At 39.7% G+C, this 67,500-nt stretch overlaps 1 protein-coding gene across 1 annotated transcript; it reads left to right on the top strand.

Annotated features, from left to right (window-relative positions):
* Positions 1-3,803: 3,803 nt before the first annotated feature.
* Positions 3,804-29,758, top strand: LOC141551977 (deoxyribonuclease gamma-like). Its single transcript, XM_074284277.1, has 8 exons — positions 3,804-4,093; positions 13,023-13,111; positions 16,901-16,993; positions 18,703-18,815; positions 19,602-19,714; positions 22,779-22,936; positions 27,526-27,622; positions 28,333-29,758. The coding sequence occupies exons 1-8, from the start codon at positions 3,941-3,943 to the stop codon at positions 28,456-28,458; spliced, it is 942 nt and encodes a 313-aa protein (XP_074140378.1). The 5' UTR covers positions 3,804-3,940; the 3' UTR covers positions 28,459-29,758.
* Positions 29,759-67,500: the final 37,742 nt, after the last annotated feature.

Genomic DNA, 67,500 nt, shown 5'->3' on the forward strand with positions numbered 1-67,500 from the left:
TCTTCAAATATTTGAGGGGCTGTCATATGGAGGAAGGATTACAATTGTTTTGTTTGGACCCAGTAGCAAAAAAAACCTAGAAAAAAGTAGTCAATTCAAAGAGACACATTTAAACTTGATGTAAAGAAAAAACATCCTAGTATTCAGAGGTATCCAGGAGCAGAACAGGTTGCCAAGACAGGGGGTGGGTCCCCACTCCTTGGCACAGGCTCAATGCCCATTTGTTAGTGGGGATTCTTTATGTAGGGGCTGGACTAGGATGCAAACTGTTCCAACTGTCAAATTCTGTTTGTGAGTATAAAGTAGGTCTATAATACCATCCTAGCCAGGTTCTATTTGGCAATACATTGTTAATACAATGTATATTCAAATGTATACCAAATGTAGCAACCGGAGGGAGCCTCCAACTTGTAGGGCAGGTTCCCTAGCAGATAACTACCCTAGTTTTAGAATATATTTAAACAATGTATATAATTTCAGATATATTGTGTTTATTTACATCCTCTAAGACACTAGAGTTCAAAAGCCCCCACCGGTGGGTTACTCTTAATAGTTAACCAGAAGACAACAATTATTAATTCAAAGCAAATGCTTATAATGAATTGACACAGGAGAAAAAGTAGGAATAAAATATATCCCCCATAAACCTAGGAACTCTCCCACAAATACATATGGCACGAGTGGGGAAAGTAGCCACTCAGAGAGAACATGATATGGAGAACACCGATAGGCTACACATATGGCCAGGGTCCATGGAGGTATGGAGGAGTGCATATTTAAGGAAGTCAGGTGGAAGGATATGCGCACCTCAAAGCTGAGGGGCCTCTGGGATCTTTTTGTGATGTCATAAACCGCCTCCTGTGACATTCAAATGGTTTTATGTTGCTCTCTGCTGGGTGCATCCCTGTTCTAGTCTCTACTGCCTCCAGAATTTGGCTCAGAGGAAATCCTTGGGTAGAGTGCTGCCATACTCTTTTTGCTTATAACTAGATAGAAGTTTTTCCTAGAAATTTCAGGAAAGAGTCTTTGTCCAGGACCGGAAGAAAAGCCTTCCCTTTCTGGTTCCTTTTGATATTTGGTTGGCAAAGCCTTTTATCTCTCCAGTTAGAGATTCATCATCCGAGGGGCTGAGTTCTTCAGGTCAGGGTACAAGGTTATTTCAAGCAGCTAAAACCTTCAGGCTTAATCTTTTTTTTTTTTTTTTTCCTGAACTCCTCTTCCACTTGAGGCCCTCAATCAGTCTACTGATCCCATGTTTATTAGTCAATATTCTTCTAAATATTTATCTCTGATGGTGGCTAGGCTAAAAACCAAGTAAAAGGGATTTGCCTAAAAACTATCCAACAGCTCTGAGAATTCAGCATTCCTTTTTGCAAACCCTAAATCTCTTCTGTTAGTCCATGTAGGTGAGAAGGTAAAGAGAAGGTACAGGGTCAAGCTGAGAGATTAGAAGGCAGGTGGAGACTGAACTAACGTTTAGCCATATTCCTGGCCCTTTTGTGGACAGATAAGGCTGCCACAGACTCCAAAGGCCCTACACCTTTACAGATAAAACCATTTTCTTTTTATGAAATTCTTTAAGATTTCAGCTGTTCACAGATTCTGACCTGGGGGTCCCCTCAATTTGAATGAATCAGTAAGACTTCACTGGATTCCTTTTTGCTTTTTCTCATCCTTCCCTTTCTCTGATCACATGGTCGCCACACTAGCTCATGCCCTCATCATCTAAGCCCCCATGTTTCCAATCTCTCCTCTCTCCTTCTTCCTCCACATGGCTGCCAAAATAAGATTCCTAATCACATCTCTACTCCTGTCACTCCACAGCTCAAAAATCTTCTTTGCCTCTCTTTTGCCTCTAGGATCAAATGATAAACTCAAGCTGACATTAAAAACCCTCCACCTACCTTTCCCAACTCATTCATATTAGCCCCCATCACTCAGGCCTGCTGGTGGTTTCCACCATTCCTGCTTGCTATAGTCCACAGATATCTTCCATCCCACATGTCCAAATGAACTCGTTACCTTTTTTCCTAAGTTTTCCCTTTTCTATCATCACCCAGGGGACCACTGCCTCCTAGTTCTTCTAATTCCTCTCACAGCCTATGGATTATCCTGGATCTTCACTTCCCCACCTCCCTACCCCGGCCATATTCAGTCTGTTACCAAGAGCGGTCAACTTGACTTTGGTAATATCCTACAAATATATGACCGATCCTCTCCTCTGCTACTGCTACCATCTTGGTACAGGCCCTCATCATCTCACACATGGACCATTGCAATCGCCTGCTGGTTAGTCTACCTGTCACAAGTTGGACTCCAGTCCAACCACACTCAACTGCCAAAGAGATTTTCCTAATGCACAGTTGACTATGGCACCAGACCACTAAGTCAATAAAATCAAGTGTCTCCCTCCAACAATAGCAAGTGTAAAATGCTCCATTCAAAATCCTTTACCATCTGGTTACATTTTCAGTTTTCTTGCCCCCAGTCCCCGCCATGTACTCTGTAATCGGATCTCCTGGCACTTTCTTACACAAGACCTTCCTCCTGCCTCCATACTTTCCCACCAGGTGGTCCCCAGACCTGAATGCTCTCCCTTTTCCACTCTGCCTCCTGGCTTCCCAGCTTCCTTCAAACCCCACCTTCTACAGGAAACCTTTCCCAACCCCCTTAATGGTAATTTCTTCCCTTCCCTAATTATCTCCAATTTATCCAATCTACAATTTGTCTCAACAAATTGTCTCCCTTTTAGACAGTGAACTCGTTAAGACAGTCTTTTTGCCTTTCTTTTTATCCCCTGGAGGAAAGACTGGGGCTGATGGTTTTGCATAGCCGGCCTCATTTAAGTCCAATTCACTTGCAAGTCAAGACATCCTTCCCCCCCCCCCCCTCCCTTTGGTCCCTTTGGAGAACTAAGGATGAACAGCAACCACAACTTTTTTTAAATTATTAAATCTTTTTGTTTACAAAACATACTCATGGGTAATATTTCAACACTGACCCTTGCAAAGCCTTTGTGTTTCTAATTTCCTCCCCTTCCCCTAGACGGCAGGTAATCTAATACATGTTAAATATGTTAAACTATATGTAAAAAATATATAATCACAACTGTTTGGCACAATGGTTGGCACATCTCTTTTCAATCATGTCCATCATGCCCATTTGATATTTTCTTGGCAGAGATACTGGGAGTGCTTTGCCATTTCCTTCTCCAGCTCATTTTACAGATGAGGAAACTGAGGCAATCAGGACTGAGTGACTTGCCCAGGGTCACACAACTAGTAAGTTTCTGAGGCAGGATGTGAACTCAGGAAAATGAGTCTTCCTGAAGCCCATCATTCGATCACTTCACTATTTAGACATAGTAGGTGCTTGAGAATTTGTTTATTTGGTGAGTGGTAATATATCCCAAGCCATTAGGCTTTCCCACAGTAACCCTCTGATGTAAAAGTCATGATGCTAGGTGCTTCTCCACTGGGTTCCCCCAGGAGGGTTCCAGGTGACCCCTCCCCAAAAACCCAGGCCATTTCTGACAATCCTGGGAACACCAGAGGTCTATAAGAGGAAGGAAACGGGACTTGTGGAGATGGAGCTGTGGCAAGAGCAGGGAAGATGAGAGGCAGCTATGAACCTCTGGAATCCACACTAACTCTTAGTCATCTCTACCCCCCAGGATGGGGAAGGCTGGGGAGTAACACTAAACCGATTTCCTAATGTGGAAAACAAGTGACAAGCCGCAATTAGTGCTGCTTAAAAGGCAGGAGATTCCCTCTGGGCAAGCAGCCTGTGACCTTCAATTCCTCAGAGAAGTGAAAGCTGGCAGAAGGAAGGAAGCCAGTTATTCCTGCTGTCTGCACCCTACAAACAGCAGCAGGCTGCACCACAACTTGCCTGTGCTCGGAGCGCCAGCGACTCGCCCAGCTGCACCTCGGGCCCCAACATGGCAGGAAGACTGGGGGTCCCCCTGAAGCTGCTGCTGCTGCTGCTGCTCCCCCTGGACGGCTTCCAGGCCCTGAGGATCTGCTCCTTCAATGTCAGGTCCTTTGGGGAAGCCAAGAAAAGCAACTCCAGGGCTATGGAAGTTATTGTGAAGGTAAGATCCACACCTGGGACTCCCCTGGTAGTCTGGCTGCTCTCCCAGGGAGCTCTCTGCCTCTAGGCTCAAGCTCCGGCTGAATTAAATGCCCCAACCAAGCCTCCCCTTTCACAAAGTTGGGTCTAGGAGGGCTAGTGTGGAGTAGAGAGAAGCATACTGGAACGGGAGCCAGGAGCTGTGTGGAGTTTGAATCCTGATACCCTCATTTATGTGCTGTGTGTCCCTGGGCAAATTGTTCAACTCTTCTCTACCTCAGTTTCCTTATTTGCAAAATGCTGGGATTGGGATAGTTGGTCACTTTAAGTCCCTTCCAACTCCAGAGCAATGATCCTACGCCCTTGGGTTCTGATTGTGCTTTTGACATTTGGTCACCTTGGACAAACTGATAAACCTCTCGGAATCTCAGTTTCCTCATCTGAAAAATGGACTTAGAAAGAATGCTTAGAGAGGGCAGCCCCAGAGAGAGCTGGCTTCAGAGTGTGGATGATTTGAGTCCAGTTCTGCCCCTGATCCATACTGACTATGTGAACCTGGCTCACTTAGTCTCTTGATACCCCTCTTTAAAAAGAGTATATCGGTACAAAGAGTATCATTACCAAGGAAATCAGAGACTGAGTCCTCAGTGGATACCTTGTTCTCATTGGCCCCAAAAGGCAGAATAAGGAGCAAAGATCAGGGGAAATATATATATATTGAGGCTCAATGGCCCCAAAAGGCAGAATAAGGAACAAAGATCAGGGGAAATATATATTGAGGCTCAATGGCCCCAAAAGGCAAAATACAGAGGAAAGATCAGTGGAAATATTATTGAGGCTCAATAACAGTGAAAACTTCTGCCATGTTGGCTGCCCCAAAGTGGGGTGCGCTGCCTTAGGAACAGTTGATTCTCCTGCACTAGATATCTTCGAGCAAAGGTCCATTGGGACTTAAAGGTTGGACTAGAGGGCCAATGATGTCCCTTCCAAATCTGAGAATCCGTGCTTAAAAACTCAATCCCAAACACTCATACAAGTTAACTGAACTGATTAGTAACTATTAAAGTTTAAATAATTCCCTCCCATCCATAGAACTTCCTAATCATTTTCCAGAGTCTCCCTCCAGCCTTGGATGGATGATTGTTTGCTTGTGATGTGATACAGCAATGATATGGGGGTCCCCTGATTTTAGGGAGATTTCTGTTCTAACAATGTCAGTAATCTTAAATCTCCTGGCTTTGGAGTCTGCCTCAGGACTTCCCACACTCCGATCTAAGAAGGACAATGTTGTGAATAGACCTCTCCTCAGTTCATTGCTGACTCATAATCTGGTCAGTGAGCACCAAGTTCTGGAGACCTCCACCCCTCTGCCCTACCTGTGGGCCATAGAATTAGTGTGTCAATGATAGAAAGCTGGATAAAGGGCTCTCCTGGCTTTTGCTAATTTCATTTGGAACTTAGCCCACTTGAACAATTACAATAAAACTTTGCCCCTTGACTAGGAAATGGGTTCAAGCCTGAAAATTCTTTCGAGAAACTCGTGATACCGGTCTGTGACCCCAAACTTTTGGGGTCCCCTTCCCAACCTCAACACTGGGATGAAGATCTTTGCTTTTCCATCATTTTTTAGTCACTTTTCCTCCTGTCTGGGTGTAATTAGCTTAGATGCTCTTCTTCCAATTCTGCTCTTTTTTGGGGATAAGCCAGCAAAGTCAACTGAGCATTAACAGCAATTAAGATCATCTTCTTTCTCCCAGAGTTAAGACCTATTTAATCTTGGGCTTTGGGGCTGGGTCTGAGCCTGTTATCTAGCCAATTGATATTTTTTATGGCATAAGAGGCACAATCATGCTAGGAGTAAATAGGGAGGGATTCTATACAAGGAAAATATTTTCTTATTTCAAAATGTAAAGACCCCCATGTTAACTCAGTAATGGCTAAGGGAGGTATTGTGGGATAGGAGGCGGATTTGTAGCCAGAAGGGACCTTAGAGTTCATGAGTCCAACCTCATTTCAGAGGAAATGAGAAGTATTGAGTAATTTGCCTAAAGTAACTCAGGTGATGAGTAGCATTGTCCCACTTGCTTATTCATCACTCTAAAGATGCTAGCTGGGTTTGGAAGTTTTATTTTTTGTTTTGTTTTTTACATTTTTAAGTTTTACTGCTATTTTTTTAAATATCACTTTAATTTCTGAATATAGTTCCTCTCCCTTACCACTCAGTGAGTTATCCCTTACAACAAAAAGAGGGAAAAAATGCGCTGATGAAAAGTTCAGCAAAACTAACCAACATGTGAGTTGGGAATGATGTTCCATGTAACTATTTTTTCCCTGAGGCTACTTAATGACTACACAAGACAAAGAAAAACCTGAAACTGAAAATTGTGTAATTTCAATGTCCTGAAAGGGTGGAGAAAATGCTCTTCCCTTCTTTCCAGTGGAGGGGGAACCATGGAAAATTGCACAGAAGGGCAGCTAGGTGGTTCAGTGGATAGAGCACCAACCTGAAGTCAGGAGGAGAGGAGTTCAATCCTAGCCTCAGCTGTGTGACCCTGGGCAAGTCACTTAACCCCAATTGCCTCAGGGAAAAAATGATAGAGGTTTGTGTGTCCCAAGGATTCTCATGGAAGGAGGAGCCTTGGGACTCCCTGCCCAGGAAGCAAGACCTGTCACACAGCACTCCTTTGAGATTGATGATTCATGGGTTGCCCCTTGCCTACAAATCAAACTACGCCCAGTGTGTTTACTGGTGATTCATGGCCTTTTCCACCTTGAATGAGTTTGCTTTTGTAATGTGTCTGAAACAGCACAGGATGATGGAAAGAGAGAGAGCTGGGGAGTTTGGAGCCTGTTCCTAATGCCCGCTATCTATGGGGCCTTGGGATGGCTGAAAGACCATAGGATTTAGGGGTCAAGGTGTGTACGGTCAAACCTATGTGACATTGACCAAGTGACTTAACAAAAACAAATCGTAACACCTCAGGGTCCTCACTGGTAGAATGCAAGGGTTTGACTGGATGATTTCTCAAGGAGCCCCTCACCTCCATCATTCAGTGACTTTATAGTTTAAATTAAGTTCCTGAGAGCAGGGATCTCTGGGATGCCTTGTTCAGTACTACCTACTCTCCAGAAGAAAATTTTGACAAGTGACTCTCATGTGCTGGGCACTGTACTGGGTGCTGGGGACAAAGACTAAATAAAATAGTCTGCTCTCAAGGAGCTTACTTTCTACTTGGGGATGTTGGGAGAGGGGATGTGAAGAGTCAAGAGCACAGGGAAAATTGAGGAGGGAGAAAATGCCAATAGCGAGGGCTAAGAGTGGGGATCAGAGAAGGTTCCCTGGCAGGAAAAAAGACACTGGGTGGAGGAGGGGGAAAGAGGAAAGAGGGTACTCATGGCCTTGGAGGGGACACATCTTGTGTGTATCAACCATGAACAGTCTGGTTCAGCTGGGATGTAAAGCACATGCAAGAGAACATCATGAAGTAAAAGTGGGAGCCAGATCACAGAAGCCATTAATGCTGAGGGGAAAGACTTTGTCTGTTAGTCTATAGGCAATAGAGAGCTATGGAAGGTTTTATAGCTGCCTGGAGATATCAAGCTATGAGAAAAATGGCAAAGTTCCTTAGAATAAGTAGAACTTGACTAGGACAGAAGTATGTCCCTGAACTTTCCTGTTGGAGTTCTGCTCTAAAGGCAGTCAGGGTCCAGGGATGGGACTGAATCTGACCGCCTTTTCTCCCATGATCTTTCAAGCAGTCCTCCCTCACCCTCTGCTCTTGGAACTATGATTCGTGATGACGGTAACTAGTATTTGTACAGTATTTTAGGATTTGCAAGGTGTTTTACATACATCATCTCAATGATCTTCACAACAATCCTGGGACATGGATGGTTTTGCAGATGAGGAAACTGAGGCAGAGTTGAAGTTAAGTGTTTGAGGCAGTTTTTGAAGTAAGATCTCCCTGAGTGCTAGTGCAGTACCAAGGCTCAGATCCAATCCTGCTTCCTGCAGGAAGCCTAATTCTCTCCAGTGGTTAGTGCCCTGCCCTGTAACGAGCTGTCGTCTCCAGAAGCTGCCGGATCGCTCTCTGGGAAGAGATCTGCTGTGTCTACTCAAATCTTTAAGACAGATTCTTCTTCCTGTAGTGAACCGTTGTCTCCAGGCAGTTGCTGTTAACTCTTGTCCTTAGAAGTGACTTCCCTTCCTGCAGAGAGCTCCGTCAGGCCTGATGTAATGCAGAGAGTCTTCTTCTATCTCTGAGAGTCCTCTTTTATTCTCCCAGAGAATGGGCGTGGGATAATGCAAGGGCTTCTGGGAAGAACCACCCCAGCCAATGAGCTTGCCCCCTCTATCAAGTCAACCTGAGTTCTCACCTTGTAATTGTCCAGAAAACCTGAATTCTCACCTTGTTACTGTCCAGACAACCTGAGTTCTCACTTAGTAATCCTAACACTGCCCCATCTTCCGAAGCCAGGAAAGAGATTAAGGATCTAACAGGAAAAAGCAGACGCATCAGGGGGGTGATGGGCAGATGAGGTAAGGTCATGGGTTACATCCACAGGAAGAATGTGAGCCATGGACAGTTCCCTGGCAGATAAGACCCAGAACAGGGGTCAGAGCCAGCACATCCCAGCTCACTGAAGCCAGTAGTGGCTTCCATCCATGGGAGGGAGCAGATTTTTGCTGTTGCTGGCTTTAAAAATGAGACTCTCTTCCAGAGGCAAATAGGAGACAGCCCCAGTGAAGAGCTACTCAAGTGGAAAATGGCATTTGGTGATCAGGAGTGCATTTTACAATCACTAAAGTAATCCTTTCACAAGCAGGGACACAATGGGATATGGAGAGCAGAATGTGGGCTAGGGCTTCACAAGCTGAGGGCAGAATGCATCCTCTCACACTGCCAGCTGGGGGATCATGGACAAGGAAACGAATATCTCTGAGTCTCCCTTTGTTCACCTCGAAAATGGGGGTAATAAAACTTTAGTGCCTACCTCCCCCCAAGTTGTCATAAGACTCAAATGGCTTAGGACACATTAAAGCTTGTTGTCATTTCGATCATGTCCACTTATTCATGATCCCTTTGGAAGTTTTCTGGGTGGGAATGGTTTGTCATGTCCTTCTCCAGCTCATTTTACAGAGAAGGAAACTGAGGCAAACTGGATAATTTGTCCAGGGTCATAGAGCTAGTAAGTGTCTGAAGTCAGATTTGAACTCAGGAAGACTGCCATGTCTTCCTGCCTCCAGGCCCCACACTACCCATTGTGTGTCACTGAGATGCACATAAAATAATTATTAAATTATTAATTATTAAAATTAAAATATTCAAAAATTTCACCAATCCTTTTAGGATACTGTGCATGTGATATAGACATACCTACACACATAGATATTCACACTTCTGAGACAAAGTATATGTCAATATGCATATATAATATGTACACCTATGTATTTGTGTTGTGTGCTTACACGTGTGTTTATATACATGTAGATATAGTGCATTGTGTATTTACAGATGTGCATGTGTGGATTGAAGTGATTTGCAAATTTTAAATTACCGTGTAAACGTCTATTATTATTATTCCTACCAGAAAACCTGGAATAAGTGACATGAAATATTAATATAAACATACATAATATGTCCACCTGTAGAATTGTGTCAGTGTACTTAAACATGTGTTTACATATATGTAGATCTAGTACACTGTGTATTTATGCATCTGCATTGTGTATTGAAGTGATCTGAGAATTTTAAACTGCCATGTAAACATCTGTCATTATTATTCCTATCAAAAAACCTGAACAGGTTGTATGAAATGTTAATATAGCCATATATAATATGTACACCTATATATTGTGTCGGTGTACTTTCCCATGTGTTTACATATATGTAGATCTAATACACTGTGTATTTATACATGTGCATTGTGTATTGAAGTGATTTGAGACTTTTAAACCGCCATGTAAACATCTGTCATTATTCCTCCTATCAGAAAATCCAGAACAGATGACATGACATGTTAATATATGAATATATAATATATACACCCATGTAATTGTGTCTGTGTTTATGTATATGTAGATCTAGTACTCTGTGTATTTATGCATCTGCATTGTGTATTGAAGTGATCTGAGAATTTTAAACTGCCATGTAAACATCTGTCATTATTATTCCTATCAAAAAACCTGAACAGGTTGTATGAAATGTTAATATAGCCATATATAATATGTACACCTATATATTGTGTCGGTGTACTTACACGTGTGTTTACATATACGTAGATCTAATACACTGTGTATTTATACATGTGCATTGTGTATTGAAGTGATTTGAGACTTTTAAACCGCCATGTAAACATCTGTCATTATTCCTATCAGAAAATCCAGAACAGATGACATGACATGTTAATATATGGATATATAATATATACCCATGTAATTGTGTCTGTGTTTATGTATATGTAGATCTAGTACTCTGTGTATTTATACATGTGCATTGTGTATTGAAGTGATTTGAGACTTTTAAACCGCCATGTAAACATCTGTCATTATTCCTATGAGAAAATCCAGAACAGATGACATGACATGTTAATATATGAATATATAATATATACCCATGTAATTGTGTCTGTGTTTATGTATATGTAGATCTAGTACTCTGTGTATTTATACATGTGCATTGTGTATTGAAGTGATCTAAGAATTTTAAATTGCCATGTAAACATCTGTCATTATTATTCCTATCAAAAAACCTGAACAGGTTGTATGAAATGTTAATATAGCCATATATAATATGTACACCTATATATTGTGTCGGTGTACTTACACGTGTGTTTACATATACGTAGATCTAATACACTGTGTATTTATACATGTGCATTGTGTATTGAAGTGATTTGAGACTTTTAAACCGCCATGTAAACATCTGTCATTATTCCTATCAGAAAATCCAGAACAGATGACATGACATGTTAATATATGGATATATAATATATACCCATGTAATTGTGTCTGTGTTTATGTATATGTAGATCTAGTACTCTGTGTATTTATACATGTGCATTGTGTATTGAAGTGATTTGAGACTTTTAAACCGCCATGTAAACATCTGTCATTATTCCTATGAGAAAATCCAGAACAGATGACATGACATGTTAATATATGAATATATAATATATACCCATGTAATTGTGTCTGTGTTTATGTATATGTAGATCTAGTACTCTGTGTATTTATACATGTGCATTGTGTATTGAAGTGATCTAAGAATTTTAAATTGCCATGTAAACATCTGTCATTATTCCTATCAGAAAATCTGGAACAGGTGACATGAAATATCAACAAAGGGAACGTATGGTTGAACACATTCATCAGTATTTGTCTCACACTGATCAGGAAACAGGGACAGAAATATGTGACACCTAGGACGTGTGTCCTGTTGCTGAGCCCTCCACACCTGGGATTTCTTTGGGTTAGGATGATGAGGACAATAAATGAGGCTCAAAAGGAAAGATGGTTCAATGCTTTCTTCTCCTCCAAAGTAACCAAAGGGCGGGTCCCGTTAGCCAATTCATTCGCTACTCTATGCTGTGTTAAAACAAAGTCATTATTGATAGTAAAGGGATAGACTGGCATTTGGCCTCTAGATTGAGAAAGGCCAAACTTGCCTGAAAGGGCAGGGGACTCCAGAACAAAGTTGGCGGGCACAAGGAAAAACCAAGTGCAAGAAATAGAATTTTGGAAATTCATTTTATACATAATCAGGGCCATAAAACAAAGTTTGTTCTTCGGATATAGAGATGTTATCCAAGAAGTTCCAAAGAGATTTGTAAATAAGACAGGAATCTCTCCTAAGGATGTAAAATTCTATTAATCATTTGTGTCTCAGGTTATCTCCTTCAACCTGTCCCAAGACAGGAAATTCCTGTTAATCATTTGTATCTTGGGCTATCTCTTTTAACCTCACCAAGGAGAGCTCTCTCTAAAAACTCCAGCCCATAGCACAAAAAGAAGATGTGATGGCAATGCTAAGTGACTATTGGAAGCAGAAGGATTGACAGACATTTACAGCCTGACTTTTTGGCCTTCAGAAAATCCTAGAGTCAGTCTACCAGCAGACAAAAATGAAGTTTTGTTTCTTTGATGTAATCTCTTCCTTTATGCAGATAAGCATCAATGGAGGAAGCAATGGGGTCCAACCCCCTCATTTTATAGGTGAAAAGGCTTACCAGGTCAGAAGATGAGCATTAGTTAGAACCAGATACTTACATATTGCTGCTAGATTAATTTTTTCAAAAACATTGTTAGATACTTGTCAATTTTTTGATCAGGAACATCCAATGACTCCCTGTTACCCTAAGGCAATGTGACATAATACATAGAGAGCTGAGTTCATTCAGAAAAGCCTGAGTCTAGCTTCTGACAGATTTTTGGCCTTTAAACTCATAGTGATCTGAGCCAATAGTGTCCAACTCACATGGAAATAAGGGTCACTCAACTATACCCAGAAATTCCAGGGTGCAGTGGGAGGCATATATTGATTCAATTTTTAAAAATATAATCTTATCGTTGTTTAATTGTTTTTTTATTCACTTTGTTAAAAATGTCATTATTACATCTGAATCTGGTTTGAGCTGGACTTCCCTCTAAATAGTTCTTAAAGACTAGACGCTTCAGAGGAGGTGCCCACCTGCTTGAGTAGGAGTCTCTTCACTAGGGAGTTCTTGAACTCCATGGGTAATAACTCCATTTTGTTCTCAGAATCACAGTATTTCAGACTTGTCAATATTTCACACATGCGTGTGCCCATCATTTTATCAGTGTCACTTGTTAGGCTCTCTGGGATGAATAAACAGACTCAATTTCCCTTGTTGCCATGACCTAGCTAAAAAATACTGAACAGGTTTCCTCTGATGTCTTGCTTTTTGTTTTTGTTTTTGTTTTATCATAGATCGTCAACCGCTGTGACATCATGCTTCTAATGGAGATCAAGGACTCCCAAAACATCATTTGTCCCACCTTGAAGAAAATGCTGAATGGGTAAGAAAACACAAGTCTTCAGCCCCCTTTTATGCCAACAGACAAGGGCAAAAGAGAACTGAAAGAGGGAAGGAAGGACAGAAGCTGAAACACCTAGTCACATCTGCTCACATTTCCTAGAGCACTTATATCCCAAGGAAGAATCTTTACTAATACTTTATTTAAAATTTGTGCATCAATATTCATTAAGGATATTAGTCTATAATTTTCTTTTTCTGTTTTGACTCTTCCTGGTTTAGATATCAGCACCATATTTATGTCATAGAATGAATTTCACAGGACTCCTTCTTTATCTGTTTTTCCAAACCATTTATGTAGTATTGGAATTCATTGTTCTTTGAATATTTGATAGAATCCTCTCATGAATCCATCTGGCCCTAAAGATTTTTTTCTGAGGGAGTTCATTGACAGCTTGTTCAATTCTTTTGCTAAAGGTTTATTTAAGTACTTTGTTTCCTCTTTTGTTAATGTGGGTAATTTATATTTTATATATTCATCCATTTCAATTAGATTGTCGGATTTGTTGGCATATAATTGGGCAAGATAGCTCCTAATTATAGGAAAGGCCTTTAGGAACCATTCAGAATGAATATGCAAAGGTTAAAATCACAAAATTGAAAATAAAGGAAGGAAAGATATGAGAAGTCCATTTATTGAAGAGTCAAGAGTTTCCTCTTAAGCCGTCTGGCACATTTAGCTTGAGTCTAAGACTCAATTTCCCCATTTGTAAAATGAGGCTAGATAGGCTTCAGCAAGAACATTCTAAGACTTTAGAATTCTTGAGAGGAGGAAGGAAGGGAGGGCTGAGAATAGTAAATTGGCCTTCTTAGCCCAAAGTTGAACTCTGCCTTCCTGAGAACCTGCCACCATCTTCAGCTTTCACCATTTTCCCCTTCTGGGTGCTATAGATCAGTCTCAGGGTGGAAGAGATAGGCAGCTGGGCAGGAGACTTCTTCATGTGCACTGCTAGGTGACACAATTCTGCCTCATAGGACCAGATATTTACAGTCCAAAGGTCCCTTAGACACTAAGTCCAATGCTGCCATTTTATAGATGAAGAATCTGAAGGCCAGAGAATGGAAGGGACAGACAGGATCATGGGTATAAAGGCACAGTGGGATCTTAGAGGCTTATTAACTCATCCCTTTTGTTTTATTGATAAGAAAAATCAGTGATTTGTCCATAAGTAAGTGGCAGGACAGATCTTTTTAAGTCAGGGAGCTCTGATCCTAATTCAAAGTTTTCCATTATGTCCTAGCTGCCTCCTATGGCCTCCACTCTCCCTCAGATCCCCTAATTGGAAAATGTTTCCCATTCTCACTTGACAGAAGTCCAGAGGTGCTTGACACATGTTCTCACAAGTACATTACAATATCCTTTTAAAAGAAATTAGATTAATGAGTCATTTGCATACAAATCATCAAAATAAGACTGGGCTATTCTAGTTATTCAAAACAAGCCTAGCCTTACATAAACAGGAAGCTGGAGTTCAATCTACTATGACCAAGTTCTGGGTTTGGCTTTTTAAAAAAATGCTGAAAGCCCAAGTTCTGCATGGGCTGCCAAGGGGCCCAAAAGTTCCCCAAAATAGAACTCCGAAGTTCTCCAAGACTCCAGATTCTGCACACATAGAGAAGGGGACGACTGAGCTAGGATGCTACGCCCTGTTGGGGCCTTCCCAGGACTGAATCCTTCATTTCCTGGTAGAGAGTGAGAGTAGAAAATAGTCACTTTAATCTGAATTCTTACAACTTGGGGGAAAGTTGGTTCCAGCATGTATTTGGCAAACATGAATAAAACCAAAATCTCACAAGTTCAGGCTAATAAGTAGAGGGAGCTAAGGGGATGGAGAAAGGATAGATGAAGCCCAGAAGGAAGAAGGCCAGTTTCCACTAAAAGAGTCTACAATGGTGATTATTTTCAGGCATTCATACAAAGCCACAAAATCCCAAAATTGGAAGGGATCTTAACGTCTTCCAACCACAACAAAAATGAACATTTTAATAGTACTTTAAGAGCTTGTAAAGCTCTTTCCATTTATTTTCTAAATATGTAGGATGATAACAACAGAAATCCCCTTCACAATACATCTGATAAGTGGCTGTCCAATTTGTTCTGAAAGACTTTCAATGAGAAGGAGCCCACCATCTCAGAGGTCACTTTGAGTGTAATTCAGTAAGGGAGTTTTTCTTGATAGGAAGCCTAAATCCCTCTTCCATATGGCAGAGACTCAAACCCTTCCTTACACTGTGGACTTAGGAACTGGAAGGGGCCATCTGTATCCAGAGAGACTATGGAGACTGTATGCGGATCACAACGTAGTATTTTCATTTTTATTGTTGTTTGTTGCTTGTTTTTTTTTTCCTCATTTTTTCCCCTTCTGACTTGATCTTTCTTGCACAGCATGATGGAGGTGGAAATATATTTAGAAGAATTGCACATTTTAACCTATATTGAATTAGTTGCTATTCAAGGGAGGAGGGAGAAGGAAGGGAGGGAGAAAAATTTGGAACACAAGGTTCTTCAAGGATGAATGCTGATAATTATCTTTGCATGCATTTTGAAAAATAAAAAGCTATCATTATTAAAAATAATAATATTTTATTTCTCCTACTTACATGTAAAAACAACATTTATTTAAAAAAATTTTGAATTCCAAATTTTCTTTCTCCCTCCCTCATCTCCCCCCTCTCCCTGAAACAATAAGCAATTTAAGACATGCATTACTTAAAAAAAAAAACCTGTAAATTTAATTTTTTCCTCAATAGTATTTTTTCTAGTTATCTGTGAAGATAGTTTTCAAAATTCATTTTTGTAAGATTTTGAGGTACAAATTTTTTCTCTCTCCCTCCCTTTTTCCCCTCTCCCCAAGACAGCAAGCAATCTGCTCTAGGTTAACTTGTAGTACTTTCAAGGAGAGAAGAGAGCACTAGGCCTAGAGTCAGACCTGGATTTGGATTCTTTCTTGATGCTCATTAGCAATCAGAAGAGTCATTTAATCACCTTACACCTCAGTCTCCTTACATGTACAATGGGAATAACATCTATAATATCTAACTCAAGAATCATCAATAGATTGCTATTTATACTTCTATGTGGACTCATTATCCCTCTTGTTATAATGTAACTATACATTATATTATATACAGTACATATACAGGATATAATGTATCTATAGGGATATTTTGTTCTCCAGCCCTAAGCAGACTGTTTTTGAGTCATTTTTCAGTCTGTCCGATTCTTTATGACCTCATTTGAGGTTTGCTTGGCAGAGATACTGGAGGAGCTTGCCATTTCCTTCTCTTGCTCATTTTACAGACAAGGAAACTGAGGCAAACAGGATTAAGTGATTTACCCAGGGTCACATAGCTAGTAAGTGTTGGATATTCCTGACTTTAGGCCTGACATTCTATCCTTTATACTGCCTAGCTGCCCCACTTGTCACATAGATGCTTTTGTTGATAAATGACTTTTGGAAAGGATCTCAAAAACCATCCAGACCAGTTCCCTTAATTTACAAATGAGGAAACTGAGGTCATTAAGTGACTTATGTAGGAAATAAAGATCAGAATGAGGACTTGAACTTCAGCCCCCTGAAAACCTTAAAGCACTATCATTATACATTGCTCTTGTGCTTAAGTGTCAAGATCCCAGAAACCAGACTCAGAAAGGAGAAGCTAAAGAAAGAACAAAAGCACATAGTGGGTTTGCAGATGAGAAGACTAAAGACCCAAGATGGTGGGACAATGTTGACTTAGGAAGCTCATGGGAAATCTTTCTGTCTTCTAGGAAATCCCAAAAAGGCACCAAAGAGTACAACTACATAACTAGTTACCAGCTGGGAAGAAATGCCTACAAGGAACAGTATGCTTTTTTCTATAGGTGAGCACAAATTTCAGTGGATCTGGGAGGTCAGTAATGTTAATGCTCTTCCTGTGTTGCTCATGTTCCCTTCTCAAGCTCTTAGCTGATACTCTTATCTATATTCTGTAATTCTCTCTTTGGGAGACTTGACCCAATAGGCTGAAGTACTTAGAGCAGGGGTTCTCGAACTATGGCCCATGGGCCAGATGCAGCTGGTAAGGATGTTTATGTGGGGGGCAGCTAGGTGGCGCAGTGGATAGAGCACCAGCCTTGAAGTCAGGAGGACCAGAGTTCAAATCTGGTCTCAGACACTTAACACTTCCTAGCTGTGTGACCCTGGGCAAGTCACTTAACCCCAGCCTCAAAAAAAAAAAAAAAAAAAAGAGGATGTTTATGTGGCCTGACGGGTTATGGCAAATGGGCTGAGGGGCAGAGACAGAGTGTGAGCTTTTGTTTTTACTATAGTCCAGACCTCCCACAGTCTGAGGGACAGTGAACTGGCCCCCTATTTAAAAAGTTGGAGGACCATTGACTTAGAGAGAGTCCCTCAATCCCCTCACTTTACAGATGAGGAAACTGAGGCACAGGGAGCTCACATCATAGAAGTAGTAAATGACAGAATCAGGACTTGAATGTAGGCCTTCTGCCTCCAAATCCAAGGTTCTTTCCAAGGCCTCCATCCTTTTAGATCTGTCTCTTAATATAGCATGGCTATCAATGACCATATATCTTTTTTTTCCTTTGACACTAGCTTTCAGTTAGAACCAGTTCTTATAGTTGCCATGGCAATTCACAAAAACTATCTTTAAAGGTATAGATGCATTTTGGGTGTACATTTGGCGAAGGCTTTACCTCCAATGAAATCCCAGGGTTTTCCAGGTATCACAGGAACCCATAACCCCATGTAGAAATGACTTTTTTTTTTTATAAAGCCAATCTCAGAGAGATAGTGTAACACATTGGATAAAAAGCTGAACTCAAAAAGCCAGGAAAATATGGGAGGGGGAGGAAGTACCATCTCTGAAATTATGAATAAATAAAAATGTTGGTCAAATCATTTAACCTCTTGTGCCCCCAACCAAATGTTTAAGACTTTTAAGCTGCAGAGAGGGTGGATGACCTTCATTAGTAGAGGGCATTTCCTATAGTAGCAGTGAAATTACAGGTCCATTTGATTACTACACAACCCTCATCGCCTCTGCAAAATGAGCTAGAGATCACAACTAGCACTTGCACAATTTATGGTATTTGTTGGATTACATAATATTTATTGAGGTTGATCATAGTTTATGGAACAGCCTAACAGTTGGGTAGGTAGTTTGACCTTTGGCCTATTGGATTCAATTGACTATTTATTAAGTGTCTAGGATGTGCAAAGCACTGGGCTAGAAATAGGGATGCAAAGAAACACAACAATCCTCACCCTCAAGGAGCTTATCTTCTGCTGGAGTAAAATAGCATATACGTACCAAGTATGAGTAATATTGTGCAGAGAAAGTCAAAATGGGTAGAGCACAAGGCTCGGGAAAGTCCGGATCCCCTGAGCTGAACTTGGAGGGAAGCTGGAGATTCACATGTTTTAGTTTTGCCAAATCAGAAAGTTATAGGTGCTTTCCCCCAAAGAGGATATTAGTCCAAAGTCTTCGTGTCTTCAAAGTGATTTTTAAAAATTTTTTAAAATGGAAGTGGCTCACACCAGATTTCTGTTTCCTTTTTACTTTATTTAGGGTAAGTAAGGTATCTGTGAAGAAAAGCTATCATTATCATGACACCCAGGAAGGAGATGAAGATGTCTTTTCCCGAGAACCTTTTGTGGTCTGGTTCTACTCCCCTAAAACTGGTGAGTCAGCTAAGAGCACCAAATTTATTGGATCAGATGATCATAGAGCAAGGAGGGTCCTTAGAGATCAGAGCTCAACCCCTTCATTTTACAGATGAGGAAACTGAGGCTCAGAAGGAAGTAACTTGCCCTAAATGTGCTCCCGACTCCTGACTCTAACCCTATGACTTCCCTAACTTGTAATGCATCCTTTGGTGTTAATTATAATTGTGCGTCATTGGAAGTGTCCAGATTGATGGGAATGATCTATGGCACCTCCTCTGTCCTCATATAGTACAACTTGTGCTTTCTCTAAGAGAATTCATCTGTCAATCAGCACCAAGAGAACTTGCAATTCACTTATTTTATCTTTCCATTTGACTATATGTGTGAACACATACACATATACATATTTGTGTGTATATATTTATATATGTTTATGCATATATATACATATATACATATATGTACATATACATATATATATCTCCAACCTATAACTATGCTAAGGGAAAGGAGGAAAGAAGGCATTTTATAGCCCAATCACCTCTGGACCAACCCAGGCTGGGGTTCAAATTGGGATAAAAGTGTCTTACACATACTAGGTGCTTATTAAATGGTGAATTGAATTCAAGATGCCAAAGGTCATAATCAAACTACCTGCATAACTCCTAGGCTGATCCTAGGCTAAGGAAACCGTAATATTCTGGTCAGTAATAAGGGGGATGCTGTTTCCTTTTTATTCTGTTTCTATGACCTGGACAAGGGAGAGCTTGACTAAATCCCTGTTCTCTCCTATTCCCAAAGCTGTCAGAGATTTTGTGATCATCCCTCTACATACGACACCTGAGACGTCTGTTCGAGAAATCGATGAGCTCTTTGATGTCTACATGGATGTAAAACGTCGATGGAAGCCTGAGGTTACTACCGTCTCTGTCACGGGCTTTAAATATTGATCAAGAGAGGCAACCCCATAAACCATTGGAGTGATATAGTCAGGCCTGTGCTTATGGAATATCAATATGGCAGCTCTAGGGAAGATATAGGTTCAAAGATAGGAAATTTTGACCTTGAAAGCAGCTAGGTGAGTGGAGAGAAAGGAACAGATGCAAGAGAAGTGGGATGTGACCCACAACATTTGGCAGTTGATTTGATAGGTTCAGGCAGAGAACGTGAAGAGCAAAGAATGATTCTGAAGTTGCAAACTTGGAGAACTGGAGAGATGGAGGTGCTCTTAATAGAAATGGAGAAGTTAGGGAGACAGGTGGATTCAGAGAGAAAGAGAATCAGCTCATTTTCTGTTCTGTAGAATGTCAGAATCATGTGAGAATGCATAAAGCTCCTTCCCCTTCTAGGGAGTGTTTGAGATGATGTATGAGGTTTCTTCCCTTTTTGTAATCACAGGCAACGTCTCTGGGCTCCTTTATATTAGATGAGAAAGTAATAGGAGGAGGTGGAAATCAGAAGAATTACTAGCAAATTGGGTAGAAGAGAAAGAAAATAGAAGAGAAGGTGGGGGTCATCAGGAAGAGAAGGAAACTTAATTTTGCAGTGTACACTGAAAGGCCGTTTCCAGCCACACTCACCATTTTGGAGGGAATAGTATGTCCAAGGCCAAGATCTGATACTCCTTAGAAATCTGGGCAGGCAGCATAAGTGGAGCTCAAAGAAAGACAGAGAACAAAGCTTGTTCAAGTCTAAGGTGAGATTTCCTACTTGACAGCTTGGTAAGGAAAAGAATTTTCTCCTAAAGGGAGAAGGAAGTACCCTGAAAGTTTGACATTCAAACTTTCCTGACATGTGTTTTCTTTTTTTTTTTTTCTTTTTCTTTTTTTTTCTCTGAGGCTAGGGTTGTGACTTGCCCAGGGTCACACATCTAGGAAGTGTTAAGTGTCTGAGACCACATTTGAACTCTGGTCCTCCTGACTTCAGGGCTGGTGCTCTATCCATTGTGCCACCCAGCTGCCCCTTTTTTCTTTCTTTTTTTTTTTTTTTTTAAATTTACAAGATATATGCATGGGTCATTTTTCAACATTAACTTTTGCAAAAACTTCTGTTCCAATTTTTCCCCTCCTTTCCCCCTAGATGGCAAATAGACCAATACATGTTAAATATGTTAAAGTATAATGCATTTTTTTATAAAAGAAAACTCCTCTCAAAATGATAGAGAGGAGTCCCCAACCCAGTACAGTGAAATAGTAAGTATAATACTCCTGCTTGAAGGCAGAAAATATTTATCCTCATACATGATTACAAGGAATATGGGGGGACAGTATCAGCCACAAAAACTATCAGAGACTCTCCAAATAAAAGCAAAAAGGGGTTTATTATGATCTCTTGAGAAAAGGCATCTCCCATCTGACAAGGTGTTTGTCAGTAAAAGGAGTGCAAAGTAAAAACTGCAAAATGCAAGATTAAATAACCTGAACAACAGAACCCCCATTTCTCCCATAGTTTGGGGGAGCCAGCTTGCATTCTAATCAAAAATCTAACCCAGAAATAAAAGAATAAATTGCTTTCAAAAGAGGGACTTAAATGCTAATTAAGAAGTGGTGGGAAACAGGAGGGGACAAACACCTTGCAACTTTTTTAGCTCTAGCTCTACTGGTTATTATAAAGTCTCAAGTCACAAGTAAGGTATAATTTAAGGCCGTATTCCCTTGAGAGGGTCTTCACTCAGTTAATTCCACACATGTGTATGTACTAGGTGAAGATCTGTCAGAGTTGTGTAGTCATTGTGTAGACCTGGGTGACATTGCATGAATGTGGAGGATGCCATGTAACTTTTTATAGATCTATGAGGCAATATAGAGACTTGTGTAGACCTGACATTGTGTAAATGTGGATGATGTGGGATAGCCGGTATTGTAGAGTTTATAGGCATTGTGTAAAGACAGGAAAGCACTGTGCGGATGTCGACAGTATCTTGTATGAGGGGCAGTGGGTAAGGTCGTATAGCGATGGGCGGCGTTATATAGATATTGGTATTATATAGTTTTGGATAGCTTTGTGTTGGTGTGGTGACACTGCAAACACGGGTGATTTTATGTAGGTATGGGTACTGTGTAGATGCCAGTAATATCGTATAATTATAAGTAGCATTACGATATAGAGGAGGGTGACATTGTATAGAGATTAGCATTATGATATAGAGGAGGGTGACATTGTATAGAGATAGGTGACACTTTATAGCCTTAATAATAGCTAATGCTTATCTGGTATTTACCATGTCCTAAACTCTTTACAATTATTATATTTTTTGATTTTCAGAAAAACCTTGGGAGGTGGGTGCTATTTTTACCTCCATTTTTACACAGGAGAGAAACTGAGGCTCAAGAAAGTTCGAAGTGTTAGCCTAAAGCTTGACTCACTACCCCACGCAACCTTTTCACGAGTGCTTGTCTTGACGTTTTTTGTCATCCACAATTCTGGTTCTTTGGAGGTGGAGACGCTCCATACAATCAGCCAGAAAGCACCAAGAAAAGAACAGTGTGAAAAAGATGGCCCCCGGTCTCAAGGAGAAGCTTTATGGCTGAGAGGGCTGGGCAGTGTTCCCCAAATGTTCTGGCCACTTCTCTCCTGCTTATTCCCTATTCAGTTCTTGAATCAGTTTTGTACGCTAGAGCTGGAAGTGACCTTGGACACCATTTTATCCAGACCCTCATTTTTTCATTTGAGGAAACTGAGGCCCAAATGACTTGTGCAGGATTACCGAAGTATAATGAGAACTCAGGATCTGACTCCAAACGTAGCACTCTTTTCTCTATACTCAGGAATCTTGTCATAACTAGGACTAGTGGAGAATTTTAACTCTAATACAGGATATTCTTTTTTGTTGATTTTATATTTTTAAGGAAGAGAAAGAAATCCAGTTTCCGTGAGTATGGGGGAATCACAAAACTTCGGTTTTACTGTTGTGGGTTATAAGCAAAAACATCTGTAAAATCTTTATATTTCTTGACTCAATAAGCTTGTATCTTTTAGAACTTCATCTTCATGGGAGACTTCAATGCTGGCTGTAGTTATGTCCCAAAGAAGTCCTGGAAGGAGATCCGACTTCGGATGGACCCCAAGTTTGTCTGGCTGATCGGTGATGATGTGGACACAACAGTCAAGGAAAGCACCAAGTGTGCCTATGACAGGTGAGAAGCTCCCTCCCCACCCCAGCCTAAACCACTCACAATTCCTGCTGATTGCAGCTCCCCCCAAAAAGGGCTCCCCTGTGCCCGGCTCATTTCTGAAAGGAAATCAGAGGGGATGCATGAAGGTTTAACACCCAACTAAGTAGTAAAGTCATCCAGATGATAGACCAGCCATCCCAGAACCCTGAGTTGGCTCTGGGATTTATTCTAATTGACAACAAACTCAACTTCTGTGAGATTCCATTTTGCCCTATTTAGTTCAGAGAATAATTCTACCATTATTTTGTTTTTCTTACAAAGTTCTTAGAGTTCTTAGAGAGACTACTGCTTAGCAATCTGACCCCTCCCCAATGACTTTAGTCATCACCTCTGTTCAGCTGACACCTGGATCTATATGGCAGCATCAAGGAGAAGCTGGGTGGGATAGTGGAAAAATCATGGGGTTGAGGTCAGAGAACTGGACAGAATCCCAGATCTGCCTCTATAGAAGAAGGAAGGAAGGAAGGGAAAGAAGGGAAAAAAGGAGGGAAGGAAGGAAAGAAAGAGAGAGAGAGAGAGAGACAGAGAGAGAGAGGGAGGGAGGGAGGGAGATAAGAAGGAAAAGAGGGAGGGAAGGAGGAAAGAAGGGAGGGAGGGAGAGATACTTCAAAGGGAAGACTACACCTGGCCTTCATTTGAAGCTCCTCTAGTCAAAAGGCCAAAGGAACATAGATGGAGAGTTGGAGGAACTTTGGACACCATGTGCTTCAACCCTCTCATTTTACAGAAGACAAGACATCAGCCCAGGATGTTGAGACCCTGGATATCTTAGAATCAGCAGGAGTCAGGATAAGCAAAAGTCTTTATTCCTGGCCTTTTGGGGTTGCCATCAGGGGATTAGTTCTAGCAATCTCCATACCTCCTTCCTCTTTCATCACCTCCAAGAGAGAATGACTCTGCCAGTCCTACTCCACCCTCTTATCTCTCTCTTTTCCTTCTTTGTCCACACCCACCGATGGAGCCAGCACATGAATAGTTGGGGAGGGTCATTCTCCAAGCATATGTTAATAGAGAATGTCCAATTGTAATTAGCCCTAGGTTACCTTGCCCCTGCTCAGTTCTAGACCTTTACATCTCCCGCTTTCTTTTGTTTTAGAACATAGGTGGTCATGCCATCCCTGACTTCTCAGGGAGGTGAGAACCCCAAAAAGGAGGTGATCACACCCTCCCTGACTTCTCAGGAATGGAGGTGAAAACACCAAAAAGGAGGTGATCACGTCCCCCCTCCCCAACTATTCAGGAAGGGAGGTGAAAAGCACCAAAGGGAAGTGGGGATTGCTAGCGGGTTTCTGGCTGAAGGGTCTTATTAGAGACAGGTATGCATAAACCCATCAGCATGGGAGGTGTTACACAAGCACATAGCAATAATGCACAGGCTATTAGTGATGACTCTCCCCACAGTCAGTGCAGGCTCAATGAGATGTAACAAACATGAATTGTACATGCAAGTAGTGATATAACAAACAATATAAATCAACAGAGTTTTATAAAAGATTTAAAGAAGTCCTAGAAGGAGGGTATGTAAACATCAGTCACACATACACCTTCTTCAGCAGCCAAGAGATAGTCCAAAACCAATCTATTGTCCATTGCTTCACGTGTCAGGGAATCTAATGATCCCCACAAGTTTTTGAAGTCCTGCAACAGTCTTATGTCTCAGAGAATCCAATGATTCCTGAGGGCTTCCAAGTCGTACAACAGTCTTATCATGTCTCAGAGAATCCAATGATTCCTGAGGGTTTTCAAGTCCTGCAACAATCTTATCACATCTCAGAGAATCCAATGATTCCTGAGGGTTTTCAAGTCCTACAACAATCTTATCATGTCCCAGACAATCCAATGATTCCTGAGGGTTTAGAAGTTCTACAATAACATTATCATGTCTCAGAGAATCCAATGATTCCTGAGGGTTTTCAAGTCCTACAACAATCTTATCATGTCCAGAGAATCCAATGATTCCTGAGGGTTTAGAAATCCTACAATAATCTTATCATGTCTCAGAGAATCCAATGATTCCTGAGGGTTTTCAAGTTCAATAATTTTGATGTCCATGAGTCAAATGCCATAACTGCCATGCTCTTTCAGTGGTGGGCACAGTCAGCAACAGAACCACCCCATGTTTCTTGGGTCTTCTCTTTCGTTTCAAGGGTCTGTTCTGTCTCTCTCTGATGGACAAGGCGAATATGGCTCGTTGGCATCCATCTGATTCCTTCTCCATCTGTAGAGATACAAGCAAACCCTCTCCCCCAGCAGATAACCTATCTGTCCCTTCCATTCACCACTTTCTGGGTCTCTCCACATGACCTGGTGATTATCTAAGGACAGTAGAGCTGCTCGCACTGGACACTGTCCTTCCGGTGAGTTATAAAACCTGTCTGCCGGAGCTAGTGCATCTTTGTCAAAAATTTAAAAATTAATGGTATAGAGAATTAAATTTAGAAGTTCTCTAGGGTTACCGGTGGCTCCCCCTTTCTTTTGTTTTTGGAGGAGTGACTTAATGTCTCTGTTTCTTCTCTCTACTATTGCCTGACCTTGAGGATTAAAGGGTATGCCAGTGGTGTGTAAAATCTTATACTGTGCACAAAAGTGTGCAAAATGTTTAGAAGTATATGCAGGTTCATTGCCTGTTTTTATTGCTTGTGGCACACCCATAATTGCAAATGCTTGTATAAGGAATTCAGTGACCAGTCGGGCTATCTCTTTTGCTGATGGTATTGCAAAAGTGAATCCTGAAAAGGTGTCTACCACAATGTGGATAAAAGATAGACGACCAAAAGATTTATAATGGTCACATCGAGTCTCAAATCAATCCACACCTCCTTCCTCTCTCACCACAGCCAAGAGAGAATGATCCTGCCTGTCTTACTCCTTTCTCTCATCCCTCTCTTTTCCTTCTTTGTCCACACCCACGGATTGAGCCAGCACAGAATAGTTGGGGAGGGTCATTCTCCAAGCATATGTTAATAGAGAATTGTCCAATGGGTAATTAGCCTTAAGTGCATCTGTTCAGTTCTAGCCCTTTACACAGGGAGATTCATTGTCCTTCCCAAAAGTTATATAGGTATTGATAGTAGCAGGATTTGAATCTACATCCTCTGACACCAAAGTCTGTGTTCTTTCTATTGTATCTCTGAATCAATTTGGAACCTTTTAAATGGAGAGGTGGGTCCTGCAGAATATTTCCCAAATCAGTCCATATCCATCAGGGATTTGAAGAAAGGTCCTTTCCTGTACATGAACAGAAAGCCACCTCCTCCAGACAATCCATGGGACGCCACCTGTCCTGGTCAGAGGAAATAATATTCTAATAGCTATGAGGTATCAGTTGTTAAGGGCAGCTAAATGGCTCCATTCGCTGGGCCTGGATTCAGGAAGTTTCATCTTCCTGGGTTCCTTCTGGCTGTGTGGCCCTGGGCAGGTTCTTGTTTGCCTCATTTGCCTCAATTACCTTATCTGTAAAATGAGTTGGAGAAGATAATAGTAAACCAAGAAAACCCCAAATGGAGTCACAGAGTCAGACATGATTGAAAAATAAGTGAATAATATCATTTGATCATTACACCATAGCCAAGTTTGGGATAGGACCATCAAAGACATCTTTTTAATATATATATATTAAAGCTTTTTATTTACAAGACATATGCATGAGTAATTTTCCAGCATTGACAATTGCAAAACCTTCTGTTCCAAATTTTCTCCTCTTTCCCCCCACCTCCTCCCCTAGATGGCAGGTAGTCCCATACATGTTAAATATGTTAAAGTATATATTAAATCTAATATATGTATACATAGTTATATAGTTACCTTGCTGCATGAGAAAAATCAGATCCAGAAGGAAAGAAAACCAAATGCAAGCAAACAGCAACAGAAAGAGTGAGAATGCTAGGTTATGATCTACATTCAGTTCCCACATCCTCTCTCTGAGTGTAGATGTCTCTGTCATCACTGAACAATTGGAACTGGTCACCAAAGACATCTTAAAACAGTCCTTGGAGTTCATCTTTCAGTCAGGAAGTCTGGGTTTCTTTGGGCCCTGGCTGCTTTCACATCTGCAGACCAGTTCACAGAAACACAAAGTGCAGAGCATCAAAATCCCCAGGCCCGAGGGTCTACTTCATCCCAGGAGGTCCGCCACTATCAGCTAAGTGTGTAGCTCTGCATATTTGCAAAGAGCTCACTCTAGTTTCTCTTGTTCTGAAGTTTGGAATTTGTTTCTGTTTTATGAAGCTCCTTGGTTCCCCTCAGGATGTCCAGGGAATTTCCTTTGCAGAAGTAGTCACTGTGGGAAGGCAGCATCTGCTGATAGGGAAAAGAGAAGTCTCACCAGCTCCTCCAACCCTCATGAGAGGAAGCGTCCCTAGCCTTGGAGCAGCTATTTCAAAACCAAAAGTCATGAAGGATGAATTTCCCCCTTGCCCAAAGTTCCTCTCATTAAACCCAGCTGTGTCCCCATTCCAACCCGCTGGCAGGAGCAAAGACAGACCTATAAATATCCAATCAAGACTCTAATCCAGAGACTGACTCAGTGATGTTTTCCTCCCTTGTCCTAGGATTGTGGTCCACGGCCAGAAGATAAACAATTCCATTGTTCCAGATTCTGCCAAGACCTTTAACTTCCATAAAGTCTACAACTTGCCTGAAGAGGAGGTAAGTCTGCCCTCTTGCATTTTCTCTAGAAATCCTGAGTTTGTTCCCATGCACTCTCACTTCTGAGGGTGCTGGGAAAACATTTGAAGGTGGAGATCTTTCCATCCCGGAGTTGTTGTTTAGAACTTGGGTCACCTGTTCTGCCTGGGCTTCCATCTTGTTTTCTGTGAAAGAAGAGGTTGAAACAGGTGGACTCAGAAGGTCCTTCCTTCCTCTGAATCTGTAATTAGCTGGACGTCCCATGGAATCAGGGAGGACAGCCATCTTTGGCCCTTGGCACACGGGATTGGCAATAAATGTTGGCCAAGATGGACCAAGAGTCTGTTCTAGTATTTCTAAAACTTGGGGGATTTCTCAAATTCTGAATTTATTTGGATCTAGAAAAACTCATCTTCTTGAACTAAAATCTGGCCTCAGACACTTACCAGCTGTATAACAAGTCACATAGTCCCATTTACCTCAGTTTCCTCATCTGTAAAATGAGCTGGAGAAGCAAAATACAAACTACTCCAGTGTCTTTGCCAGGAAAGCCCCCAGTTGTGATGACACAACAAAGAGTTGGACATGCCTGAAGTGACTTAACAACCACAAATAACAGGCCACTTTCTCTCTCTGAGCTTCGGCTCCTTCATAACTACAAAAGGAGTAGTAGAGGATGGATACAGTTCCATCTGAGAGTCTGTGACTTATTGGTTCTTTTCTTTTGTTAGGCTCTGGATATCAGTGATCACTTTCCTGTGGAGTTTGAACTGCAGCCTGGGGGAAGCTTCACTAACCTTGTCAGATCATTTGCTCCCCAAAAAAAGAGAGGAAGGAAAAAGTCACAGCGTGGCTAGAAGCAGATTCTTATAACTCCCTCCTTTTATTTTCCTTTTTAATAACAAAAAAGCACCATGGAAACCATCCAACCCATTTACACCAGTTTGACCGTGTTCCATTGAGGGAAAGGGGGCTTGATTAAAGCCAAAAGAAATGGATTAAACCTTAGCTCTGAGACTTTTTACCCGTGTGACCCAACTGTACCTCCTTGTCCTCAGTTTCCTCCTCTGTATAATGAGAGAATTGGGCCAAGGTGACACTGAGATCCCTTCCAGCTCTAGATCTAAGAACCTAGTAGTGCAAAAGTGTTCATAACCTCTGACCCAGTCCACTGTGACAAAAACAAAGCTCCCTTGCAAACCAAAATATTTATAGCAGTATTTTTTTTATGGCAACAAATAAGTGGAAATCAAGTAGGGAATGGCTGAACCAATTGTGGTTAAGTCAATGCAGTAGAATATTATTTAGTACAAAATGACAGATAACATTAAATTCAGAGAAACCCGGGAAGATTTGCCTCAACTGATGCAGAAGGAAATAAGAAGCGAAAACCAGTCAATGACAATGGTATTAAAGAAAAGATTTCTCAAAGGACAACAAATTTTTGAGTAACTGAAAAACCAGTAATGGTCCTGGACACTGGATAATAAAGAGTGGGTATTTAAGGGCTGGATGTTTCCCACATTATCAGAGGAGATCACTCTATCAGTTGTTTTTGCTTAATTGAGTTTCTTTGTTCATTCAGGTCAATTTAACAAGCATTTCTATGTGTGCCATATTCTGGGGATATGAAATCAAAATGAGACGATCCCTCAAAAAGCTTTGCTGTTGAGCTCATATTCTTTGTCATCCAGTGTTTGATTGAGGTTGGGATCAGGGAGGAAGGTCAGGAAACCTAAGGGGATAAAGTATATCCAGCAAAGATTGAGATTTAGAAACTAAAAGCTTTGTCTGGATGCAGATTGAAGAATACTATTTTCATTGTTTTTGTTGTTTTTTTCTTTCTTGTGGTCTTTTTCCTTTTTTGGATTCATCTTTTACACCGTGACTAATGTGAAAATATGATTAATATGATTACATACTGTATAATCTTTATCAAATTGCTTGCTGTCTTAGGGAGCAGAGGGAGGGAAGGAGAAAAATTTGAAATTCAAAATGTTATAAAACTGTATGTTATGTATGGGACTACCTGCCATCTAGAGAAGGGGGTGGGGAAAAGGAAGGGAAAAGTTGGAACAGAAGGTTTTGCAAGGGTCAGGGATGAAAAATTACCCATGCATATGTTTTGTATATAAAAATCTATAATAAAAAATAAAATTAAAACAGTGAATGTTAAAAATATCTTTACATGAAATTAGAAAACATTAAATGCTATTATATTGGAAAATTTTTTAAATGATGATCAGGATACTCTTAGAAAAACTTGGACTTACATGAATTGATGCAAAGTGAAATGAAAGAACCAAGAGAAGATTGTACATCGTAATAGCAATATTGATCAATGATTAATAGTGAATGACTTTACTATTCTCAGCAAGACAATTCTGAGGCAGTGATGATGAAATATGAAATCCATCTCCAGAGAACAAACTGATGGAGTCTGAATACAAATTGAAGCATACTTATTTTTTTTTATTCTTTATTTTTCTTGGCTTTTTTGAGGGGGTCATCTGTGTTTTCTTTCACAACATAACTCAGATGGAAATACATTTCACATGTATAGCTTATAACAAATAGCTTGCCTTCTCAATAGGTAGGGAGGAGAGACCATTTGAAACTCAAATTTTTGAAAAACAAATATTAAAATTGTGAAAAACTTTTAAAAGAAATTAAAAGCGGGACAGCTAGGTAGTGCAGTGAATAGAGCACCAGCCTTGAGTTCAGGAGGACCCAAGTTCAAATCTGGTCTCAGACACTTAACACTTCCTAGCTGTGTGACCCTGGGCAAGTCACTTAACCCCAGCCTTGGGGGGGGGGGGAAGAAATTAAAAGCATTAAATAAAACACACACAGGAAATACCTGGAATGAATGAATAAATGAAGGCAGTGTTAATTAAGTACTTACTATATATACCACTATGCTATGCTACTATAAATGCATGTATTCTATATGTTCAGAGCCACTATGCTAAGTGCCTAAAATACAAATATAAGCAAGCAATACAACCTTTGCCTTCAAGAACTTACTCTCTAGCAGACAACGACAACACATAGCTAAGGAAGGCTGTTTTACTTTGGGGAGTCTTGGAAAAATCAACTGTCATACTTCTTCCAAATGCAATGTTGATTCCCAACTGCTTCAGGAGCAAGAGGAGAGGGGGCTATGTATAAGGTGGGATAGTAGTTGGAACATGAAGTACGACTAACTAGGATGGTACAAACTCACTGTAGTGGTTCCAAAGCTAAAGGGAATAGCAATAATATTGCTATTGCTAATATTTATGAGTACCTACTATGTGTCAGATGTTATTCTAAATACTTTACAAACAGTATCTGAGTCTCATAGCAACTCTTCGAGGCAGGAGCTATTTTCAAGTCCATTTTAAAGATGAGGTAACTGAGGCAAACAGAATAAGTAATTTGCCTAGGGTCTCACAGATAGATAGTTACTGTCTGAGGCTGTGTTTGAACTCAGATCTGCCTGACTCTAGGCCCAGTGCTCGGTCCACTGAGTCACCAGCTGCATACTATTAAGTGAGAAAATTTGTTTTTTAACTTATATTTTTTAAAAAGAAAGAAATGATGAGCAGGATGCTCTCAGAAAGACCTGGAAAAGCTTATATGAACTGAAGGAAAGTGAAATGAACAGAACCAGGAAAACATTTTATATGATAACAGCAATATTGTCACTCAAGGCTCTGTCAGAATGTTAGCAGGAACAGACTGAATGATGAGGAATACCTATAGGCTGAAAAAATATCTGCTATGAAGATAAATGATCTTCTATGACGAGAATGTCAGCAGTGAGCAATCTAGGTTAGATAATCAGGAGGCAATCAGAAATCAGGAGAGATCAGCCTTCTACCAAGGGCGCCAGCCAGTGAATCAAGAAGACCAATTAACCCCCCCCGCCATCACCCTTTCAGAATTGAGCATTCTGTCTTAAGTCTGAAGGCAGACTGTCTCTTTAATCAATATTAATTATCAACACCAAATTTAATCAATACTTTCTCCAACTTTAAGTAAACGGTCAGAGTCCAGGTCCAGCGTGTCACAAAGGGTGTGAAATGAACCACAGATCTATGAGGAAGATGTGCTATTCAGTCTTCAAATTTATTGATCTGAGAGACAAATTTATATAAGTTTCCAATGCTTATAGAGTCGATACATAATACACTCTTTGATATTCCTGTAACTGGCTCTAACAAACCCAATCCCCTGGGATGCAAATGGTTAGGCCAGATTTTGGCCACTTGGACAGAATTGTAAATAGTTGTGAAACACATCAGAGCAAAATTATCATACCAATGTCTTCAATGCTTTTCTCCTAAATGTCTTTGATCTCTGTGGTGGGCTGCTCTTCCTAGCCTAAGTTCAAAGGCTTGTCTTTGATCTATTATACAGTTAGGTTTGCATTTAGTTTCAGTCACAGGCATTCCCTATCAAGCTTCCAATAGGTCTGTCTCTGCAAATGTATATTGGAAGAATTGGTGAGCCCAGAGTAATGTAGTTCCTGGCCCTCTACAGTAAATCTCTAACCTTAGAAAGAAACATGCAGAAGACCCTACTTAATCAAGAGACGTAGGTGAGAGATTTTGTCAGAAGCTTTACTGAAATTTAGATTGATATTCCCCTGATCCACCAGTCTGGTTACCCTGTCAATAAAAAAGGAGATGAACTCAGCCTGAAACTTTTTCAGAAAACAATCATTTGTCCTCCCGATGTGGAATCCCAGAACCTGGATTTGGGTCTTAGTTCTGTCCCAGCTCCCATGTGGCTTTGAATAAACCTCCATTTTCTCATATATTAAATGGAAATCCTCATATTTGCACTGTCTATCTTATGAAATTATTTGGGGGGGGTGTATGATGACCTTAAAGCATTATAAATCTCTGAACTCTTATCTTTTGTAAAATGAGAAGGAGAAAGGATAACTAAGTGATGCAATGGATAACTAAGTGATGCAATGGATAGAGCACCAGCCCTGGAGTCGGGAGAATGTGAGTTCAAATCTGGCCTCAGATACTAACTGGGTAGCCCCAAGTCACTTCAGCCCAATTGACTGAAAAACAAAGAAAAAGCAATGAGCAAACAAACAAACAAACAAACAAAAAAGCAATGAGCAGCCATCTTCAATGAAGATCAGTGATGTGGAATATGATCCATCTCCTGACAGAGAGGTGAAAGGCTGAATATGAAGAATGACACACATTTTCAGCCACGACCATTAAGGGGACTTGTTTTGTTGGCTATGCATATTTGTTACAAGGGAGTGTTTCTTTTTTAATTTTGGGGGATGAGAGGTGGGGGAAGAAGATGGGAGGGAGAAGAAAAAAGTGAATATTTTGATAAATGAAAAAAATAGATAGAAAATAAGGCTTTGAGCCAAGGAGGCCTGAGTTCAAAGCCTGTTTCAGAATACTTATTAACTCTATGACCCAGAACAAATCACTTAACCTATCCCTCAATTTCCTCATCCATAAAATAAGATAATAGTATCATCTACTCCACAGGATTGTGAGGATAAATGAGTTAACATGTGTAAGATGTTTTGCAAAAATGTTTGTGGCAGACCCTTTATAGTGGCAAGGAACTGGAAACTGAGTGGATGCCCCTCAATTGGAGAATGGCTAAATATGAATATATGTATGTTATGGAATATTATTGTTCTGTAAGAAATGATCAGCAGGAGGATTTCAGAGAGGCCTGGAGAGACTCACATGAACTGATGCTGAGTGAACAGAACCAGGAGATCATTATACACGGCAACAACAAAATTATGCTATGATCAATTCTGATGGACATGGCTCTTTTTGAGATGATTCAGACCAATTCTGATGATCTTGTGATGAACAGAGACATCTATACCCAGAGAGAGGACTCTGGGAACTGAGGGTGGGAACATAGCATTCTCACTTTTTTGTTGTTTGCTTGCATTTTTTCTCTTATTTTTCTCATTTGATTTGATTTTTCTCGTGCAGCAAGATAATTGCATAAATAGGTATGCATATATTTAGCATATATTTCTACATGTTTAACACATATTGAACTACTTGCCATCTAGGGGAGAGGTTGGGAAAGGGGGGGCATTGGAACACAAGGTTTTGCAAGAGTTAATGTTGAAAAATTATCCATGCATATATTTGAAAAGAAAAAGCTTTAAAAATGTTTTGCACACCTTAAAGCATTATACAAATGCTATCTATTTTTATTATTGAGGACAAAATTTCATCACAAAGTTATTGAAAAAAAATAATGAGAGCGATAGGCTAGATGAGCCTTAAGGTCCCTTCATCCTTTCCAAAATTCTACACTCTCTATAGAACCATAAATTAAGCAGTGGAAGGGGTCACAGAGATCAACTAGGCTGGCCCTCTTATTAAATACCTGAGGACATTGAAACCCAGAGAGTTTGTGACTTAACTAATGTCACACAGTCAGTGAGGGATGGTGCTGGGATTCAAACCAAGGTTCTCTGAGTCCTCAAATCAACAGTTTCATGACTGGAAGTTGGTACCATTCATTCATTGACAGTAGTTTCAAAGGCTATGGCAGAAGAGGTACCAGATTGAAAACCCAGGCCCATGACCCTAGTTCTGTCCCTTAAGTTAGATTGCTTCTAGCTAATGCCCACTTGTCAGAAAGGAACAAAGCCACATTTGCTTTCATTTTCCAATATTTCAACTTAATGTCTTGGCAAGAGAAGAATTGAAATCAGCAAGAAAAAGCTGAAGACTTTTGAACAAAACAAAATCATCATAGCCCTCTCTGAGATTCTCTTGGAACCTAAGAGAGGATTAAAATTTAAGGCAATAAACAAATAAATAAAATTAAAGCAATAAATAAAAAAATTTAAAACAAGAAATAAATACATTTATTTTTTATTATTATTATTAAGAAAACCTATATAATAAATACCATGCATTGTTTTCAGAGCTGGCCATCTTTTCTTTGCTTCCTTGTAGGTTTTCGTTCTCTGTTGTGCATTTTTTACTTTATTCTTTTTCCCCCTTCTTTCAATCCCCCAAGATGGCTACAATTAAGCATGAATATGTTTATGTATACCTGTATATAGACATACATTTAGGTATACCTGTATATAGACATGCATACACAGATATCTATAATCATACACATATAAATTCATATATAATTATGTAAGACTGTAGTATTGTATTATATCTTTCCTTGAAAACCTCTAGTGAGAGGGAACCCACCATGTCCCTGGACCCCCCCCCCCCCCCATGGCTCAGTCCACTTTGGACAGCTCTCAGAGTTAGGAAGTTTCTAGTTTTACACTTAAAATTTACACTTAAACTTTTCACTTAAAATTCTCTCAGCTTCACCTATTATTCCTGTCACAGACACAAAGGACAGTTCATCTGTCTTCTAAAGGAAATCCTTTCAAAAGCATGAATCTATCAGTCTTAGGATCATGGAACTGTACATCTTGAGCTGAAAGGCACCTCCTGGGCCATCTAGTTCAGTTTTCATTCGCTTTTACAGAAGAGGAAACTGAGCCTCAGGAAACGTAATTGATGTCAAGTCAATAAGCATTATCCCCATCCCAGACATTATGTTAAGCATCAAGAAGCCAAAAGAGAGACATTTTATATTCTAAGACTTTACATTCTAATAGGGAAAGATTATATAAAAATTGGGTAAAGGCAGGAGAAGGTATCCGTATTTGGTACCATGGAGAAAGATGTCCAGAGAGCCCAAAGGGGATCAAGAGAATATATATATATATATTTTTTTATCATGGAAGATCCAAGAGGAACTCACCCATCAGAAAAAGGGGCTTCCGGCCAAGATGGCGGCATGGAGGCAGACAGCTGCTTGAGCTCCTCGTTTTCTCTCAGAACTTACTTCATGACAAGCCTCTGACTTAACACATTTTTTTCTTAAGTACCTAAGGGCACTGTTCTGGGTGCTAGAGATAAAAAGTTATAAAAACTAGAGTCTTTGACCTCAAGGACTTTACAATATAAGAGAGGAAATATGATAGATACTCAAATAAATATGATATAAATTTGAATATGATGAGACAAAGGAGAGATGGTCTCAAGTTAAAGGGTGAGCCTTTAAGGGTAGAAAGAGACTAATTATTGAGAGTCTGGCCTTTGGAGTCACTCTCCAAGATCAAGTAAAAAAATTAATTTTTAATTTTAATAAAATTAATTTTTATATTATATTACTTTATTATTTACATATAATATAAAATGCACATATAATTATAACTACTATTAGAAATTAATTCAATTTAAAAGTTACAAAAATTTACTCAAGTAAAATTGATCTTGTCGTCTCTTGTTAAAGGGCCATAAGTGAAAAGAGTTTAACAATATAGTACCCAAGGAATACGTATGGCCAACGTAGGAAAGGACTATGTTTCCCAGCATGCCTTGACCTAGAGCTTGAATGCTTATTGAAAGAGAACAAGGATTCTATTTCCATAGAGATTGTGTGCTCATAAGATAGTTGTTGACTCCCAAGAAACTATTTTAATGACCTAGAAAAAAATAACAACAAAATTCATATGGAAGAATAAAAGGTCGAGAATTGCAAGGGAACTAATGAAAAAAAACTCAGAGGAAGGTGGTCTAAGTGTACCTGATCTAAAGCTATATTATATAGCAGCAGTCACCAAAACCTTTTGGTATTGGCTAAGAAATAGACCGGTAGATCAGTGGAACAGATTAGATACAAAATATATAGAGAACTGACCCTGATTTATAGGAAACCAAACCATTCTCCAATTGATAAATGGTCAAGGGATATGAACAGACAATTCTCAGATGATGAAATTGAAACTATTTCCACTCATATGAAAGAGTGTTCCAAATCACTACTGATCAGAGAAATGCAAATTAAGACAACTCTGAGATACCACTATACACCTGTCAGATTGGCTAAAATGACAGGAACAAATAATGATAAATGTTGGAGGGGATGTGGGAAAACTGGGACACTGATACATTGTTGGTGGAGTTGTGAAAGAATCCAACCATTCTGGAGAGTAATCTGGAATTATGCCCAAAAAGTTATCAAACTGTGCCTACCCTTTGACCCAGCAGTGCTGCTACTGGGCTTATATCCCAAAGAAATACTAAAGAGTGGAAAGGGACCTGTATGTGCCAAAATATTTGTGGCAGCTCTTTTTGTTGTAGCTAGAAACTGGAAGTTGAATGGATGTCCATCAGTTGGAGAATGGTTGGGTAAATTATGATATATGAAGGTTATGGAATATTATTGCTCGGTAAGAAATGACCAGCAGGAGGAATACAGAGAGGCCTGGAGAGACTTACATCAACTGTTGCTGAGTGAAATGAGCAGAACCAGAAGATCACTGTACACTTCAACAACAATACTGTATGAGGATGCATTCTGATGGAAGTGGAAATCTTCAACATAAAGAAGATCCAACTCACTTCCAGTTGATCAATGATGGACAGAAATAACTATAGCCAGAGAAGGAACACTGGGAAGCGAATGTAAATTGTTAGCACTACTGTTTATCTACCCAGGTTACTTATACCTTCGGAAGCTAATAATTAATGTGCAACAAGAAAATGGTATTTACACACATATATTGTATCTAGGTTATATTGTTACACATGTAAAATGTATGGGATTACCTGCCATCGGGGGGAGGGAGTGGAGGAGGGAGGGGATAATTTGGAAAAATGAATAAATAAATAAATAAATAAATAAATAAATTGATTGATTGATTAATTAATTCTTCATGAAAAAAAAATAGTTGTTGATTAGCAAACAGTATTTCTAGAAAAATGGAGGAATAATTGAGCTATTTATTGGAATTTATGGCCATGAAGAACAAAGCAGTGTCTGAGGCAAACTATTTGGAGAAAGGGTGACTAGGAACCACCCTTGGAGAGATCGAACTGCAATATTAAATGTGACTAATAAAGGAACAGATTATTGACTAGATTATATTGTCTTAGCTATTCATATAAGTGCTCAGCCTCAGGGACCCAACCTAGATGTGCTCTGGCTCCAAAAAGAAATTGTACCAAATGAGTGTGGACCACAACATAGCATTTCCACTCTTTCTTTTATTGTCTGCTTGCACTTTTGTTTTCCTTCTCAGATTTTTTTTCCTTTCTTTCTAGATCTGATTTTTCTTATGCAACAAGATAACTGTATAAATATGTATACATATATTACATTTAACATATACTTTAACATATTTAACATGTATTGGACTACCTGCCAATGAGGGGATGGGGTGGGGGAAAGGAGGGGAAATTTTGGAACTGAAGGTTTTGCAGGGGTCATTGCTGAAAACTTATCCATGATTGTGTTTTGTCAATAAAAAACTTTAATAATTAAAAATAAAGAAAAGAAATTGTACCCAGAGCCATGACTTTTGGAGACACTTGAGCCCCTTCCATTCCAAATGAGAACATTCAGAAAAGTGGCTGAGAATTTCCGTTGCCTTACTATTATTATAATCTAAGCTTCAAACCTGGAATATCTGCTGAAGACTCTCCTCATTGGTGGAGAGAAAGGTCACGTAACACAGGGTGTCCGCAGTGGGAGCAGAGTTGTAATGAATGTTTTAGAAAAGAGAGACATTATTTTTCTCATTCTTGCTTCAGGAGAGGACATACAGAATTCCAGATATACTTCAGAAAAAGACCCACGGGGAGATAACACAGATCTTTAAAACTGGACATAAAGGAGGAAGCCGACTTATCAGCATGTCTCTTATTTCCAATTTGCTTTCCGAGATTTCCCTCTGGGTGAGGTTGGAGACTCAGTGGAGCCGAGACGTCGCAGTCAGTGGAAGAACTCATATACTTTCTATATTTTCTAGTTTATTTTAATTTGTATAACTTCTCTTGTTTCTGTTTGTTCTCTGTGCAGGTGGGTTTACTTGCCATTAACTATTTGTAATGGTTTTTTGTTTAACTGGCATTTTCTGGGAAGGAGTGAAGCTTGAGGTCCCCTTTCCTCTATAAGGGACAGGAACACAGAGAGCAACTCAAATCTAAAAATCACCCCTAAACCAGTAATATTTAGTGGGAAGGGAAATAGAAATAATTCCAGTATGGTACTCCTTTGTCTCAGAGGAGAACATTGAAACCAACTTCATGGTTTTTCCTGCTGCCTTCCAGGCAGGAATCAGTCTCCCTTCAAGAGGGGTAGGCAATATTACAAAGACTCCCCGTGAACCACATTTAGGCAACCCAAGTATCATATGGATAATCTAAGTAGGTCCTACAAACGACCTACACCGTTGAATGAAATGTTTTATATCTCAATCATTATTCTTTGACTATATTGGTTAGTATAATGAATCAGTTAAATATTTTAGATCTGATTTACCTTTAAAATTTTCCAGTTTTCTGGCTGGATAGAAAGAAAATAACATATTACTGATCATCCCCATAGGTTCAGGTAGGAAGATCCAGATCTAGTTGGACCACAAACACCATGAGGTGGAATTGGGGGGCTCATGTTGGGGAGTCAAGTCAATATTAAATCTCGACATTGTACTCAGTCCTGTACTAGTTAAGATACAAAAAAAAAAAAAAAAAAAAACAACCAAGAAAAGTGCCTAATGTGTGCCAGGAACATCTGTAATCTCTGTTCTAAAGGAATCTAGTTCTAGAGATAAAGCTAATACATACGAGAAACAAAAAGGGAATAATTTAGTGTAATGCTCTGGGATACTGAACTCAAGTACAGTAGGAAGCTTTAAGCTCCTTCTTTAAGCTTACTTTCTAGGCAGTAGTTTATTAGAAATGTATAAAAAGATTTGGGAAATAGTGTAAAGAACTGGAACTATCTAGCTGTTGTTTGTTGAGATCTTCTGCATGCAAGTGGGAAGGATAGGCTAGAATTAACTGACCTGTCAACATAGAGAATATATGGGCAGACAATGAAACTCACAACATATTATAGATACAGGTTAGACTAGATGCTCTTGAGGTCCCTTCCAATTCAGAGATTTTGTGTATCTGAATCTGGGGACTATAGAGCCGATCTACCTGTTATTCAACTCAACAGAACACACAGAAGCCAATGAAGCTGAGAAACGAACAGCTCAGCAGAGACCCAGCTAACCAGAGACAAACATCTCTGAAGCTGATGTGGGAACTGATCTGATTAGAAGTAAGCTCTGATGCTGGGAACTGATTTGAAAAAGGAAAATTCTCTGTTGTTTAAATTGCTGACTGGAACAAGTTTGCCTTACTCTTTAGCACCCTCTAGAGATTGAGAGAGAGGAAAGCCCTTCAGAGGCTTACCTGTGTTACCTTTTTATAGTAACAGCATATATACATATATATATATATATATATATATATATATATATATATATATATATATATATATATATATATATATATACACACATACACACACACACACACACACACACACATATATATATATATATATATAGTGTTCAAGGTTTACAAAACATTTTATAAATATTCTATCACTTTACCCTCATAACAATCCTGTGGGGTAAGTGCTATTATTATGCTTATTTTACAGATGGGGAAACTAAGTCAGGCAGAGGTTGTGACCTGCCCAAGACACATAGATAGTATGTATTTTCTGAAGCTGGTCTTTCTGTTTCCAGATCCAGCTCTCTATATCTACTGTACCATCTTTACACTCTTATAGTGTTTGATAAGGGGAAATCCCTCGGGGGCAGGCAGCAGATCTGAAGAGTGATATAGATCCTAAACTTGAAGAAACTGTTTGTTTTTTTTTGTTTGTTTGTTTTACTGAAAAAGGGAACATTGCCTCAGTATGCAAACAAGGGAAAATGCAGATCCCAGTCTTACAGCTGCTGCTCTTGGCTAATCTTCCAATGGCTTGAGGGGAGCAAAGAAGCCATTTTGTCCAGTTGGAGAGTGACAAGACTAAAAGAACAGTAACTAGAATAGAAATGGGTGACATGGGGCAGATAATTCCCTAAACAGATTAGGGGAAGAGGGTCTGAAGTCCAGAACTAGGAGCTGCTCCAGACTCCTGGATTTCCTTCCTCATGGGGCCTCCTGTTTATTTTTTATAAGTTTGTGCCCATCCTCTCCCACAGATCCTGTGCTTTTGCTCACCTGAGCACACACATCCGGGCATTGATGGAAGAGTATGCTCCAGACTTACGCATGGACTGCATTTCATGAGTGAGTTAGTGGTGCTCTCTTGACTGATGTGTTTCATGAAGATGCACACTGGTGGAGGCTCAGGAGCTACAGCTCCAAGGCGTAGATGTTTGTCTTTCCCGTCCCCACCTTGGGTTACCCCTCTGAGAAACACCTTAACCTGCTGGCATCGGTGTAGGAAGGAAGAGTGGGGAGGAGGATATAGGGAGACAAGGGAGTGGTTGGTACCATCTCCATCCACGCTGCACCTGGACTACCTTCCCTCCTCATCTTTACCTACTAGAATTCTTCTCTTCCTTCAGGGCTTAGCTCAGGTGACACCTCCCTCAGGAAGCCTCCTGGATACCTCCCACCATTGATAGTACTCTCTTCTTCCTCAAGTATTCCATGGCATCCTAGCTCTGGGACTGGAAGAGACCTTGGACCTTACCCAGTTCAGTTCCTTTACAGATGGGGTAAGGAAGCTGAGATCCAGAGAAAGTAAGGGATTCCACCAAAACCCATACCGGTAATGAGAACACAAACACCTTACACACGTACCCACATACACTTTCTCCTTGCTTCTGAGGCATCTTGGTACAACACAAGACCCCTGAATTTGGAGCCAGTGGGTTCTCATCGCATCTTGTGCATCCCTATCAGTGTGACCTAGGTTACAAGGGCCTCAGTTTCCTAGTTTGTAACCTTAGGGTACCGGACTCAGTGACCTCCAAGCTCCCTTCACAACTCCAGCTCCACGATCCCATTATCTCAACCTGCCATCTGGTAGCTTCTTATTTTAATTAATTATTCTTGAAAAGGAGGTACTGAGCTCTGTTTAGACCTTGCTGCTTTCTAAACTCAGCAGCCTGAGGCAAAGCTCCAAGTGCCCTGTCCTGATGATCCAAGGGATTTGCAGAACTGAAATCCTCTGGGACAGAAGGTGACAAACAGAGGGCTCATTTAACACCCCCCTAGATTTTGACAAGGTATATTGTGGGAGGTTTTCAGGCTAAGCCTGGATATTATTCATTCTCCCCATCTGATGTGACTGGGAGGTCAGTGTCCAACCTTTCCCTGAGACCTCTGAGATGAGGGGCTTTCAATCCTCTCCTAGTCAGTCTCTAGACAGTCCCACCCAACAACACACGGCCCTGTTGAGTTTACTCTGAAAAACCTGAATTCAAATCATGCTTCAGACCCTTAATTATGAGCCCGAGCACTTGGAATCTTAGTTTTCTCCTTGCAGCTACTTCCAAGAGCGGCTGTGAGGATTAGGTGAATAATATCGATAAAGTGCCTGTAGGAAGCGCTAGATAACATATGCAGCATATTACATAGCAAGCACTGTATAAATGCTAGTGGTTATATTATTATTTTTTTCCTTTTCCTGAGGCTGGGGTTAAGTGACTTGCCCAGGGTCACACAGCCAGGAAGTGTTAAGTGTCTGAGACCAGATTGAACTCGGGTCCTCCTGAATTCAGGGCTGGAGCTCTCTCCACTGCACCATCTAGCTCTAGCTGCCCCCTATATTATTATTGATAAGAATAAAAATAACGTTGACTTCCCTGGGCTGTTGAGAGAATCATTTATTTTGTAAAACAATTTGGGAACCTCAAAGGCTAGCCACTATTCCAGCTTTTTTGTATATCGCAATGCTTCACACAGCTCCTGGAACATAGTAGGAGCTTAATAAATGTTTACTCATTGATCCTGTATTGACTTAATTAAGTTGATACTGCATGTTTCCTGCAGGAAGCTCTTGCTTTGTCCTCCAAACAGATGGCATTGAAACTATGGTTCGTTTTTTTCTTATTGCAAAATAATCTGCTTCTCCCCTTAGCCTTCCCTTTCCCTCTCCTGAAAATAGAGTTTCCTCCATTGTGGGATATTTCTGTAGATTCAAGGACTTTTCCCTACATGGGATTTAGGGCAAGGTTGTGTTGCAGCTGCGCCATCTGGTGGCCATTCTGAGAAATGTCCTTTGGATGACTAAGGAAAGAATATCCAAATTAGGCTAAAAAAAAAAAAAATAAACGAAAACCTACCTCTCCGGGGCTTTCTTCACATTTCCAGACCAGCTGAGCAGGGCCCCAGAGGTGCACAGAGGTGCACAGAGAAGGAGTCTGGGGGGGGGGATGGGAGAAGCAGAAGGAGCCTCTGGGTTGACCTTCAAGGCTTCTTTACTCCAGTCTCTTCCTCTGGGAGTGCTTGAAAGTCCAGTCCCAGAGGTTCAGGTCCCCTTCCAAGACTGGGAAGGTCCCTCAAAGGATAATGAACCCTGAATAACAGAAGAGTTAATTATGATCCCAGAGAACCAATGAGACAGTCAATAAATGTTTATGTTCTGTGTTAAAAAAAAAAAAAAAAAAAAAAAAAAACATACCTTCTTCCTCACAATAAAGAGATGGTGAACTAAGAGAGCAAATGTTGCAAATATGATCAGAATTTTTTTTCTTCAATTAGTTATCTTTGCATAGCTTTTTTTTTTTTTTTTTCTGAGACAATTGGGGTTAAGTGACTTGCCCAGGGTCACACAGCTAGGAGGTGTTAAGTGTCTGAGGTCAAATTTGAACTCGGCTCCTCCTGACTTCAGGGCTGGTACTCTAACTACTGCACCATCTACCTGCCCCAGCTTTTTTTTTTTTTTTTTTAAACAAGGGGAAAATTCAAGTTTGGCGTTGGGGCAGGGATGCACTGGGGAGGGAAGGACCAAATCCCCAGAAATGAAAATGACATAAACCATGGACAGTCCTCTTCCCAAAGAACATCTAACCTTTTCAGGAACAAGAAAGATGTTTCGAACTTTGTTTTCCCAAACCTTTGACCTGTTGGTCAAGGGGAATGTTTCATGAATCCTCCACGCCAGTGAGAGGTTGAGCTATTCCCTACACGAAAAAAAAAAAAAAAAAAAAACAGAAAGAGCTTCCAAGTGGTCCTTCATGCCCCAAGGACGGATCAGCTTACAGAGATTTAAGCATGATCAAGATGATTTATGGGTACGAAATGGTATCATATGGTTTCCTTAAATCAATCACGCAGATTCTTCTTTTCCCTTCCCTTTTATTAAATGAATAAAATAGAGGCTTTGGTAGCAGTAGCAGAGAATGTGGGAGAGCAGGAAGCTGCCAAGACATGTCTAAACATAATGAGGTCTGATTATGGGGCACTGCAGAGCATCTGGACCAAGAGCACACTGAGCTCTCCAACCTCTGCCAAGCAGAGACTTCGAAATCTGGGAAAAGAGACACCGAGAGAGGCTGGGACGGAATGTCCGTAAACAGTCAAATAATCACGGCTTGTTGTAGTTTGTCCTTCCTCCTTGAGGACCAACGGCATCACGATGGTGGAGTCATGGTACAGCCACTCAGCTGTGGCTGAACAATCCAGCAGGAGCTGGAAAATTCTATCCCAGGTTGGACACATAATTTGTTTCAACATTTGAGATGGAAATATCTCCCCTTTCTTTTGTGCTACTGTAATTCTGCTTTGCTTGTACTGCTCAGCACCTTGTGTGATGAGGGCATTCCACGCCTATGGTCCTCTGCCAGGGTCTCCTATGTCTTGCGATCGATTCCTTCTGAGAGACCTTGAGAGTGCCCTTGTATTGCCTCTGACCTTCATGCGGGCACTTGCCTTATGTGAGTTCCCCATGAAATAGTATTATAGGCTAACATATATCTGGCATTCAAACAACACGGCCAGTGTGTCAGAGATGCACTCTTGAAGTAGAGTGTGAACACTTGGCAATTCAGCTTGAGAGAGAACCTCAGTGTCTGATATCTTGTCTTGCTAGGACATCTTCCGAACCTTCCTAAGACAATTCCAATGGATGTGGGTCAATTTTCCGGCATGGCACTGGTACACCGTGCAGATTTTGCAGATATACAATCCCTCACTTTGCAGATCTTGCCCAACAACTCTGTACATCTTCAGTTCACTATAGCTCTTCTCTCCCACATTTTCTTTTTTCTTTTCTTTTTTCTTTTCTTTCTTTCTTTCTTTTTCTTTTTCTTTTTCTTTCTTTCTTTTTTTTTTTTTTTTGAGGCAATTGGGATTAAGTAACTTGCCCAAAGTCACACAGCTAGGAAGTATTAAGAGTCTGAGACCAGATTTAAACTCAGGTTCTCCTGACTTCAGGGCTGGTTCTCTATCCACTGCACCACTTGGCTGCCCCCTCTCCCACATTTTCTTTAGGTGCCTCCCAAACCCTGAGTGAGCTCTAGCAATGTGTGCATCAACTTTATCAGGTCAGGACTTCTTAAACTTTTCCCAATCCCAGCCACTTTCACCTGAGACATTTTTACAAGACCCCAGGCATATAAATATATATTTTTGGACAAATCAAACATTTACTAATAATAAATCACCAAGACATTTATTTTAAAACCAAAACACCAAAACATTTGATATACACATAATCTTGCCGTTTCTTAATGATGAAAGTAAATTTGCATGAGATGGATGTGCTTTTTTATTTTCACATAAAGTATTCAATATTGGTGGAACATTTGATGTTGCAGGGCATAGAGCATCTCCAATATTTCAATTTTGTAATCACCAATGTTGAAAACATCACTTCACATAAATACATAATACAAAATGGCAGAAGTATGTCTAAGGCCATTTTAGAAATTGTTGGAAATTCTGTCAAATCTTAAGCCAAAATTCATTTAATTTTTTTTTTCCAGGAAACTTCAATTTGAAATCTGTGTCACTTGATAACTCAGCAAATTCTTCTTGAACTTTTAATGTCAGATGGCTGGTGTTTTTTATTTCAATTAAATATGGTTTATGAACTCAACTTAGTATTTTAGAATCAAAATCTGAAAGGAAAATTTTCTGAAACGGTATTTCTAGGCACTTCAGATGATCAATTATCTCTTACAATTAAATCTCTGGGAAGGCTATTTTCAATTATAAAACCATTTTTCCACCTTATTTTTCCATATGTTAACTTGTGATTGTAAAACTTTCAATGTTACAATTTTCCCTTGAAATGACATGTTTAAATCATTGAGTTTTTGGAAAATATTCAACAAATAATAGTTCTAAAAGTCATAAGTCATTTTGAAAAAAAAAACTAATAATATCAGATTTCCATTCAGTCAAAAATATAACAACTTCACCATCTCTCAATTTCAATAATCTGTTTAAACTTTACTCTCTTGAGAGTATGTATGTAATAATAAACTTTTGTAATCAGAACTCATATCTTTACAAAGGTTTGAAAACAAATGACTCTTAAGGGCACAGCTTTTAGTGATGTTAATAATTTTCCTCCTTTTTTTAATTTTTTTTATTTTTCTTTTCTGAGGCTGGGGTTAAGTGACTTGCCCAGGGTCACACAGCTAGGAAGTGTTAAGTGTCTGAGACCAGATTTGAACTCGGGTCCTCCTGAATTCAAGGCTGGTGCTCTATCCACTGCACCACCTAGCTACCCCGATGTTAATAATTTTGATAGCATTGAGAATCATAACATCTGACTGCTGATTTTTTTTCTGGCTAGGAGTGCCTCCTGATGGATTACGCAGTGAGTAAAAGTGATGTGTTTATTGCCACCAGCTTCAATTTTGCTACAAGTCCAGCATTCTTGCCCATCATTGCTCCAGTGCTAGCTGTATAGACTAATGCAATTTTCCTACTATAAATCTTCATTTGTGGAAAATTCATTGACTTTGAGATATAGATAGAGATGTAAAGATATGTCTATCTATACATATACACACATATATGTATCTGATATGCCCTTCCAAAGAGATAATTCCTCATGTATGCTTCCTTTATAAGCATTTTATATAAAGTAACAACTGTGCCATGTTAGAAAAATAATAATTGTTTCACTTAATTGAATTGCAAACTTTAGGCTGCTCTTAAACCTGCTACCTGGTAATGAGCTGCTAGAATTGGTCTTTACTAATTTCAGAAATTCTTTTGTGAAACAGTATCATTTGGTAAAGAAATTTTTATGAATTTCATCCCTATGCCTACCCATATCCTTATGAACAATATTTCTGACATTTTAATAGCAGCAAGTAACATGAGATCTTCTCTCATCACATAGGGCTTTTTAGATTTTGCAATTAAATAAGAAGTTTCATAAGATGCAAGGAAATACTTTTCATTGACAGTAACAGTTCTCACAACACAGTTTTTCTTTTTCTTTTTTTTTTTTTTTGAAGATTTTAAAAGTTGCTCCAAATATTCCTTTCTTTTATTTCAATAACTACATACTTGGTTATTAAGATGTCATGTTAGTTTGGCTAGTTTTATGCTCTCTGCATCCAAAACTTTGTTACAAATTAAAGAGATTTTTCCACACCATTATCAGAAGTAAATCCATACTGCAAAAATTATTTGGCATTTTTTTTGTCAGTTTAGGTGTACTACAACCTAGTAGGGAAGACTGCCACATTGTCATCAGTATTTTTACCTTTTCTCTCTAAAATTAGCCACTTATCCATAACAAGAAGAATTTTGTCCTAAAATAGAAATAAATATAGCTAATAATTTCTCAAAAAAATACTGGTTTTAGTTATGAGATTGTATTCATTTGTGCTTAATTTTAAAAACTGACACTCATGCTTACATACACATACAACGTGATGGGAGAGAAATATTATTCAAGAGTATTTATCTTTACTTGCTGCATTTAAACCTTTATGTTTCTGTAAAAGAAGGAGATAACAGAAATTTTACAAATCAAATATTCTAACACAACACAATCCAAAGATATACTAATTTGAAACTTACATGCTGGGGAAAGACAGTAGAAAAATATTAAGTCTTTATTTTCCCTAATTAAATGATTATGTTTCTGTAAAAGCAGAAAATGTTGTATGTACAGTAAAAACACTGCAATTCATCACATACAATAGTCTTGAGTCTGAACCGAGGTGTTTCTGGCACCTTGCGTGGGCATTGGATGATATGAAGACAAGCACAGTGGAAAGTGTTCATGTTCTGTATTCAGAACTAAGGCTGCTGTGAAGTCATGCAATGCAACCTGAGCAAGCACTGCCAGAAACACTTTGATTCCTCATGGGTTTGATTTTGAATTCATTCTTGATGTCATACATTCAGAGACCTTTTGCTATTGGCAAAGTTTTCATATCTCCCACATGCAATTGCATGTCCCCTTATGGAAATATGGCCCATATTTTAAGAAGCTTTGACCCTGAAAAGTAAAACTGTCAAAACAAATTAACTTATCCACAATATTCTAAATTTCTCCATTTGTGATAACGGATAGTTCCATTTATGGGTGGTATGGTTCTAATGAAGAACCGTTGTTTTCTTTCCCTTTAAAAAGCCATTTTACTCTAAATCTGCTGCTAAATTGTTTTTGGATCTCCTTCACGAACCTTTTTTACATCAACAAAAAGGTATCTTTAACATATTTAATGTGTATTGGTCAACCTGCCATCAGGGGGAAGGGGTGGGGAGAAAGAGGGGAAAAGTTGGAACAAAAGTTTTGCAATTGTCAATGCTGGAAAATTACCTATGCATATATCCTGTAAATAAAAAGCTATAATAATAATTAAAAAAGAAATGAAGAACAAAAAAAAAAGGTATCTTCTGACAAGACTACCTTTGTGAGTTCTTCACGTTTAGAACTGCTCTCCCACTTCTTGTTACTTCATCATTAGCACTTATTTTATTTTTTATCTATGATTTCATCAGTGTAGAGAGCTCCTTATTAGCATCTTCCTCTGAAAAATAGGATTAGCTACTGTCCTGTAACCTTTTAAAATAGGGAGTTCACACTGGAAAAGAGTGTTTTGTATGACTTGCCCAACTACCCAACCAGAATATTTCAGAGATGGGCCTGAACCCTTTCTAATGCTGAGATCTTGTATGTCCAGCAAAACAAATTGCATTTTAAATCCATAATTACTCAGTTTTAGAAGGACCAAAATTTAAAAATAAAGACAAGACTGGCCCTTGCTTATAATCTGATGTGATTTAAGAAAGCAATTCCTAGTTCCAAATGATGTGTTTGAGGTTTAGCACCAAATGATGAGATTGACCTAGGAACAAAATGTTGGAGTTCAGTCATGTGAAGAATTCATAATGTCTATTCTCTTTGGCAAAAAGTAGGCTTATTTAGGAGAAGAGGTAACAGACAAAATGAAGAGATACAATAGATACCAGGAATGGTAAATGTGTGGGACAGTATCAACTACAAAAACAATCAACAGACTCTCAGAGTAAGAAAAAGCAAAAAGGGGTTTATTATGATTTCCAGATATTTTCCAGATTCTGGATTAACCACGAATACTTGACCTTGTACTTGAAAACGGGGAGTTTTTTGAACCCAAGTTTAAGGCTTTAATTTTATCCCTATTAAATTTCACATTCTTAGATTCAAATTTTTGTATCTAGACGCTAGCATCTAGTGTGTGACAATTATTCCAGATGGTTTCATGCTTTCATCGAGGCAAGGAACAGAAGGAATAAAAATATATTAGCAAGAAAAAGGATGATATGTATGGAGAAATCATGACTATATTTGCCTGAAACAAAGTGTTTGTATAGGGGAATAGAAAGAGGTCTAACAATAAGGAGCCTTGAATCCCAGGCTGAGTTTGAATTGGACTCTACAGTTAAAAAGGGAAGCAGTGGGGGTAGCTAGATGGCATAGTGGATAGAGCTCTGAAGTTAGGAGGACCTGAGTTCAAATCTGGCCCCTTAATACTTCCTAGCTATGTGACCCTGGGGAAGTCACTTAACCCCAATTGCCTTAGGGGAAAAAAAAGGAAGCATTGAGGTTTGAAGCTGCAAATGATGGTGATGATGAAGATGGTGAAGATGGTAATGATGGTAGTGGTGGGAGAAGGGAAAATACCATAAACATGGGGGGGGGAAATCTCAGAAATTATTCATATAAAAAAAAGTGAATCAAGGGAACATCAGCAACTACCAGCCCATATTATATTTTTGAGGGAATATATCCTATCGAGTGTATCCTTAATGAAGGTCCAACAGGGAAAAGATTGGCTCTTGCCAGTAACATTCTGCTCTATACTTTTACATCATTATATCATTGACTGAAAGAAGGGAAGATCTCACTCTAGTTTCTATCTAATGATATTTTTAAAGCATTTGTCATTGGGTAAAACCGAATGCCTCCTTCGAGGCTTCCTTCCTGCAAGATATATGTTTTCCATTCATATACCATGGAGTTAGAGCTAGAAGGAACTTTAGCGATCATCAAGTCCAAATCCTCCCTTTTATAAAGGAGGAAAGAGGCTGGTTCTGTCCACGGTACCAACGGGATTAAGAAGGTGTGGGTTGACCAATGTCCTCCCCATCCATCAGTGGCAACTAAGACAGTGGGGAGCAAGCAGGCTATCATGCAGACCTAGAGATGTCTTTGGGATTAACTCTCCCTCCCTCCCTGTGCATTGATCTGGGACCCAGCTGGGAGCCTTTGAGGCAAACTTGCATGAAGATCTCCTGAGACTTCCTTGTTGACTGCTTTTAACTTCCTTTACCCATTTAAGTTTTGAACTTTTTTCCACATTCATTGGCAATGATTTTGACCAGTGGGTGGTTTGAATTTATTTCTGGTAACTAAATTGTTTGTTTGAATCAGTAAGGGACTGGTAAATGGTTTACAACAGTGGGGAGAGGGGGAGAAGGGGGGAGGATGTGAGCAAAACACACTTTTAATTTTAATTTCATCATTCATTTGTCTAATCAACAAGGGGCAGCTCGGTTGCACAATGGTTAGAGCACGGGTATCAGGCTTGGAATCAGGCAGACTCATCTTCCTGAGTTCCAATCTGGCCTCAGACGCTTTCTAGCTATGTGATCCTCCATAAGCGACTTAACCCTGTTTAATCTCAGTTTCCCCATGTGTAAAATGATTTGGAAAAGAAAATGGCAAATCACTGCATACCATTGCCAAGAAAACTCCAAATGGGGTCATGAAGAATCAGAAATGACTGAACAAGATTATCCACAAAGCAATAAATTAAGCGCTGATTTGTAGGGTTTGGGGATTTCCAAAGTAGAACCCTCACCCTGCAAATTAAACAATGGGGTACTATCTGGCTCCACACAGTGCTGATCTGAACCTTCCAACTCTGAATGATTCATTGTACCAGATGCAGGCTATTGACCAGAACAGAGAAATCCCATGATATGTTCCAAGAAGCCCAGTCTGTAGATGTTTGAGATGGGATTTGAACCCGTTTCTTTCTGACTACACATCCACCACCACATGCTGCTTAAAGTGGCAGCAAAATTATTCAAGTAATTATCTCATTTGATCTTCTGAACAACCCTACAAGACAGATACTACAGATATCATTATCCCTATTGGACATTTGGGAAAAAAAACTATTTAGATAATTAACATTTATTAAGCACCTACTGTGTGCCAGGCTTTGTGCTAAATGCTAAAAATACCTGGCTGAATAAATGCTGAAAAAAAAATGGCTGAAAGGCCAAAAAATCCCTGCTGGCAAGGAACTCCCAGTCTGTTGGGGGAGCAACATGCAAATAAATCACTCTAGGTACAGAAGATAAAGGCAGGATAAATTAGGGATAGTCTTAGTGGGAAGGAAATATGATTAAGAAGGATGGAGTCTTCTTGTAAAAGCTGAGACTTTGGGACTTAGTTAAGACTTGAATGATATAAGATAGCTTCGAGGAGAGACAGCAATCATTTTAAGGTCCCCTGACATTAGGGGGCTTCTGTTCTAACAATCTGTCAGAAAGTCTTCCGGCTTTGGAACCTCTGACCCCAAAGTCTCCCACGCCCAACCTAAGAATACCATTGTTCTAAGAATCTGATTCCGGTTCTTCCAGCCTCAGGATAGTCCCACAAATCAAACCCCTGAGACAATAGTGAATAGAGCGCTCCTCAGTCATTGCTGTCAGAGGGATGATCTATTGGTCAGTGATAACCAAATTCCAGAGACCACTTCTTGCTCCTTCCTCTGGCCCTTAAAAAGGGAAGATCCATAACATGAAGAACTAGATAAATGTGGCTCCTTGCTTCTGGTCTTTAGCTAATTCATTTTGGAACTTAGCCCGCTTCAATGGTGTTACAATTACAATAAACTTTGCCCCTTGACTTGGAGATGGGCTGCAAATTCTTTTGAGATACCGGTCTGTGACCCCAACCTTTTGGGGTCACCTTCCTAACCTCAACATGAAGGAATCAGGAAAACTGGGAAGTAAAAATGAGAAGGGAAAGACCTGGGAAATAGGCCCATAGTCAAATAGCTAGCAAATGGGGGAGGGTTCATTTTGACCAAATGATGAAAAAATATTTTAGTATTATAGTTTAGGAGCTGCTAGGTGGCGCAGTGGATAGAGCACCAGCCCTGAAGTCAGGAGGACCTGAGTTCAAATCTGGTCTCAGACACTTAACACTTCCTAGCTTTGTGACCCTGGGCAAGTCACTTAACCCCAGCTGTCTCAGCCAAAAATATATATAGTTTATTTTTAAAATTGGATTATAATGATCTATAATTATAGATGGTATAATGGGTATATATAATATATACATATATAACTATTTATGTGTATATGTGTGTGTGTATATATATGTGTATATATACATATATAAAAATCTCAAATATTCACACATATAACTTCAATATTTTCTCCTTTGGACTTAATAAGCCTTTTTCTGAACAACATTATTTTCATCTCTTAAATCATCCCCCTTCCTGTTTCTTCAGCCTTCTCCGAGCTGTATCCTTCTGTCTGAAGTTGTGGAGTGCAGACTTGAACAGAATCCCATAAGACTTGATCGCCTTAGCTGATCTGCCCTTCCCAGCCTGAGGGACATGGACCCCTGGGGAGCGCCCCACTGGTGTACAAGAGGCCATCTCCTTCAATGACTCAGCAAGTACATGAGCCAACTGAACCTTGGGGATTCTCTTGTAGACAGAATAAAGGGCAGTTTTCTTATTTTTTAAATGTGGGAATGAATGAAATCAGAATGTATAAAAGCCAGTGCTCTTCAGTAGCATTTTGTCCCCAGGTGTTTTGAAGAACAGAAGCTTTTTGAGGGCAGGGCCTATTCTGTTTTCCTCTTTTGTATCCCCAACTCTTAGTAACTGTCTGTGGACTGGACTGGACTTGTTCTGGGACTGTATAGAAAACCACTGGGAAGTCCCCTCCAAATGCAGATGACAATCATCCTTCAATGCTCTCTCTGGGCATACAGTAAGTGCTGCATAAATGCTAACTGAATTGAATTGCAGCTGAGATTCTCTGACCAGAGAAGGGAGGAACAGAGCCATGTACATCCCTTGGTGGGGGTGGGGGGGTGCCAAAATATCTTGGAGGAGGTCAGAGGAAAGCCTGTAGTGGCTTTTGCACAGGGAAGAATTGTGGTAACTTCTGCCTTCCTCCAATAGCTGCCTCCTGCTCTGCTTTCCTGTCTCTCTCTTATTTTGAGCCATTGTGTTTTATATCCCATTCTCAGGTCAGTCAGCCATTTAATAAATGTTTATTAAGAAGAGCCCACTGCGAGCAGACACAGCACTTCATGAGCTTCTTTCTTTTTGGTTTCCTAGACCCCCTTGGTGATGCTCATGGAGCCCCCCTCAGAATCATGATTTTAAATGCACTCATAAGGCTACAAGAACAGTAATTACATTGAAATAGTGATCAAAATATGGGTTTTTTTTAAATCCACCAGCTCCAAGTCAAGAACCTGAAAGCTTAAGGTTTTCCAAGTTACCTGCATTAGCTCAGTTGATTGGCTCCTGACCTGAATTCAAGGATCCCAAAAGGCCTTCCCATGATGCATGACATCATGCCTCCTTATCTATCCAATTTATCAAAGAGAAGACAGAGGCTTGATTATTTTATTCTTTCTTCTGAGTTTTTGGGGCTCAGTAGTGAGTGGAACAACATAGACAGGGATGCAAACTGGGTCAGAGAAAGGAGTGAGGGTACAGTGGATAGAGGGCCATAGGCCTGGAGTAAAGCATATTTGAATAAAATTTGTACTCAGACACACTCTCGGTGTGATCATGAACAAGTAACTTAATTTCTGTTTTCCTCAGTTTCCTCAACTATAAAATGGAGATGAGAGCAACACTTACCTCCTAAGATCAAATGTGATATTTGTAAAGCGATTTAACATGGTATCTGACATGTAGTATTTATAAATGTACATGGTTTATCTGAAGCTTTATAAATGCTTCTTCTTTTCCCTTTGGAATCAGGGAATCCAACTAAGATCTCTCTGTGACCATTGGAAGAAGCAAAAATCTGAGCGAGAACTTCACTGGCTCACTGATGAATGTAGGAAAGATTTATTTTACGTTCTTGCAAGAATGGGGGCCTAGGTAAGCAGACCCACCTTTGAAACTCCATATGCAGGACAAGTCCCTTCCCTGATTCCTCATGACAGGAATCTCCTCCCCTCCTTACATAGTCAGTCCCTGCCTGCAAGGAGCTTCCATTCTCGAAGGGGGAAGGGTTAGGGACAAAGAACAAAAAATTATTTTCAGATCTCAGACCATCACTCCTGATTACAGAAGTCAGTCCCTGTCCTCAAGGAACTCACATTCTAGTGATAACTTCACCCTCGATTATTCTTTGACGTCCTTAGTTTCTCTAAGTTTCATTTCTCTAATTTAATTATCTTAACGGTGGAAACCAAATGCCCATCCATTTCTCACACCACCGGCTTCCATTTTTTCATTTGAGAAATGGGAGGATTAGATTAGAAGGCTTCCTAGGACTATCCCAAGCTCCTGTGGCAGAGCAATCCAGGAGTCCCTGAGCTTCAGCAGGGTGCCCTTTGTGTGCCTGGAACTGGGCGAGCCCCCCTCAGGGGCACAGGGCACAGAGGGCCTGGGTTATTTGCATCAGGTATCATTTTCAGAGCAGACTCTAGTTTCAGTAAAAATAAATGGACCTCCAGGTTTATGAATGCAGGGAACACAAGACATGGGGATGCGTTGGCATCTCCATGGAAATACCTCCCAGAGAAAGAGGTTAAAAAAAATACACTTCCCACTTCTGATCACTGGGTTTTCTTGAACACATGTTTCCTGTTCCTTTGTTGGCACTCTATATTCCCACAAGGGAGGCATGGAGACCCTTAAGTCATCAAGACCTGGAGCCATGTGCTACAGAGGAAAGAGGGAGACTCCTCTCCACCACCACCAGCCTGGTCCCTGCTCTCCCTGTGCCCCCAGTTTCTTCCCTGCAAAATGATGGACTTGGACTCTTGGACCCCTGGCCTGACGCAGAGATCCGGGCTCTGTCTAGGATGTACGAAGGGGTGTCCATCTCCCAAGGGTAGCTTGTGAGGATGTTTTGGCCAAGGAATCAGATCTGCTGGAGATTCAAGCAATTTTGGAGTCACTAAGGTCTTTGAAAACTAAACTCTCCTCTCTATTAGCTTCCCCTCTTTCCTACTAGACCGATACTCTGGTGACATCGCAGAGGCTGGATTGTTTCGAAAGATCCAGCGTGTACTCCAGCACCAGTTTTATCTGACAAGTGCTCCCTAAGCCCCTGAAACATTGGCGGGGGCTGATTTGGGGATCTGGGGAGGGAGGGTGGCTGAATTCCTGATTTCATCAGAATGGCGGAACGGGATTGTAGAAATCACTTCCACCAGTAGTCTATGACTGACAGGGCTGCCCAGGACCCCAAGATGCCAACCAGCTTACTCACAATCAGGATGCACAGTGCTTGAACCCCCAGCTCTGAGGCTGGGCTCTCCCAAGTATCAGGATACATCACATAAATGATAAACGATCAGCAAATTGCCAAATCATTGTTAAGCTGCACCTGAGAAGGGACTTTCCCCTTTAGTTCCTCCCGCCCTAGCACTTAGTTAACACTTTGCAATTTTCAATTTGCAAATTTCTGATCCATTGGGTCATGGGATCTTCCCCACAGCTGTAGGAGGTGGGCAAGGCAGGTACTATTAGCAAGACTTTACAGATATGGAAACTAAGTCTCAGACGGAGCTCAGTGACTCAGTGGAGTTCACTTGGCAGGAGGAAGCCCGGAACCCTGGCAGCTCCAACCTCCAGAACCAGGGTCCCTTCCACAACATCATGATACCCCTTCAAGGGTTTGCTTTCAAAGCAGCTCATACCCAGTTGAACCGGTTTTAACATACAGAGGCTCCATGCAAAGAGCTGCCTAGATGTCACAAGGGCATAAAGATTTTGTTTTCCCCATTAAAGTAGAACTATGTCTGGAAGCTAATAGAAATCAATTGTGGAGATGATAATCAGCAATTCTGGACTGAGTTTGAAATCTGCCTCTGAGCCATATCCTCTGTGCAACCCTGCGCACCGCACTTACCTCCATGAGCCTCAGTTTCCTTATCTGCAACCTCAAAGTTCAGCTAATTTTCAAATCACAAGAGGCATACAACTCAATTTGTTTTTTAGAGGGTGAGCCCCTTCATGTGAATGAATCATTCTCTCCCTGTAAAAGACACGGAAGCTTTGGGGAGCTCATTTGCACTGAAAAGGATGGCTTCTTCACTATCCCCCACCACTTATTGACACGACCAAGAAGAAGCTTAGATTCACTTGTACCTTTTAGGGATTATTGGGCAAATGGTCACTGCTCAGTTACGGCTTAGTCTACAGAGATGAAGATTTTGGAAACACATTGGATGCTCATCATATGGTCTTGGAAAACTGCTAGGATAGCAAGAGGCCAAGTGAGTCACACAGAGAATGTGTGAACTGAGGTTTTCCCAATTCTAAGGCAGCCTCTCTCAATTATAGGAATATGAAGATGATAATAGGTAGTGGAAACTACGGTTTCCCATGATGAAGCAAGTCCTGGGAATCCCTCAGAGTAACCTTCCAAACCCAACTTCATGTAAATTGAGAATAATAATATCTCAATACCTAAAATCCTTTCAGGATTGCTGAGTTCAAACTGAAGAGGTTTGGCTCCCTGACAGAGAATCGAGGGGATTCCCCTCGATTCTCGATCAGGGAGCCAAATGAAGAGGTTCAGGGTTCCCTCGATTCTCCTAGAATTCAGCATAGGACAGGGAGTTGTGAGAACCCCTTTAGTTGGTGCAGAGGTCCTTCATAAACTGTTATGAACCTGAAAAGCTAGACTGGCAAAATTAAAGTTTATTGTTGGCATTGGGAAGTCAGCCTTTGCTATGCATAAATGGAAAGACTGAATTCCTTGGTGGCAAGGTCCTGAAAGAGGAATATAAAGTTTTTAGCAGAAAAATCCTATCCTAGCAGAGAAAGTGAATAAGGTCTTGTTAGGGAAATAGAAAGATAAAGATGGAGTAACGCTGAAAGAGAATATCATTTCAGCGGGCAGAGGGTTGCAGCTTATGCCGAGGGGAGAGAGAGGTTCTTTGCCATGGCATGTTAGATCCTCTGCAAGTGACGAGGGGAGCGCTGAAACTCTTTCTCTCTCTCTGACTTTGGGGGGATCACTAAGCTCTCTCCTGAGAGACCTGCCCCAGAGAATTAAGATAAAGTGGTTTGCATTCTGTTATCTGGGTGGGACTGGTTGAGTCCAGGACCATTCCTAACCCTATTGAGTTGGAAATTAGCCCAGAGACACTCATTCACTTCCAAGATTTTCTATTCTGATTCCAGCTCAAACTGCTCCCAACCCCCATCAAGAGCTGCCCCAGTTTCTAGCCAAGGTTTCAATTATAAAAAGAGGCAACTTGGGGTTCATTCCTTGCAGAGGACCTAAGGGGGGCTTATTACGAACTCATGAGAAAAGGTATCTCCCATTTGACAAGATATTTGTCAGTAAAAGGAGTGCAAAGTAAAAATTGCAAAACAAAAAGATTAAATACTCTGAATGCAGAGCCCTGGAGGTTCCCATCTCACCAGCCCTGGTCTTTTCTCTTATCGTTTGGGGGAGTCCAGGCTTACATGGACATCTATCCCAGAAAAAAGAGAACAAATTGCCATGAGGTGAGATCTCTCAGGACAGTTGTGAAAAAATCGAGTAAGGCTTCATCTACTTCAGAGTAGGCCTGAAAGTCTTTCAGCATTGATTCAAGGGCAACCTTTTCCTGCTATACTCCCATGACATTAATTTTCTCCCTATTTCAATCAAATATGGATAACTATGTACTTATTGGCCAAGTTTAATTTCTTGGGTAGTTTCCGTGTTTAGAATGTGAGACCCTCAGCCAATGAGGATGAGGGTCAGTGGTAGGAGGGGTATTTGCTTTAGGGATTTAAATGTCAAACCTGTCCTGAAAGGTGCCTCCTCCCTTCGATTGCCTGCTCCACAGGTGGGACTCCCGATCTCACCAGAACGTACAATAAACTTTTGTTTTGCTCCTAGAGATCTCTCCAGCTTTTTTTAAAAATGGTGACCCCTCACCATTTCTGAGCCACATACTTTAAAAGAGGTACTTAAATGCTAATTAAGAGGTGGTGGGAAACAGGAGGGGAGGAACACCTGCAACTTTTTAGCTTTAGCTCTATTTGTTATTATAAAGTCTCAAATAGAAATTAAAGTATAGTTTAAGGCTATATTCCCATGAGAGTGTTTTTACTCAGTTAATTCCACACAGACCCAATTGTCTTTTATGAACAATGTCCTTTGTCTAATGCCCTGAAGAGGGAGGGGGCCTCCTCAAGCCATTCTTGCTGGGTGCTGACTGCCACTGCAGCTGTTGGTGGTTTCCTTTTTATTGACAGATAGCAGACTACTATTAAAGGGATAATGGCTGGTTCTTGATGCCCCAGTTGGAAGGGTCCTATACGTTAGAAGCATTGTGGGTTAATCTCTTGGTGGCTTAGCTCAGGAACAAACTTTAGACAGTTTCCATGAAAAATGCTCCAAACAATAAATGTCAGAACTGGAAAAGACCTATCTATTCCATCTATATCATCTATTCCAGCTCCATCACTTCAATTCTGTAAAATGAGCATTTATTAAGTCCCTACTATGTGCTGGGCATTGTACTCAGCACTGGTGAAACAGACAAAACCCAAATGAGTCAAGAAGAGTTGAATGTGAACTGAAAAATGATTAAACAATAAGAAGTAGCTGAGTCAAAATCTGAACAGACTTTTTGGTGTCAAATTCAACCAAATCAGGAGCAACTACATCTAGTCTAACTCCTCTCATTTTTACAAATGAGGAAATTGAGACACAGAGATATTAATTTCTTAAATTAAGTTCTTAAAATTGGGTAGAATCAGGATCAGGATCCCTATCCTCCTATCAAATGATAGGATTCCAGTCAAGTGAGCTTTCTTCCATAGACTTTATTGGGGAGAGAAAAGGAGAAGGAACTTTTGCAACACAATACTTGTGATTTAGATATTCCTTGTGCTCCAAAACATTAAAAAGTAGGAAATGGGTCTCTTCTTCCCAGCATACCCTAGGTGCCACTCAGCTAGGCAAAGCCCTGAAGCCATCTTTGTTCTAGTCTCTGACTTCTCAGAAACCCCCAGTGAAAACCAATTTATGCTGGGACCTTTGACTTTTTCCTTATTCCTGAAATATGTCCCCTCCTTATCTGTACCTCTCAGAGTCCAGCTCTTCTTTCTGGCCTTAGCCACAGTGCCATCTCCTTCTGGAATCCTTCCTTGATTCTTCCAGTGGCCAATTTTCTCTCCCCATTCAAATCACCTTGAATCATCCAAGGACATGTTGTCTCCCCTCATTAGAAAGAAGGAATCTGAGGTCAGGGACTATCTTTTGGTGATATAGTGGGATTTTTGTTTTGTTTTATTTTGTTTTGGTTAACCTTTATCTCTCTAGTGCTTGATAGCTTCAAATAGCATGTAGTAAACACGGTGCTGGTCTTGGACCTGAAAAGCCTGATTCAACTTCTATCTCTGACCCAATGGCAACATCATAGATTCACAATTGGAAGGGACCTTAGAAACCAACAGATCTAAGGCCCTCATCTCACCATTCCTAAGGAAACTTAAACCAAGCGTAACACAGTGGAGAGAACACTCAGTTTGGAGACAAAAAGTCTAGGTTCTAAGACAATTACTAGACAGGTGACATTACACAAGTCATTTGACAATTTTCTGCCTCTGTTTCTTTATCTGTAATATGAGAGTACTAGATTCAATGACCTTTAAGACCCCTTCTAATTAAATCTCTAAGCCCAAGTGACCTATCCAAAGTTATACAGTAGGAAATGGCTTTCTCTACTTAACCTTTCTGAGCCTCAGAAGCCTCATCTGGAAAATGGGGATATAGGCACCTTGAGTTCCTACCCGACAGACTGAAATAAGAAGATGTTTCTAAAATACTTTGCAAGTCTTAAAACATAACATAAACCTTAGTTGTTATTATTATCATCATTCTTGTTGCACATCAACTGGTCATCAACTGTTGGCCAATATTCTAACTTCCAATTAGATGAGTTGCCAGTGCAAAGATTAATTGTGGGTACTATGATGGATCTTGGATCTTCCCAATATGGGTGCCCCCTCCAATTTTCAGATTACCGCCCATCCATCGCAGTCTACACTGGACCACACTTGTTCATGCCTTCATATTTGTCCACTACAGCATGCTGAAAGCTTTTTTCCCATTCCCCTGAACTATCTTAGATACCAATTGGCCCTCAGAGATAGGATAGAAGAATAGGGGATTGCAAGCAGGACCACAGAATCAGGAAGACTTAAAATCAAATCTTACCTCAGACATTTAATAGCTATGAGCTATGGGAAAAGCACTTAATCTATGTGCCTCAGTTTCCTCATCCATAAATTGAAACAGTTGGACTCTAAGGTCCCTTCTAATCATTAATCTCTGATCCTTTAATTGATCAGTCATCCTTCTACTTTCTACTTGGTCACCTCATCTTTTGTATCCATTATAGATCCGATCTAGTGATATACATAGCACCTTCACTTACAGAGGTTCCCTTTTTGTCATATTTCTCAGTTCCCTCACCCTATCCTGGGTTTCTGCATTGCCCTTTGGCTGATCTTCAGCTGCTGTTCTTCAGAAATTGTGATGATCTATAACTCACAGCTGTACATGTCACTAGAAGACTGTTGTTTTTAAGGAGACAAGAAGCACTTGAGATTGTTTAGAGATCATTTCCCTAAAGGCAAACCAGCATGTTTGCTGTCCTTCTTCTGTTTCATTCTAGACCAGTTAGTATTTTCACCAATTACATTATTTGTTCAAGAAAGAGTATACAATCTCATCTGTCTGATAAAGACTTGATTAGAATAGAGAACTCCCAGATGGGGGAACTCCCTCCACCAATGCAATTTAGTACTTTCTCTACAACCTACACTCTAAGAGGTTAAGCAATTTGTACAAGGTCAGTTGATCAGTGTGTTCCAGAGGCAGAATGTGAAGCCAGGTCTTCCCGGCTTTGAGGCCATCTCTCTACCTGCTGACCCAGGCTGCCAATATAATCCAAACTCTTGAAGAGTTTTCATTATTTTATAACCTGACCCGATTTCTTATTACGAACACAATGTAAGGAATTGGAGCTTCTCCAAACTCAGGAAAGATGCTTTATTCCTTTAATCGGTCGATCGATTGAGTAACATTTATTATTAGCATCTATTCTAGGGAAATATTTCTCAATCCATCAGGGATTAGGAATACTGACTCTGTGCAAACCCTGCTGGCAGTTAGATATACCAAGACTAAAATTAAATGATTCTTCCTTTCAAGGAAACCCTTTTAAGGGCTTACATGCTGCCAAATGGGGGAAGACAGAGAGAGGAAGTAAGGAGTGTGGAGGATAATAAGTACATTTAGAAATATATTCAAAGTAAATTCAAGGTAATTATTGGAAGGGGCACTGTTTATCAAGAGAGCTTTCAAGAGGCTTCCTGTAATTGTCATCAGAATTTCTACATATTACATAATTCCAGCAGCAAAAGATAGAAAGAGAAATTCCATTTAAAATAACCCAGAAACTATATGAACACAACTTTAAAACACTTTTCATACTAAATAATCTAATGCTAAAGAACAAGTGGGTGAAACAATAAATTAGAGAAATAATAAATAATTTCATCCAAGAGAATGACAATAATGAAACAACATACCAAAATTTGTGGGATGCAGCCAAAGTGGTTTTATTACCACTTTATTACCATTTATTGGGCAATTTTATATGTCTAGATGCTTACTTGCATAAAATAAAGAGGTCAATGAATTGGGCTTGCAACTAAAAAAGCTAGAAAAAGAACAAATTAAAAACCTCCAATATTAAATTTGAAATTCTTAAAGTAAAAGAGATTAATAAAATTGAAATTAAGAAACCATTGAATTAATAAACAAAACTAAGAGTTGACTTTATGGAAACAAAACAAAACATAAATATTTGTTTTGATTAGAAAAAGGAAAGAAGAAAATCAAATTGCTAGTATCAAAAATGAAAAGGGTGAACTTTTCACCAATGAAGAGAAATTAAGCAATAATTAGGAGTTATGCTGCTCAGTTGTATGCCAATAAATCTGATAATCTATGTGAAATGGATTAGTACTTACAAAAATATAGATTGCCCAGATTAACAGAGAAGGAAATAAATTATTTAAATGGTTCCATTTTAGAAAAATAAATTGAACAAGCTATTAATGAACTCCCTAAGAAAAATTCTCCATTTAAACATTTCAAGAACAATTCATTCTAATACTGTGCAAACTATTTGGAGAAATAGAGAAAGAAGGAATCTTACCAAATTTCTTTTTTGACATAGATATGGTGCTGATGCCTAAACCAGGTAGGGTCAAAATAGAGAAAGAAAATTATAGATCAATTTCCCTAATGAATATTGATGCAAAAATTTTAAATAAAATATTAGTAAAGTGATTTCAGCAAGTTACCCCAGGAACATACACCATGACCAAGTAGGATTTGCATCAGGAATGCAGGGCTGGTTCAATATTAGGAAAACTATTAGCATAATTGACTATATGACTATCCACACTAACAGTAAACATATGATTATCTCAAAATATGCAGAAAAAGCATTTGACAACATTCTACACCCTATTAAAAAAACTCTAGAGAGCATAGGAATAAATGGAGTTTTCCTTAAAATGATCAGTAGCATTTATCTAAAACCATCAACAAGCATCATATGTAATAGGGATATCCTAGAAGCATTTCCAATAAGATCAGGGGTGAAACAAGGTTACCCACTATCACCGTTACTATTCAATATTGTATTAGAAATGTTAGCTTTTCTAATAAGAGAAGAAAAATAAATTAAAGGAATTAGAGTTGGTAATGGGAAAACCAAATTATCATTCTTTGCAGATAATATGATGGTATACTTAGAGAACCCCAGAAAATCTACTAAAAAGCTATTAGAAATAATCTACAACTTTAACAAAGTTGCAGAATACAAAATAAATCCACATAAATCATCAGCATTTTTATATATTACCAACAAAGTCCAAGAGCAAGAAATACAAAGAGAAATTCCATTTAAAATAACTGTAGATGGGGCAGCTAGGTGACGGAGTGGATAGAGCACCAGCCCTGAAGTCAGGAGGACCTGAGTTCAAATCTGATCTCAGACACCTAACACTTCCTAGTTGTGTGACCCTGGGCAAATCACTTAACCCCAATGCCTTAGCAAAATAAATAAATAAAATAAAATAACTGTAGATAATATAAATTATTTGGGAGTCTAACTGCCAAGGCAAAATCAGAAACTATATGAACACAATTACAAAACATTTTGTACACAAATAAAATCAGATCTAAATGATTGGAAAAATATCAAGTGCTGATGGGTAAGCTGAGCTAACATTAAAAAAAAAATGACAATTCTTCCAAAATTCATCTATTTATTCATTGCCATGCCAATCAAACTGTCAGAAAACTACTTTATAGAGCTAATAAATAAATAAATAAATAAATAACAAAGTTCATCTGGAAGAACAAAAGGTCAAGAATTTTGATGGAATTAATGGGAAAAATGCAAATGAAGGTGGCGTAGCTATAGTAGACCTAAAACTATATTATAAAGCATGGTCATCAAAACTATTTGGTACTGGCTAAGTAGTCAATCAGTGGAATAGATTAGGTTTACAGGACAAATAGTCAATTACTATGGTAATCTAGTGTTTGGTAAACTCAAAAACCCTAGCCTCTGGGATAAGAACTCACTATTTGACAAAAACTGCTGGAAAAATTGGAAACTAGTATGGCAAGAAATTAGGCAATGACCCACACCTAACACCATACACCAAAATAAGGTCGAAATGGTTCATGATTTAGGCATAAAGAGTGATATTATAAGCAAATTAGAGGAACAAAGGATAGTCTATCTCTCAGATTTATGGAGAAGGAAAAAATTTGTTGCCAAAGAAGAAGAGCACAGCATGAAATGCAAAATGGATAATTTTGATTATATCAAACTAAAAAGGTTTTGAACAAACAAAACCAATGCAGCCAACATTAGAAGGGAAGCAAAAAACTTGGAAAAAAAATCTTTACATCCAAGGGTTTTGATAAAGGCCTCAAATTTATAAAAATACAATTCATTCTCCAGTTGATGAATGGTCAAAGGATATGAACAGATACTTTTTAAGATGAATAAATTAAAACCATTTCTAGCCATATGAAAAAATACTCTAAATCTCTGTTGATCAGAAAAAAGCAAATTAAAACAACTCTGAGGTACTGCTACACTCCTCTCAAATTGGCTAAGATGACAGACAAGAAAAGGTAATGATGAATGTTGAAGGAGATGTGGAAAAACTGGGACACTAATACATAGTGGTGGAGTTATGAACTGGTCCAATAATTCTGGAGAGCAATTTGAAACTGTGCCCAAAGGGCTGTCAAACTGTACATACCTTTTGATCCAGCAGTGTCTCTACTGGAAAAGGGAAAAGGACCCACACATGCAAAAATGTTTATAGCAGCCTTTTTTTGTAGTGGCAAGAAACTGGAAACTGAGTGGATATGCATCAATTGGAGAATGGCTGAATAAATTGTGCTATATGAATATTATGGAATATTATTGTTCTGTAAGAAATGATCAGCAGGATGATTTCAGAGAGACCTGGAGAAACTTACATGAACTGATGCTAAGTGAAGTAAGTAGAATTAATAGAACACTGTATACAGCAACAAGATTATGTGATGATTAATTCTTATAGAAGTGGCTCTTTTCAACAATTAATTGATTCAGGTCGATTCCATTAGAGTTGTGATGCAGAGAGCCATCTAAATCCAGAAAGAGATCAGGACTGATTGAGGATTACAACATTGTTTGTTTTTACTTTTTTGTTGTTGTTTGCTTGCTTTTTTTTTTTTCTCACATCCCCCCCTTTTTGATCTGATTTTTTTGTGTGCAACATGATAAATGTGGAAATATATATAGAATTGTACATGTTTAACATATATTGGATTACTTGCTGGGGAGGGAGTAGGGGAAGAGAGGGACAAGGTTTTGCAAGGGTGAATGTTGAAAACTATCATTGCATGTATTTTGAAAATAAAAAGCTATTATTTTAAACATAAATAAATAAAACACTTTTCACACAAAGTCAGATATAAACAATTGGAAAAATAATAATTGCTCATGGTTAGGCTGAACCAATATCTTTTTGTACAAAATAACAAATATAGAAATGTTTTCATAATTCACATATATGACTTATATCTGATTGTTTATAATTTCAGGGAGGGGGAAAGGAAAAAGGGAGGGACAGAATTTGGAACTCAAAACTTTAAATAAAAATGACCCAAAAAATTTTAAAGAAAAAAAGAAAGGCTTCATGTAGGAAGTGGGGCTTGAGCTAAATGCTGGTGGCAACTAGAATCTGAGAAACTGAAGCTAGGCAGGAGAGCATTACAAGTACACAGTCATGGAAGTGGGAGATGAAGCATTGTATACAAAGACCAGCAAGAAGACAGGTTTGATTGGACAGTAAAGTTTATAATATACTATAATGTGTTACAAGGCTGGAAAGGTAAGTTGATCCAGGTTACAAATGGCTTTAGATACCAGAGGAGATTATATTTAATCTTATAGGTAATAGGGAGCTACTGAATAGAGACATGATGAACTCAATCAATAGGTTAGGCAACTGTAGAGTACTGAATATGGAGTTAGAAAGAGCTGAGTTCAAATCCAGCCCCAAATACTATAGAACCCCGATCAAGTCACTAAATTGCAGTCAGCCTCAGTTACCTCATACGTAAAATGAGACAGTTGGACTCTAAAGTTTCCTTCAGTTAGCAATCATTGATCCTGTGATTGGTCATCCCTCCACTTGTAAGTGGACATTTTATCTTTTGTACTGGTCATACATATCTCTAGTCTAGCAATTCTCATCATTTCATTTGCATTACTTTCCTTTTGGTCATATTTCTTGTTTTTTCCCACTCCGTTTCATGGTTTTCCGTCACTCTTTGGCTGATCCTCCAACTGCAGTTCCTCAGAAATAGAGGTGGTCCATTACTCACAGCTGTGCCATGTTTTGAGAAGACTTCTGGAAAATGATGATAATGTTAAATCTTCCCTTCTAGGATGCTTGTGAGGGTAAAAGGAGATATTGGTCAAACATTTCCAAAATCTCACATCTCTATATTCTGTGCTTAAAACTATCGTGTTAGCAATCATGTAGAAGCTGGATTGTTATAGAAAGTGAGGAAGGATGGAAGACTTGAGGTAGGGGGTTAATAGGGAGACTATAACAACAGGTTAGAAAAGAAATGATTTAGCAGGGGCAGCTAGATGGTACAGTGGTAGAACACCAGCCCTGAAGTCAGGAGGACCTGAGTTCAAATCTAGTTTCAAACACTTAACATTTCCTAGCTGTGTGACCCTGGGCAAGTCACTTACCCACAATTGCCTCAGGGAAAAAGAAGAAGAAATGATCTAACAAAGTAACATGCACCTAACTCATGCAGTCCATTGGAAAGTGAGGAGCAGATAAGACAATTTCTACATGAATTTACAATATAGGGCAGGGAACATCATGGGGGGAAGGCACAGATACATATCATGGAGTTTGACGTGGACCAGTAGAAAGACTTCTTCTAGGCTAAAAGTTATCTCTCCCTCTCCCCAACTTTCTTAGCCCTTTGGACTCCACCTATGTTTTTTCCCTATTCTTTGCTTTAAATAAAGGAACATGTAAATGAATGGATGAATTCATTACCATTTTTAAATGACAGACAGAAGCACCTTCACTCCACCATGCAGAAAGTGGCTTTCCTGGATCAAAGGGCATGACTGCCAGGATCCAAGGTCTCAGGGCTGGGAACCTGAGTTCACTCCTATCTCCAAATCTTGGCCACCGAGATTTGTTCAGAAGAGATGTAGATCTCCACCTGACAAGAACAAAAAGAACAAAATCCGGTAGCCCTCTTCATTGGTGGGATCAGCTCCATATTGCCAAAATTGTGGGCCAAAGGCTCCACAAAGATTTGATCTGCTCTATTTCAGTCATGGAAGGACAAGTGGTCTAGCCTGGTGCCAGCTAGGCTCAGAGACCCCCTGCAGTTCGGGATTTCTGGGCTAATTTGGTGACAGTAAGATGGAATGGATGATAAACCCTCCTGCTTTTTACCAGCTGTCCCTAGTGAGGCTCATTTTTCTGGCTTTGGAAAGACAGGTGGAAACGGTGCTTAGAGATGGTTATCCTGTCACCCCCTCCCTAGAACCCTGAGAAGAGGCTGCCGATAATACACATCCCAGCCCACAGATAAGCCAGCCCCTCTAAAGGATGGAGCCACATCTTTCTCACTTCTCAATCCCAACTGGAATTGCTTCAGAATAAAAGCCCTTTGAGGGTGGGGGATGATGCTTTCTTGTCTCTCTAGTGCCTCATTTGCTTGGTAGAGGGGGAT

Source organism: Sminthopsis crassicaudata, chromosome 1 (genome assembly GCF_048593235.1).
Source record: "Sminthopsis crassicaudata isolate SCR6 chromosome 1, ASM4859323v1, whole genome shotgun sequence".
NCBI classification, from domain to species: Eukaryota; Metazoa; Chordata; class Mammalia; order Dasyuromorphia; family Dasyuridae; genus Sminthopsis; species Sminthopsis crassicaudata.

What these genes read in the sequence shown, in the direction of transcription:
- LOC141551977 (XM_074284277.1), top strand. Translation starts at nt 3,941, where the DNA reads ATGGCAGGAAGACTGGGGGTCCCCCTGAAGCTGCTGCTGCTGCTGCTG. An exon ending in GTTCTACTCCCCTAAAACTG is followed by an intron (nt 18,816 to 19,601) that starts GTGAGTCAGCTA and finishes CTATTCCCAAAG; the next exon opens with CTGTCAGAGATTTTGTGATC. An exon ending in ACCAAGTGTGCCTATGACAG is followed by an intron (nt 22,937 to 27,525) that starts GTGAGAAGCTCC and finishes CCCTTGTCCTAG; the next exon opens with GATTGTGGTCCACGGCCAGA.